The 60948-nt window shown below is 50.9% G+C and overlaps 1 protein-coding gene across 3 annotated transcripts; it reads left to right on the top strand.

The window, feature by feature from the left end:
* The first annotated feature begins 14946 nt into the window (after positions 1-14946).
* Positions 14947-30905, top strand: KLF15 (KLF transcription factor 15). 3 transcript variants are annotated; one of them, XM_080809872.1, is made up of 3 exons: positions 14947-15394; positions 20828-21928; positions 29658-30905. In XM_080809872.1, exons 1-3 carry the CDS (start codon positions 15291-15293, stop codon positions 29824-29826), a joined length of 1374 nt encoding a protein of 457 aa, XP_080665998.1. In that variant the 5' UTR covers positions 14947-15290; the 3' UTR covers positions 29827-30905. The 3 variants fall into 3 exon arrangements, with proteins under 3 accessions (XP_080665998.1, XP_080666000.1, XP_080665999.1); XM_080809874.1 differs by lacking the exon at positions 14947-15394 and adding an exon at positions 16233-16435; XM_080809873.1 differs by lacking the exon at positions 14947-15394 and adding an exon at positions 19516-19769.
* Positions 30906-60948: the final 30043 nt, after the last annotated feature.

Here is a 60948-nt window from a genome sequence, read left to right as displayed (position 1 = left end):
TCTGGATGCTGACCTTGAACCTCACTGGAGCCTATGTGGTTTGGCCAATAGGAGGTGCTGCAGGCAATGGGAGGTGGGAGCAGAGAGGGTAAGGCACTGTCCCATGCCAGGGCTCTGGCCTGCGGCTGGCCCCCTCCTTCCCACTCCAGTCCTCCAGCTCCTTCTGGCCTCAGTGGGAGTCACGGGTTGCCACACTGCCCCTCACCTGCCCCACCTCTGTCAAGAGCCCTGTCGTTGATTCAGTATCATCTGTTTGAGGGCTTTGTCTTGTCCCCTGGGGACACTGGCAGATTGATATGCCCCAGACACTCCCTTTTGCATACAACAGCACAACAATCTTTTTAAAACCTAAACCTGGTCCAGTCTCTCCCACCCCTGAACACTTCAGTGGACTCCCATTGTTCTGACAACACAAACACAAATCTTCATGACCATCGACAATAGTGTGCGTTAAATTGCCAGTTGCGGTCCCTTGGCAGGTCAGCAGGTTAATTGCATGGGTTGCATTTCTTTCTTTTTTCTCCCTCTGTGTAATGAATGACATGAGCGCAGAGCAGACCGAGTACAAGGCACCAGTGCTCACCACAGGGAGCCTGCGTTAGGGGATGGTGTGAGAAACTGTTTGGGTAACACGCAAGCTGGGTGGGCCAGAAGGTGATGTCTCCCTGTGGGCTGCCTTCCCGCACCTCCTCTCCATGCTTCTGCCTCATGCCCACAACTCCCAGCTCCTAGCCTCAAAGCCACGGGCTCTTTCCCACCAATAGACCTTGGGATTTGTTGTTCCTTTGGCCTGGATTGCCCTTCCCTTTGTTCTTCCCAAGAATTTCCTCTCATGCCAATGTCACCTCTTCAGAGAGGTCCTCTTGGGTTGGTCCACCTGAAGCAACTTCCCTCTGTCCATCGCCCTCACAGGATGTTGGTGCATTAGAACCTCCATGAGGACATAAAGAGCTGTTGGGTGAGTACTCTTAACTGTTTGCAGTGCTTATTCTCATGTAGTTATAAGGTCCATTCCCTTGCCTCCTTGCTTATCCCCACTAGAATAGAAGCTCCCAGAAGGTAGGCCCTTTCCTCTTGCTAACTGCTGTATCCCCAGACCAGTGCATGGCATTCAGTAAGTGCTCAATACACGCCTGGCAAGAGAATGAGTGGATGAACTGTTTCTGAGAACAGGGAGGTTTCAGGGAAGCGCATCCCAGGATGCCTCACGTGTTTGACGACACTGGGTCGACTCTGGCTCAGAGGAGTGCATGCAGGTGAGAATGGCTAGGGGCCCTCAAGCCTGGGACCTCTGACCCCTTGTCTGCCCTGGGCCATGCTCCTGTCAGCGCTGACAGCTTGGAGAGTCTAACACAGCCTGACCTGACAGCTGGAACATCCTCCAGGTTCCTGCTCCAGGGGACAGGTCCCTTCATGTGGCAGAAAGCTCGAGGATGTGCACCAGGGGAGCCTCCGTCCTGCCTCTGCCACTGGCAGCTTGGGTCCCGAGACAGGTTCCTCTTTGTGGCCCAGCCCCTCAGCTGGGAAATCAAGATGGGAAGTAACACTTATTGTGAGGCCTGGGGGAGGCAATGTGCACTGCAGCCAGCCCACTGAAAGGCTGGTGTGCGGTTTGACCCTGATAATAAATCACTCCAAATTGTGGGCAGAGCGGGTGCCTGCCAGTCTGGCCAGTTGGAGAAGGAGCTCCTTGTCTCACGATGGCTACCCATTACATGTCCTTGGTGGTTCCTGAAAGGCCCTGGTCTGGGCCCCCTTGCCTGGGATCTTCTCCCTGATCAGGTCCTCTTCTGAATAAGCTGAGCAATGGGGCGTGGCCTCACAGGAGAGAGTTTTTCTCTTCTTGAGGGTGGGGGTTGTGTGAAAAGCCAGCACAGGACGGGAGAAAGTGCTGAACCAGGGAGAGCGTGCGGGGAAGGACAGGCCTCCAGGACGGCCGGCCTCCACTTTTAGACCGGTCTAATCTCAGCACACACCCATCCTAATAATTTCCAACTGGCCTGAAGAAGCTCATGAGTGCTCGGAACCGTGGCAGGGCTGGAAGGTGACGGGTCGCTATGCAGCAGGAGGAAAATGTGCCTAAGCCATAGGGAACCCTGAAAGAGAGGAATTTGCTAAATATGATACCAGAGGTTTCTAGAATCCCTGACTGCCTGTGGTTACAGAAATCTAAACAAATCTTGCAACTCCAAGAACGTGGTTGGCCACGTCTACCCTGCACAGAATTCAAGGAAGAGAAAGCTCAGTATCACTCTACGAAGTAGAGGATAGTTCCCGTAGTGTGGTGGTTATCACATTCGCCTGACACTCTACGAAGTAGAGGATAGAAATAGGCACTCTACAAAGACACAGAAGCCACCAGGAAGTTATAAACATAGGAAAAAATTAACTTCACCAATGATCCAAAAGATATAGATTCAAACAGTGGTATTTTTTTTAAACCCGCCATGCAGGCAAAAACTGCCCCAAATTTTGTCACTTTTTATAAAGCACTAAAACTCAGTACTGAAGAAGATATGGAAAATGGGGATTGGGATTCATTCATTGCGGGGATCTAGGTTCATATCATTTTTGGAAGACAAGTCGGTCAAAAGATACCAAATCTAAAAATACCCTTTCATTTAGAAATCTCACTTTTCAAATTTATCTTTAAGAAATAGTAGGATTGGGGGCGCCTGGTGGCTCAGTTGATTAAGCGACTGCCTTAGGCTCAGGTCAGGATCTTGGAGTCCCGGAGTTGAGTCCCGCATCCGGCTCCCAGCTCCATGGCGAGTCCGCTTCTCCCTCTGACCTTCTCAGCTCTCATGCTCTCTCTCACTATCTCTCTCTCAAATAAATAAATAAAATCTTAAAAAAAAAAAAAAAGGAAAGAGTAGAATGGGAGAAGCGCTAGCATCTGCCTTCAGCTCAGGACCCTGGGCTCGAGCCCCACATCCTTTTCTCTCTGCCCCCTGCTTGTGCTCTCTCTTGCTATCTCTCTCTCTCTTTCTCAAATAAGTAAATAAAAAAAAGTAGCAGCATAAGTACACAAAGATGTACTGCAGCTTTGTGTATGCTAAGGAACAACTGAAGGTCGCTACGCCGCACACCTGAAACTAACACAACATGTGTCAGTTACGCTTCGGTAAAAAAATAAAGACGCATTATTTGTAAAAAAAAAATTTTTTTTTTTTTTTGCTAAATAAGTACAGAATACTAGGTAACTTGTAAAAGTAACTGCTATTAATCTATCCTTATTGGCACGGAAAAATGTATGCAATCCATGGTTCTGTTTGAAAAGGCTCCGGGAGCAGCCCAATGCCCATTGATGGATGAATGGATAAGCCAAATGTGATGGAATATGGTTCAACCTTTAAAAGGAAGGAAAATCTGTCACAAGCTACCATACGGATCAACTTTAAGGACATTACAGTTCCTGAAAGAAGCCAGTCACAAGAGAACAAATCCTGCATGATTCCACTCACATGAGGTCCCTAGAGTCGCCAGACTCCCAGGGACAGAAAGCAGGGTGGTGGCTGCCTGGGGGAGGAGACTGGGGAGTTCACATTTAGTGGGGATGGGGTTTCAGTTGAGGAGATGAAAAATTCTGGAAAGAGACAGTGGAGATGGCTGCACAGCAGTGTGACTGTATTTAATGCCACTGAACTAAATACTTACAGGGTTAGGAGGAACGATTTTATGTTATGTGTTCGTGGCCACAATTTTTTAAAAAGTCTGTGAAATAGTATGTATGATGTGTTTCCATTTTTGTAATAAGCAAGAAAATGTTAATAATGATGGGATTATGAATGACTTCTTTTTGTCTTTTTTATATCTGTCTGTATTTTCGGATTTGGGGGCAGTAAGAACATTTACTACTATACGAATACAAAAATTATGAAAAAATAACACTCGAAGATGCACAATCAGATCATATTTTTTCTGGTTATGGAAGTACTAGTACGCTTATTGTAGAAAATCTGGAAAAGTAAAAAATAGAATGCTAATAAAAGATCACTGAGCCTGGAGCCTGATGTGGGGCTTGATCTCACGACGGAGATCACGATGCTGAGGTCATGACCTGAACCAGAAGCTTAATGGTTGGAGCCACCCAGGCACCCCTAAAAAGAGATCCATCATAATCCCATTACTCAATGTAAATGTTTTTAAAAATCATGGATGTAAATACTTCTCTATGTATTTCTAATGTTTTCTATAAGTCTGTTTTTCTTTTTATAATCGTGTATAAAATATACGGTTTTGTATCCATATGAATTTTGTATCCTGCTTTTCTTCACTTTAACTTTTATCAGTAGTCTTCTGAAACCCAATTTAAATTGATAAATGATATTCCACTGCACAGATGGGGTATAGTTCATTATCAAGTTCCTATGGTTGCATATTCAGTGGTTTCTAAGTTTTCTTAGTTGCAAGCAACGCCGGGAAGAACAAGCCTGTCTACAAATCTGCCTACAGATCTGATCATTCTTTGTGATCAGTTTCTACAAGTAGACTTACAGACTGAAAAGTGATATGTATATTGCACCGTTGCTTTCTGCAAATGTACCTCTTTACACCAGGGTTATAACTTCAAATGTCCTTGTAAGTTGGATGAAGAGGGTATCTTGTTTTAATTTGTGTCTCTTTGATCAGTCATGAAATTAGTGGTTAGAAATTTCCCTGTGTGTGCACTGGCTATTTTCATGTTTTGTTTATGTCTTTTTCCCACTTGGGTCACTGCTTTCCTTACTGTATTTTGAAATGATGAATTTCCCCTAGAATCTGGCAAGTGGCTAGTGTCAGGCTGGTGTGGTACCTTCCACTGCACTTGGTGTCTTCATGTTAAGTCCAGGACCCTTGCACAGACCCCCTGCCCCCCCCCCCCCCCGTGCACCTGTGAAGCCAGCCCTGTGGCTGCTGATCAGTGATCACTTCCCAGCCCCACTGCTGGCTCCTTATGGTTGCTCAGAGCCAGTGATAACTAGTGACTCCCTGGGCTAATAGGACAGGCACCCTGCAGAAAGAGGATGGGAACCTCAGGCTGGATGTTGGCCTGAAAAACATGTTAAACCTTGAGGACTTTAACCAGGCAGGAATGACTCAGTAACTCCCTGTTAGCCATCAACATCAACATCAGCCCGCAGAACAAGGATGGGCCTGATTTCACTGGGAAGGTGATCCTGATCGGTCTTCACTTCCAAATGTGAATTCAGTTCCTTCCACTGAAACCTTGGCTATGGAATTTTTCTCTTAGAATTTCTATCTGTCCCTTCGGTTTGGTTCTCAGGATGTTCTGCTATTCTGTCTTGATTGGGTTTTCATGAATACTATTAAGTATTACATTTTCAAACGTTCTTCTTTTTTTTTTTTAGAGGTTACTTTTTTTTTTTTTAAAGAATTTCTTTATTTATTTGACAGAGCGAGAGAGCACAAGCAGGGAGAGCAGTAGAAGGAGAGGGAGAGGCAGGGTCCCTGCTGAGCAGGGAGCCCCAGTGTGCGGTTCAATCTCAGGACCCTGGGGTGATGACCTGAGCCGGAGGCAGACATTTAACCGTCTAAGCCACCCATGCGCCCCATTTTCAAACATTCCTTCTTGTCCTCTGAGTGTTCCTTTTTCCTGATGGCTGGTTCTTGGTTTCAGTGTCTTCTGTCCACTTGGCCCTTCTGTCCTTACACCTACACCTCTGGAAGATCCCACTGCACGCAGGCCTAGGGGACCAAGGAACAAAGGTCATGGCCCTGGAGGTCCAAGTTGTGACCAGCAGCCAAGTGGGCACAGGCCTGGGGTGGAGCCAAGCATGCCAGCCCACTGTGGTAGGGAGGTTTGGTCAGGACTAAGAGGTAACACTGGCTCAGAGACTCAAAGTGGCAGTGTTGTAAGTAAGAGAGGAATCCGTCTCGTGCCGACCCACCATCTGAGCTGCTGACTGCCAGGGCTGGCACAGCAGGCATCTTGGCACCAGGGCCCCAGACTCCTCTATTACCGGTCACTGCCTTCTCTCACATGACCACTCACAGCCACATACAGGCTTTAGATATTGAGAAGGGGAAAGAAGAAGCAGAGGGCATGCCCTGCCCTTTAAGGCCTCCACACAGAGGTGACCACTGTCCACTGGATAAACCAAGGCTGGGGTGTCAGCTATGTGGCCAGGTCTGGGTCGTTCTGAGAGTAGGGCTGGGAACCCAGGCACCTGGAGTCCCGTCTTGTCTCTAACCAGCTGCAGAGATCCGAGCAAGTTATTATGCTCTGTGGGTCCATTTTCTCCTCTGCACCAAAAGTTCGGCCACAATAGCCTTGGAGGGGTCTTGAGAGGAGGCCTCTGAACCCATAGTCTTCTGAGGCAGTTGAGGAAGCCTCAGCCTTGGGGAAGGAAAGGTGAAATCAGGCGGTGAGTAGGTCTCTCAACTGTGCTGTAGGGCAAGGGACAAGCAATGCACCCCAGGCCATTCACGCAGCCCCCCTAGCTTCCAAGCTTTCTTGGAAAAGCTTCTCTGGACTGGTGCTAGTACATTAGGTAACTCTTATTAAGTGCCTGTTGTATACCAGGCCTGGAGCTAAGGCCTGGGGTTTATGAGTGTTCTCTATACGCCAGGCACTACTTTAAGTGCCTTATAACTTCTCTGTGAGGTAAGCCCTGCTGTTATCACTGTGGGAATAATGAGCTTACTGTGATCTTTGTTCCTTGCCCCAGGAATTCTTGGGCGCTTCTGTGCCCCAACTTATCCCTGACACGCTCCCGCCTCACACCTTGTTAGGGGGTCCTCTCTCCAGACCCTTCTCCTACCTCCCTTTCCAAGGGTCTCAAGGCCTTCTCCAGGAAGCAGAGGACCCCTCCCCAGTTCCCACCACCTTGTTCTCTTCCAGGCTGGAACCTGCGCACCATCTCCTGCTGGCCGTGTGATCTCTAGTAAGCGACGTCTCCATGCCTTTATCTGTCCAACTGTAAAATGGACCTGGTAGGAGGGGAGTGATGGGGACTCGATGAAGTCACCGCTTAGAAAGATTAGCACAGTGCCAGGCACACTTCCCTGCCCTCCCCTTGCCCACTTGACTTCGGCCCAGGGGGCTCCTGTTCTTTCCAGCTGATGGGCCTGCTAAGTTGTATCCTGGGCAGAGTTGCAGGGTGTCCCCAAGAGGAAGCCTTCCTTTTCTACTGACTTGCTGGGCCAGCAGCCAGCTGCTTCCCTTTTCTGGTGTACAGGCAGCACCAAGAGCTTCGGCGGTCTGTTTAGTATTGTTGATCGCAGGGGCTGCAGGCTGGCATGAGGTGTGAGATGGGGTTCCACTGCTGGGCATCCAGCTGTTCTGGCTCCATTCCGATTCCTTATGGGGAGATCATCACCGAGAGGCAAGACTGGCCGCTAGGAGCCATGGGATGAAGCAGAAATGCATACGGTGTCTTGGAGCCAGGCTTAGCCACCTGGGAGAGAGAAAAACGGTGAGATCGGTCCTAGTTCTACTTTTGTCTTTGCCACTGCATTTGCCGTGTGACCTCAGGTGAATTGTTCCATCTTCCTGGCCTCGACTTTCTTTTCTGTAAAATGGGTAGAGTCAAGATATGCCAGCTGTCATCTGTCACAGCATTGTGAGAGGCACACAGCAGACCATCTTTCTCTGAGTGCATAGCCGTGAAGTGTCCAGCAAGGGCCTGGTACACAGTCAGTCTAAGACTCTTTCTCTGCCGACCTTGTCAGCAGCCTGGGACTGGCCAGGCTGACTGGGAACCCTTGCTATGAGGCAGATACGGGACTTCCTCCCCTCAGGTGCAGTGGTGGGGGCCAGCAGGAATTGGATGATGAGGGAGTCATCCGCTGTGATCGGCCCTGCTACCACCATGACATGAGTCACGTGACACGCGACTCCCACTAAGGGGGCCAGGAGCAGGGATTTGAAGGCCTCTTCCACCTGCTGTCCTGGCTCGTGTGTCAGGGCTGTGAAAAATGTCTACCTGATTTCAGCAGTCTGCCAGCTACTCCACTGGGGGAGGGGACATTGCACGACATCCTCTCCATACTCCCTTCCAGCTCCGGTGTGCTGCCCAGGGCGGTGGCTGCCAGCCGCATGTGGTACCTTATGGGACATCAGGGATATGGGGAGCATTTCCTCCATCACAGAAACTTCTAGCGGATAGTGCTGCTCTAGATTTCTTTCCAATTTCACTCCATGAGCTGGGTGCTGCAGAGGGTCACTGAGGAGATGAAGAAAGTGTCCAGCCCCCAAAGAATTCACTCACTTGCTCAGCATCCATTAATCAAGGACCTTCTAGGTGGCAGGAGGACGTTGTGATAGCCAGGATGGACCTGTTTCCTGCCTTCACAGAGCTTCCTGTTCTGCAGGTAGAGAAATGTCTGCTGTAACAGAGACCCAAAGTAATATTGGCTTAAACAAGCTAGACTAACTTTAGTTTTCTGTCCTTCGACGCCCAGGCTGGCGAGGCAGTGCCGTCTATGAGGCTGTTGGGGTCTGTATTCCTCCACCTTGTCCTTGCCCATTGCCCTTGTCTGCCTACCAGCCTTCCAGCCGGCAGGGAGGAGGGAAGGGAACAAGGAAGGAGGCACGCCCCTTCCCTTCACAGGGGAACTCAGAACGGACAACCACCACTTCTGCACACATCCCATTGGCCAGCGGCAAGGGAAGCTGCGGAATACAAACTTTCTTCAGGGGCAATTCTGTGCTCTGCTGAAAACTGGGAGTTCTGGGAAGGGATGGATGAATATCTGAGGAGTGGCAATCTTTGCCCCAGGGAGACAAGCATGAAATAAATGAACACACCCATAAGAGAATAACCCTTGAAACATGCTTTGAAGGAGAGGTACATGGTGTAGGGAAAACATATAAAGGAGGTCAGGAATGTTTTCCTGGGGAAGTTATATCTGAGCTAACAGGAAAGAGGGGTAAGAGTGTTCACAACAAAGGGAGCAGTGCGTGCAAAGGCCCTGTGGTCAGAGGAAGTATAGCACACTCAGGAAACTTAAGAAGGCCTGGTCTATAATAGAATACACAGAAATCTTCTATGGACAGAGTGAATCAAGTCCCTGAGAATGGCCCTCATAAGGGGGCTACATGGAGGCCGGGAGTCAGGTTTATCTACTCTGTTCCAGGCACTTTTCTAAGGTCTCTGTGCGTATCTCTTAACCCTCGAACAACCTATGAGGTAGCTACCTGTGCCAGTTCTTATCTTCAGAGAGCAGATGCCAAGAAGGGGTTAGATGTGCAAGAGGCTTGTGGGGGTGCCTGTAGAGGATGACGGGGGAGGAAGGAAGAAGTGGGATCCAGTGAGGAGAGCCTTAGATCTAGGTACGGGGCTGGCATCCAGGAAAGGAGAAGGCTAAGGAGGGAGGACGGGGGAGAGAGAGCCTCAGACTGCAGGGCAGCTTGGAAACAACTTGGCCACATTCGGTAGAGGGTCCCAGAGCTCAGACTGCCTTTGCGGAGACTGGGGGTCAGGGGTTTAGGTAGGAGCACCTGGCTCCAGCCCCTAACATCCTTACTTTTGCACGAAGCTGCACCAGATCCAGAGGGTGCTGCTGGAGGCTGTGAGTCAGCAAGGTTCCCCACAGCAGCCCTTTAAGAAAGGGATTGAGTAGGATACCTTCATGGCCGAGGCACTGCTGTTGTTGTCCCCATATTATAGGTATGCTGGCAAAGGAGAAACTACTTTCATAAAGTTACACAGCTCAGGGGTGACACAAGCAGGATTTGATCCCAGACAGGTCTGTCCAGAGTCCTTGCTCTGACCAAGGTAGGGCTGTCCAAGAGAAAGTGTTGCCCTCGGGTGGGACAAGTGGGAGCAAGCAGACATTTGGCAAGAGTTGTGTCACTCAGAGCATTGAATGCCAGGGTAAGTTAGGGCATGGGCCTTTTACTGTGGTCATGGGGAGCTAACGTGGGCTCTCAGACAGGAGACCGCCCTGGATGGCCGCTACTGTATCCCACCATGGGAGAGTGAAGGGGGTGGAGTGGGGACAGTTGCAGAGATGACTAGGTGGGAGGTTTGGACATGGCCCTGGGTGAGGCAAGGGTGGGATGGGGACACACCAGGGGGTTAGGATGTTATTATGCTCCCCAAATTCATACATTGAAATCCTAACCCCCCAGTACCTCAGCATATGTACTATATTTGGAGATAGGGTCTTTAAGAAATAATTAGGGTAAAATGAGGTCATTGGGGTGCATGCGAGTCCAATCTGATAGGTGTTCTTAATAAGAAGACATTAGACCCCAGACACGCACAGGGGGACAAACATGAAAGGACTCAGGGAGAAGACCACCATTCTTAGAAGGAGACCCTGCCGACATCTTGATCTCTGACTTCCCGGCTCCAGAGCTGTGAGGAAATCACGTCTGTTGTTTAAGCCTGGTCTGTGCTGTTACAGCGGCCTGGGCTTCCTAGTACACTGGGGCCAAGGGGCAGGCTTGGCGGGTTTTCCTTGGGATGCGTTTGCTTTGTGATGTCTGTGAGGGGCTCAGGGGGAAATATCCGGGGAATATTTGGAGTTGGGGGAGGTGTGGGAGGCCAGACCTGCAGATGCTCCATGGTTCAGGGATGTGGCTTCCGTGACAACACACAGGGCCCTGCCCGTGCGGCAGAACGACAGAATTGGCGAGGCCCGCAAGCATCTGGCTGTGGGTGTCTGGGGCCCTACTGTGGGCTCAGCTGTGTGCCCAAGCTCCCTCAGCTGGGCCTCTGGAGCCCATAAGGGGCCGGACAGACCGTGGGGAGCGAGTGTGTGCAGGCCCCACTGTAACTGCATCACTGGACGTTGCATAGTCTCTCTCGGCGACACACTCCCTCTCTGAGGAGCATTTCCTCATCTGTAATGCTGGCCTCTGGGGTGTTGTGAAGACCAAATAAAGTGAACACCTGTGAGGTGCAATGTGAGTGCTGCTGTATTTTTGACCTAAAAGCTAGAGATCACCAGCAAGGAGGGTTGCCCCCAAACAGGCCTGAGGAGGAGGGATTTTGGGTGAGGATGGGGGCAGCAGGAGGCAGAGGTGTCCTGGCCAAGTTCAGGAGAGGAGGGGCTTCGGGAAGCTCTGCCGGGCTGCCGGAGAGGAGCTGCACCCATTGGAAGGACAAAGCCACCTGCCAGTGACCCGTAGGGGACAAATCCAACTGCATGTCCCCCACATCCTCATCTGTTACCAGTGCCTGTCACCTACCAAACCCTCTTGGAAACCCCAGGGCCCTTGTTCATGACCTGTGCAGATGAGCCTCTGGGGGCTCGGAGCAGGGGTAGAAGGTCAGAGACAGACCTGGAGGGGCAAACACAGAATGTCTAGCACGCAGGGAGGGGGCATCCATCGCTTCCATTATGAACACAAAAAAGACGAGCATATTATTTACAGTTACATCATATGAAAACCAAAACAGAAATGCTGAGTGAGACTGAGGCCAAGTGGAATTGTACTTTTTATTTCACGCTTTTCTGCGGCGCTTGAACATTGACACAATGTGCAGGTATTTTTTTTTTTTTAAGATCTTTTATTTATTTATTTGACAGAGAGAGATCACAAGCAGGCAGAGAAGCAGGCAGAGAGAGGTGGGGGAAGAGGGCTCCCTGCTAAGCAGAGAGCCCGATGCGATGCGGGGCTCAATCCCAGGACCCTGAGATCATGACCTGAGCCGAAGGCAGACGCTTAACCCACTGAGTCACTCAGGTGCCCCTCGCAGGTATTATTATTATTATTATTATTTAATTTTTTATTTTTCTAATTTCTTTTCAGTGTTCCAGAATTCATTGTTTATGCACCACACCCAGTGCTCCATGCAATACGTGCCCTCCATAATACCCACCACCAGGCTCACCCAACTTCCCAACCCCCCACCCCTTCAAAACCCTCAGATTGTTTTTCAGGGTCCATAGTCTCTCATGGTTCATCTCCTCTTCCAATCTCCCTCAACTCCCTCTCCTCTCCATCTCCCCATGTCGTCCCTGTTATTTCTTATGCTCCACAAATAAGCGAAACCATATGATAATTGACTCTCTCTGCTTGTCTAATTTCACTCAGCATAATCTCTTCCAGTCCCGTCCATGTTGATACAAAAGTTGGGTATTCATCCTTTCTGATGGAGACATAATACTCCATAGTGTATACGGACCACATCTTCCTTAACCATTCGTCCGTTGAAGGGCATCTTGGTTCTTTCCACAGGTTGGCGACCGTGGCCATTGCTGCTATAAACATTGGGGTACAGATGGCCCTTCTTTTCACAACATCTGTATCTTTGGGGTAAATACCCAGTAGTGCAATTGCAGGGTCATAGGGAAGCTCTATTTTTAATTTCACAAGGAATCTCCACACTTCTCCAAAGTGGCTGCACCAACTTGCATTCCCACCAACAGTGTAAGAGGGTTCCCCTTTCTCCACATCCTCTCCAACACATGTTATTTCCTGTCTTGTTAGCAGGAATTATTTTTTTTTAAAGAATTACTCAAATGAATGGCCTGGATGTCAGTACAAGAGGCTTGGGCTTAAATCTCTAAGACGACCGAGAATCCATATCCTTGGTCCCATCAACAATGTGGCCACTTGCTTTCTTGCATTTTCTGGCGGAGCAGGCCCTGGAATCCTCCTCTCCAAGGGGGCCTGGACACATGCTTCTCAGCAACGCCCTCTCTCTTCCCCGGTGGAGCTCCTTGCTGCCCTGGTAGAGCTTATTGACCTCCTCCTTCTTCTTCTTTTTCCTTCTCCTCCTCTTCCTCCTCCTCCTCCCCCTCCCCCTCTCCATCTCCTTCTTCTTCTTCTTCTTTTTTTAAAGATTTATTTATTTGACACACAGAGAGAGAGAGAGAGCGAGAGTGCACAAAGTGAGCAAAAGCAGGGAGAGTAGCAGGAAGAAGGAGAGGGAGCAACAGGATCCCTGCAGAGCAGGAGAAGCCCGATGCGTGACTCGATCCCAGGACTCCGGGATCACGACCGGAGCCAAAGGCTTAACCAACAGAACCACCCAGGTGCCCGAGCTTACTGAACTTCTGCACTGCCGTCTTCCTGCTGCCTAGGGGACTGTGTGCCAGGCTTCCCATTTCCCAGCATTGCCCAGTGCTGAGAACTGCCTCTTCCCAGTCTCTCAATTTCTCTAACACCTTTTCCCATCTAGTACTGTATTTGCTCCTCCAACAACCCTGTGAGACAATTAGGACAGGGGTCTTGCCACCCATTTTGTAGATGAGCAAACTGAGGTTCGGACAGGTAAACTAACTTGCCCAAAGTTTGCCCTAGAGGTAAGTCCCACTTCTGTTGCTGAGGCCTTTGTGACTAGTCAGAGCTGGACAAGCGCTGGGGACTCAGGTCCTTTTCTATATGAGATGATGTAGAAATAGGGTAAGGAATTAATTCAGAGGGCAAGTATATTAGAGGTTTTCATTGGTGAAAACTGCATTAGGAGAGCTGCATTGGGAGAGTTTCCCTCAGTATGGCCTGGGGTAGATGCTGTAGCTAGCCACTCAGGTGGACATTCAGTTACGTAGGCTGCCAGTGTCCCCATCCACTCATTCGTTTGTTTATTTATTTACCCAACACAAATTTACTGAGCCCCTGCTACATTCCGAACACTGTGCCATGAAGACGTGTGAGACCTGGTGTAGCCTGGAAGTGGGAAATAAGGTTTTTATGGTTTTATGGGAAATAAGGTTTTTGTGCCCTACAAACTTAAGTCTGAGCTGATATCACCAGGATGAATGGAGTTAACCAGGTGCTGGAGGGAGGAGGAGAATGAACCAGAGGGGAGGGACTCTGTGCAAAGGCAGTCCTTGGAAACTAGCTTGGGGCTGTCCTGGGTCTCTCTGGGGAGAAAACTGGTCTTCTAATTTCTCCAGGAACCAACTTCTTAACTCATTTGGGGTAGGTTCCTCAGCCCTGTGTAAGTCTCCTCAGGCTGACCCTGTTTGCTTTAAGTCTTTCAGACAACCATTAATTCAGCGGTTGAGCACTTAACTGTGTGCTTGGTGCTAGAGCTATGAAGGGAACAAATGGACAGAAATCACTGCTTTGGTGGGACTTGCATTCTATTGGAGGAGAACAAAAACAAACAAATAAAATGTAAAATGTATAATACATTAGCAGGGAATAGATGCCAATAAAAAAGTTAAACAAGATACAGGAATAGGAAATATTAAGGAGCGTGTTAGATTGAATGGTTAAGGCAGGGTTCCCTGAGAAGATAACATCTGAATAAAATGCTGAAGGAGGTGAGGGAACAATGAAATTTGTGGGGAAAGAATTTCTATAGGCAGTGGGAACAACACATTCAAGGGCCCTGAGGTAGGACTGTGCCTGGTATGTTTGAGAAACTGCAAGGAGGCCAGTGTGGCTGGAGTGATGTAAGCAAGGGGAAAGGAGTAGAGACTATGATCAGGGATATAATGCGGGCTGGGGTACAGATCCTGTAGGGCACTGCAGGCTGTGATAGCTGGGCTCCACTGGAATGTTCTGAGTCAAGGAGAGACATGATCTGACTCAGGTTGTAACAGGAGCATCCTGGCTTTCCTTCAGGTTTTTCTCCCCCTGTTTTGTTGAGACACAATTGACATGCAGCAATGTACGAGTTTAGCATGCACAACATAATGGTTTGATTCACATATAGTGTGAAATAATTACCAGAGTAAGTTTACTTAGTAGCCATCATCTCATATAGATATAATAAAAAGGAAAAGCAAAAAAAGGAAAAGAAAAATCCTTCTGGTGAAAATTCTTGGGATCTACTCTCTTAATAACTTTCCTGCACATCACACAACAGTGTTGAATGTCAAGTTGCACCAGACAGCCCCCGGGGCTTGTTTATCTTATACCTAAAAGTTTGTCCCTTTCCACCACCTTTTCCAACTCCCTCTCCCCCATCCTCTGGTGACCACAAGTCTGATCTCTTTTTCTAGGAATGTTTTGTTTTTAGTTTTTAGGATTCCACACGGAAGTGAAGCCACAGAGTATTTATTGTTCTCCGCTTGTCAGTTTCTGACCACCTAAGTGCCCAAGCTGCTAGGAGGTATTTCATCTTCTACACCAGCGTCCTCCAAACCTGCCCTCCAAGCCGCGGTTTGGCTCTGGGTGGCAGCAGGCGCTGCATCCCTGGCCCCAACTGGGTGCACAGGGAGGACCACATGATCCAGGGGCGAGCCCTGGCACGGACGCAGGAGCCCAGACCCACAGCATTCCAGAGAGCGCAGACAGCTCCCGGCCATGCATTCCTGCTCTGGCAGTGTACTGGGAGAGGGGCAGAGAAAGCCTCTTCACCTCCCAGGCCACGAAGGGAAAAGACGTTAACTCCCCAGAAAGACCTTTGCTCACGTGTCCCTGGGGTGCCTGGAAGATGCCCCCCTGGGACAGACAGGCTCTGCCTCACCCCCTCCTCTCTCCTTACCGGCTAAGCGACCCAGGGAGGACCGCAGCCCCTCAGAGTCCGTTTCTTCATCTGTGAGTGCTTGGGTGCGGCTCCCACAGGGGTAAAGGGCAGAGCAGGGTGCGTGGCACCTTGGGTGACTCGTACTTCTCAGGCAAGTCAGTCTGAGCCTCCCTCTTCCCATCCCTGAGTGGAACGCCCACGCGTCCCCGGACGGCTGCGGACTACAGCAGCCCGAGCCCGGCCTCTGCAGCCCGTGGAGCACCGCGGCGGCTTCAGGAGGGCGGCCCGAACGCCGAGTGTCGCTGGCGGGAGGCAGGGGTCGGATGCCCTCGGACCTCGGGAGCGGCCTGGGAGGCGGCGCCTTGAGCGCTCACCTCCCTGGGGTGAGACCCGTGACCGCTCCGCAGGAGGACCGTGCCGTGGTCTTCCAACGGTACGTTCCCTACGGCACGTTCCCTACGGCAAGTCCCCGACTCGCCCCGGCTCTCCGCGGGAGGCCCAGCGGCGGGCGCCCGGCGAGAGGTGGGCGTGGAGGCGGACCGGGCCCGCGCGGCCCCCGGCCCCCGCCCGGACCGCCCTTTGGAACAACCTCAGGGCTCCGGGCGGGGCCCGAGGCCCGCCTCACGTTCTCACCTGGGGGCCGACCTTCAGGAGCGGGTCCCCCGGACGCCGCGGGCCCACGGCCGTAGTGGGGGGAGAGAAGGCGGCTGGAGACCGCGGGCCGCGCGGGGCGGGCGGCTCCTGCACCGGGTGCGCGCGGGAGGCGGCGGGGCGTCGCGCGCCGCGCAGCCGGGGCGGGCTGGGGGGCGGGGCTGGGCGCGTGACGCGCGGTGCGGGCCAATGGGGCGCGCGCCCGGGGCCGAGCCTCCTGCGAGCCTTCGCGGCGCCCGCGGCGTCACGTGAGCCGCGGGGAGTGAGCGCGGAGCTAGCGGCGGCGGCCAGTGCTCCGCCGCAGCGACCCGCGGGCCAGCGGGCGAGCGAACCAAAGCAGGACCCGCGGCTGGGCCCGCGGCCGCCGCCGGACCGGGAGCCGGGCCGCCGCCCCCAGCCCAGCCCCCGGGGCCTCAGGACCGCCGGGGCCTGGCCGCTAGCCGGGCGTGCGCCAAGTTCAGGTGGGAAAAGCTTGGGGAGGCCGGACGGCCGCGTGGACGCGGCTCCGGGCGCCCAGGGGGCTGGTTGGGGCACGAGTGGGACAGTGGGGGCGCTGACTGGCCTCTGGTCGTGTGTCCGGGTGCCCCCGCCGCTGTCCCAAGCTCCGCGCGAGTGTCCGAGGAAATGTCGGAGGAGCGGGCTGAGCCCCTGTGCTGGCCCGGGGACCGGACAGGCCCGGGGGAGAGTGACCCCAGTTGCCCATAGACACTTTCCCCGCGCAGGTCCGGGCCGCCGCCTCGGCGCCTGGTCCCGCGAGTCCTGAGCGCCTTCGGGCCGGCGTTCCCATATGGCGGGCACCCGGCCGGGCCTGGCGAGAGCAGCGGACAGGCGGACGCGCCGGCCGGTCGGGGGCCCGGAGTGGGGGACGGAGTGGTCTGTGGCGGTGGGGTTACTGTCGGTCACCGCAGCCGTGGCCTCCGGGGGAGGGGGGTGCGGGCCGAGGGCATGGTGCCCGGCGGGCAGAGCTCCAGGGCTCACCGAGGGGTCTGCGCTGGTCCCCCACGTCTTCCGTTCCCACGCACCTTCCCACACCCGCGCGGGCACCCACGTCAGCTCCACGCACGAGTATGTCGGGGACACCTTCTGGCACAGCCACACTGCTGCCGCGCACCACGCCCCGCACACGCACAATCACACGACATGAACTCACACCCCTTCGCGCATACCCACCCTGTTCACACGTCTTGTACTCCTACTACCCACTCAGAGTCCCTTGGTTCTTTCTACTGAACATGAGCAGATCGGTGGCCAGGGGGTGGCGGGGGACGGAGGAGAGGCCGCTCCCACCCACCATGGCCGTCTGCTTCGGGTTCCCTCTTTCCTCCCCACTGTGGTATTTCCAAAGGACCACCCCCCCAACCCCCCTCCAGGACACAGAGGGGATGTTTTCTGGCCCAGTCCCTGGAGAGTTGACAAAAATCCCCAAATGCTTTAGTCCCTCAAATCACCTTTGCCCCAAGAACTAGGTGGCTCCCGGGAGCCCCCGCCGTCCTACAGGTGGGAGGACGCCTGGCCTCTGCGACTTTGGGGCCTGCGGATGGCGCACGGAGCGAGACTCTTATTTTGAAGGGCGGCCCCCACCCGCCACCCCCGTGATTTGCACGCTGACCCAATGGCAAGCCCTTGGCCGGTGCTGGGCTTGTTATCAATTACATGTTGTTCCTGCAGCCGCTGTGTCCCCGGGAGGATAAACAGCAGGCCCGGCCGGGCTGGGGGGTGGGGGGGGGGAGGAGGGGGCGGAGTCCGGCTGTAGGCCGGGGACGGTGCCCGGAACAGTGTGTCCCCTCCCCCTGCATGCAGGCTGTGCTTCTGGCCCTGCCATGTGCTGCTGTATTTTAGCGCCCCAGCCGGCTCCCTCCAGCCCTGGCGGGCCCTTTTTCTACCCCAGCACCCAGGGTAGTCCCAGAGCCCCTTCTCTGCTCTCAGTGCCTGAGTGTCCAGCCCAGGCTGGTCAGCCCTGCATTAAAACTCTTCTGCCTGACTCTGGCCATTCTATTCCTGGTGGAATCCCCATACCCCTACTGCCTGTCTAACTTCCTGAAGAACCTCTCATTCACTCAGCAAATTCTGCCAGGTCCTGTTCTAGACTCTAGGATAGTGGTGGACTGGATAGATAGAACAGCTTGTATTTTGTTGGGGAGGTAGACAGAAAATAAAGTACACAAACATATAACGACGATAGTTTCTGCCTGGTAGCAACTGCTAGAAGAATATAATGTGGGATAATTTGACAGAGGGTGGTCAGGAAAGCGCTCTACCCTGCCGCCCCAGACAGTGACTTCAGAGCTCAGATCTAAATAAGGCATTCCCACTGGGAGCACTGGGGGCAAGAGGGAACCACAGAGAGGGCACAATCAGTGTGGAGTGGAGCAGGTGGATGTGAGGTCTGGGAGAGATGGGCAAGGCCCAGATGCTGGGCTGCTGGGAGAGAGGGGGTCACATTTCTTGGAGAAGTTAATAGAAATTCTCTCCTACCCTACCTTACTATACTTACTTATTTCCCCCACTCTTTCTTTTTATACCATTTCATCTGTAAATATCTCAGTTATCAACTGTGATACTATCATCACACTTAAAAATATTAAGAGTAATTCCTTACTATCATGTAATAATATTCAGTTAGTGATCACATTTCAGGGGAGAGTTTTAAGTGGGCAAGAACATGGCCTGATCTGCCTCTTCCCACCAGTTAAGGCCTGGGTTCCAGGAAGGCTGGAGACCCCCTGATTCCTTAGGCTCACAGCAGAGGGACAGAAAGAGTATGTGTTCACCTATTTGGAGGTTAATCCTAGTGGCCGGTACTGACCCACACTTGCATGTGGCACCCCCGTTGTAAGTGTTCAGTTGTGTTAGCTCACCGAACTCTTTCAGCAGCCCGGGAAGTCGGCACCACTGGCAGTCTCCCCATCCAACAGACCAAGACACAGACACAGATATGTTGTGCTACCTGCCTGAGTCTGCCCAGCTAAGTTGTAGAAGCAGGAGCAGCGCCTCCTGCTCATAGGGTGGGTTAATTAAAGGGGTGGTAGCGGGGCCTAGGGCCCAGTGTGGGCTTGTTGCCGTTCACATTATCTGGCACTTTCATTCCTTCTTAGCACCTAATTCGGTGACTAGTGTGTATTTTGAAATTCCCAGTTTTAAATCCTCAGATGAGTATTTAAAATCAAAGAACCAAGTGTCCTCCTGGTGAAACTGCCCTGGGGCGCAGACTTGCCAAGAGCATCTACCTTGCCTTAGTTTCCTGGAGCTCCATGAAGCTTCCTGGATTAGTGGGAAACCGAGATCATTGGAGCCTGGAACAGGTGGGGAAACTGAGATTTGGGGAATGCACAGCTGATGATGATCCTAGCTGGCCCTGAGAGGTCTCTGTCCTTGGCCAGGCTTGTTGACTTGTTGACTATTGGGTAGCACTGTGTGCCAGGTCCAGGAGTAGTCCTCAAGACAGAGCATAGGGGTGGGTGCAGAGTGATGACAGGCAGCAGAGAATCTCTGGTTTCAGAGATAGAACGTTCCCTTTTACCAAACCTCGCTGGTCACTGGGTGGGGACAAAGGTCCACATAGGTGGCCCCATTACAGCTGTACACTGTTGACTCTCCTTGGACACCGGACCTAGCATGGCCTTCAGAGGAGGCAGATGTCCCCTCTCTCCTCTGTTGATATTCGCTGAGCCCCTCCTGGGCACCGGCTGCCACGCCGGGAGCTGGGAACACAGTGGAGACCCAGCAGCCTAGCCTGCCCTCATGGAGTTCATGGTCTAGTGGGAAGACGGGAGTTAGCTGAGCCTTCCTGAGGTGGTGAGTGCACCATGGGGGGGTGGGGTACAGGCCAAGGGCATTTTATCTCCCATCCCACTAGGCGGCTGTGAAGTCAAAATGGGGTAGTGGCCATGCAAGTGCTGGGACCTGGGACCACTTTTGCGCTCTTGAGTTATCACTGTGGGGCAGGGTCCTGCCCACCTAGTGGTAAAGCCTCAGTAAAATGCCTGGGTACAGCTGAGAGCATTTTGTTCTGTCCCTGCCTTTCCCATTTCACGGAGGAGGCAGGTGAGGCTGGAGGGATCTGAGAACGGGAGGGTAGACGAGCTGTCCCCCTTCAAATGGGGAAACAGACTGTGAGGACAGGGGCATATGGGTCTTTAATCTTTTTTCTCTTTTCCCCCACAAATTAGACTTACCTGATTAAAATATGAACTGCTAAAGTAAGGTTCAATATCAGATAAAATAATTTTTTAATAAGAGCGTGGCCCATTTAATATTTGGGATATACTTGTGTTATAAGTTGCTTGTTTTTTAAAACCTGAACATCAGATTTAACTGGGTGGCCTCTAGTTTTATTTGCTCAATCTGGCAACTCTACTCAGGCCCAAACCACCCAGGGATCAGAGGGCAAATGGCCAATCTCCTGCCCCTGCCAGTGACTCAACAAGAATGGAGCTGAGGTCAGGTGTCCTCAGAAATGCAGCCACTCCAGTTAGCTGGATGGGGTTCCCCAACCTTGGCCATTTCAGGGTACAGAGAGCCTCCTCGCGTACTTTCTCGCTCACATGCATTCACGCTCAATCATTCACAGATACACGGGTGTTCTTTACCGAATTGTTCTGGAAAACCTGTTTGAAACCAAAAGTACCCTGGATTGTGCAATGGGCTTGGAGAGCGCTCTTTTGCAAACAGGTGGTGCAATTTCGGAAAACACTCTTGCAGATAGAGTTCTCCCACGGGATGGGATGGAGACAGGACCCAGGCATTTGGCAGTGGGAGCCTGTGGGCCAGCAGCGGGGTGGGGGCACAGGCCCACGAGGTGGCAGGTGAGCATGCCGTCCTCCTGACCGGGCTTCCTTTGTTCCTCTCTGCAGCCGCCAACGGCACGGCCAGGCCAGCATGGTGGACCACTTGCTGCCAGTGGACGAGACCTTCTCGTCGCCGAAATGCCCAGTTGGTTATCTGGGTGACAGGCTGGCCAGTGGGCGGGCGTACCACAGGCTGCCCTCGCCCCTCTCGGAGGATGACAGCGACGCCTCCAGCCTCTGCTCCTGTGCCAGCCCAGACTCACAAGCCGTCTGCTCCTGCTACAGTGGTGGGCCGGGTGCTGAGGGCCAGGACAGCATCTTGGACTTCCTGCTGTCCCAGGCCACACTGGGCAGTGGTGGCAGTGGTGGCATTGGGGCCAGCGGTGGTCCCATGGCCTGGGGGGCCTGGCGGAGGGCACCGGCACCTGTGAAGGGGGAGCATTTCTGCTTCCCTGAATTTCCTGTGAGTGACCCTGATGACGTCCCAAGGCCCTTCCAGCCCACCCTGGAGGAGATTGAAGAGTTTCTGGAAGAGAACATGGAGCTGGGAGTCAAGGAGTCCCCAGAGAGCGACAGCAAGGACGTGGAGGCCTGTGACCAGCTCTCAGCTGGGCCACACAGGAGCCACCTCCATCCTGGGTCCAGTGGGAGAGAGCGCTGCACCCCGCCTCTGGGCAGTGCCAGTGTGGGCAGCAGCCAGAGCCCGGGTGGGGGGCCTGCAACGGATGGCCCTATCCCCGTGCTACTACAGATCCAGCCTGTGCAGGTGAAGCAGGAGTCAGGCACGGAGCCCGCCTCCCCTGGGCAGGCCCCGGAAAGCGTCAAGGTGGCCCAGCTTCTGGTCAATATCCAGGGTCAGACCTTCGCACTTGTGCCCCAGGTGGTGCCCTCCTCCAATGTGAACCTGTCATCCAAGTTCGTGCGAATCGCCCCTGTGCCCATTGCTGCCAAGCCCATTGGGTCGGGACCCCTGGGCCCTGGCCCCACCGGCCTACTCATGGGCCAGAAGTTCCCCAAGAATCCGGCAGCAGAACTCATCAAAATGCACAAATGTACTTTCCCCGGCTGCAGCAAGATGTACACCAAAAGCAGCCACCTCAAGGCCCACTTGCGCCGGCACACAGGCGAGAAGCCCTTTGCCTGCACCTGGCCGGGCTGCGGCTGGAGGTCAGTATGACAGGTGACAAGGCGGGCGCTGAACACGGCTGATGAATCTCTACTCCCCTTGGTGTGCGGTCAAGGCCTAGTTCACCGTTAGATAAGGTTGATTAAGAAGGGGAGAGGGGGGCAGGCAGGGAGTGGGGCCAGAGCTGGCATGGCTGCCCAGAGGTTTCCTCATCCCTAGTGATCACTAGAGCCTAAAAAAAACTGGTCTCCAGTTTCATAATGAGCAGGTAAGGCTCGCTGCGGCTCATGCCCAGGGTTAGGAGCTGGGTCATGGCAGAAAGGCCCTCTCCTTAGTAACGAGGGCAGCTAAAAATGATGGAGTTAAGGGCTGTGTATCCGAGGGGGCTGTGGCCACGTGTGCACTGCTCCCTCTGGGCCTCACAGCACCCGTAGGGAAAGTACTACCCTCGCTGCCATCTTTCAGCTGAGCAAACAGGCTCAGACCGGCTAGGTAACTTGCCCAAGGCCACACCACTTTGTAAATGGGATTGGAGCCAGAGGGTCCTGTATCAGAGGAGTCACAACCTGGAAATGCTTCTGTTCCAACCAGAGGGACCAGCTTCACTTGCAGATGTTCTTGGACTCGCAGGCTGGGCTTGATCCTTGCTCCCCTGGGGGTACTTGAAGGTGTATTTGGGAATCTTCAAAGGACAACCAGGCAGGGGGTGCTGAGTGAAGGTGGAAGAGTCCTTGTAGACTCCATTCTGTGTGGTACAGCAGGGGAAACCAGCTCTCAAAGGATAGGGGTCTTGCTCAGGGCTATGCAGGCAGCGGGTGGCAGAGCTGGCGGGCCCCTCGGTGGGCTTGTGTACCTTGTCCTGAAAAGCAGGTAGCCGGGAGCTCCCATGCCCAGAGGTACCATGGCTGGGCTGTCCCCAGTCTTCAGCACACTGACCCCATAGGAATGTGGCCCCCCAGGAGGGGGGCCTGTGCTCCCACATTCGCGCACTGCTGCCTTGGTTGCTGCTTTGTGGGTGTGTGCGAGAGTGCGATGTGGTGCGCTCATCTGTCTGTGTGTGGATCTCGCAGCAGGCGGGCACCTGTGCGTGTGCGTATGTGTACACGTCTTGCTTTCTTAGTGTGTGTCTTGGTGTGTTGCATAACTCCCCACATTTGTGTACCCTGTCCGCCTGTGTGCATCCGTGTGGGTGTGACTGATGGGGAGCTGTTGGCAGCTTCTGTTTTCTTGACCAGACTCATCTGAGAGCACTGGACAGTTGGCCCCAGGTGGGAGGTGCTGGCCCTAGAGTCCTGGCTGGCTGTGGTGTGGCCGGATCGGTGACTGGAAGATCCGATGTGATGCTGCTGCCTCTTTCCGTGGAATGCTGGGCTGGCCAGGGAAGGGACTTCTCCCGAACAGCATCTGGGGTTATAGAGGTCTTTCCTGATGAAGGGTGTCACCCAGCCACTGACCCCACAAAGGCACCCATCAGACAGGCCCACATGGCTTCTGCAAGAGTGGGCACAGTGTTGACACCAGGGGGGTGGTGCTGGTGTCCCAACCCTCCCTGGGCCTCCTGGCACAGTCTGCTGAGTGGGCCTGGGGTGACAGGTGCACCTGTGGGGCCATTTGTGAGGCCTGACACACAGGTGGGTATGCAGTGTTGCTGGTCGGAGCTTGGGGGTGGGGGGAGAAGCCGAGACACTGGGGCAGTAGAGGCAGGCGCTCAACTGTAGAAGGGAGGGGCATTGTGACACCCTGGATAGGGAGTAGCTGGCGGTAATGGTGGGGAGCCTCAGCCTAGGTCAGCCTCCAATTCGCCTTGTGCCTCCGGGGAGATCCCCCCGGCAAAGCCTCAGTTTTCCTCATCTGTGAAGTGGAGGGCCTGCTCCCTACCAGGGTCAGGGGTGCAGGGACACTCAGCACTACCCCCTTCTCATTGGCGGTACCGTTATTCACAAAGGGCAGAGTCTGAGAAGGGTGCTATTTTGGAGGTACCCCAGACTCCCAGGGACTCCTCTTGGATGCGTATTTTCTTGGTGGGGGGCAGGGCTGTGGAGGGGTTGGGCATCTGGCTGGCCAGAGCACTGGTCCGACTCATGATGGGCTTACCTTCCTGGGCACTGTCCCCTGGCCACTGCTGACTCTTGGCAAGTGGCACCTCCAGTCAGGTAGCGCCACGAGGCAAAAGGGTGTGGTCCTTGGGGAAGGTTGCCTGCTTGTCCCATTCCCCTAGGAGGAGGGGACCTGCCGCCTTCTGGGCTGTCCCAGAGAGCAGATGGAACCCTCAGCCCAGAGTGCATCTTAGAGAGGCAGGTCTCAGCTCCAACACAGGATCCTGTGGAGATGGTAAGTTCCTCATGGTAGGAGGTGTGCAAGCAAGTGGGAGTGGGATTTGTGGAGGGGATTCAGCTTTGCCACTGTGTGGGCCTTGGCACTGGTCTTCTTGCCCAGGACCCTCTTGCAGGGGTAGGCTGGTGTGTGCCTGGCATAGCAAGGTCCCTGTGGAGCTGACCGTGGAGCCATCCCTGGCTCCAACCACTCCTGGGCCTTCAGAGGGCCTCCCCAGCTTCTCCCAAGGTTCCCCTGGAATAGGGTCTGGCCTTTGTGGAGTTATAGGTGACGGAGACACAGGGAGCTGAAGGTGCCTGCCTTTTGGGAGAGCTATTTCTCTGAGAATGCAAGAGTCCCTTGTTGGCCTTCAGGAATCCTGAGCCCCTGGAGATGTACACAAGATGCACATGTCCCTTGTATATGGAGGGAGCCCTCGCAGTATTTGGGCAGGAAGACAGACTGGCTTTGGGGCAGCTTGGTCTGGACGGGACAGCAGTGGTAGTGATGATGACAGTTATGTGCCATATTTTCTGACCACTTACTCTATGCTGGGCACTCCTCCAAGTTCTCAGAGCAGGAATACCTTCCACAAATCTCCACCCTTGCTTGTATACTTCCTGCCACAAGGAACTCATTACCTTATGAGGCTATTCTGGCCTTTTCATGTGCTTTGGTAAACTTAGATTCCTATCCAAACTTCTCATTCTGGCACGATCTGCTTGCCAACCTCCCTTCCACAATGCAGGCTCCCACTGAGGCCCCTGCCCTCTGTGCACCCTCTGTGCATCCTCTGTGCCCTCTGTCTCCACCACTTTCCTCCTGATGGCAATGGTAGTTGGTCTTGCAATGGTCCCTCCTTTGTTCTGCACATGTCACATTAGGTAAACTCGTTGCACCCTTACAACAGCTCTGTGATGTGGAGGCACCAGTTTGTATTTCCCAGAGAGCCCACGGGGTTGGAGCTCGTGGGCATGGCTCTGGCTGTGCCCTCAGGTGGGTGCCTCGGCCCCACCTGACCCACCAGCAGTCTGGTGAACATACGTTTCCCACCTGGGAACTCAACGCCTGCAGCTACACAGCTGGCCTTTCCCTTGTCCTCAATCCCTTGTGCCTGGTACCAGAATGGCTGGGTGTTCTCTCTCTCCCACAAGGCTGTGAGCTCTTTCAGGTGTCATGCTTCTGGGCTAGGGGAAAAGAGCCAACAACAATGGCAATAACAGTAGCTCCTAATGCATGTTCTGAATGTTCCAGAGTAACTCATTTAATGCTCCAAGCAAGTCCACAAGGTGGGCATCAGGATGCTGTCCCCATCTGTAGAGGAGGAATTTGAGGGACAGAACAGTTAAGTAAGGTCTCCTCGGTCACACAGCTAGTGGGTAGCACAGTCTGGAGTTCAACCCAGGCTGTTTGCCCCCCAACCTCCTCCACCCAGACTCAGGACCTCTCTCTAGCCCCCTGGGGGCTATGAAAGGTGGCCTGCTCGAGTGGTGGGAAGAAGGATCTCTGTCTGCAGCTGAGCTTCAGGCAGCCCCCCTGAATACTTGCCTGCCTTCTCATATGGGGAGCTTACCACACCCAAGGCTGCCTCTCTTTCCGGTGGCCCTGTGAGCAGTTTGCTCTTTATCCTGCTGGGCTGGTTCTGGCCCTGGCACTGTGTCCTGTGCCCCTTTGTGAAGTGAATGGTGTCCTCCCCTCCCTCCGACCCAGGTCATCATTTGCCAGGTAACCAGCCCCCACTTCCTTTTGCTTTTGGTCCTGAACCCAGTATTCCTTGTCCCCTCCCCTCTTGGGACATGGTTCTGGCATTCTTGATGGGGCCCAAACCAGACTTTTCCTATCCCGATCTAACTGTCTGGGAAGTGGCTGTTTGTCGCCTTCCTAGAAGTTTCCTTGCTACACTCTCGACACAGGCCCCCTTTGTTCACGGCAGCAGAACATCCTGTTCCGGAAAGGCCAAGCCATTCCATCCAGAAAGAATACCCTCCTTCCACAGCTAATATGAATATTAATAACTTCTAGCAGCCCTATGTGGCAGGTACTGTGGTCATCCCCAGTGGACATGGGAGGCCCAGAGAAGGGTAGTTGCGGGCCTGAGGCCCCAGAGCTGGAATGTGGCAGGGATAGGATTCAGACCCAGTGGTATGCTGCTGGCCTCCTCTCTTAGCCCCTGTGTCACTGCTGCTCCTGTTCAACGAGGCATTTTCTAACTTCTTGCCTGCACTTGGCAGAGCCCCCAAGTGTTCTTGGCCCGGTTGTGCACTGTACCACTCCATGGAGCACCATTCCCATTACAGTCCTTGAGGCCTGGCTTTTGACAGTCGTGATTTACTGGCTGATGGGAGGGGTGCTTTGCACAAAGGTGCAGTGTGTGCCAGTTGTGGGGCTGTCGTGATGGGCTGCTTCCCTTTCCTGCACCTCAGCCACATGAATCGTGGTGCTGACCCACGTGCCCTAGACATCAACAGGGACCGGGTACTGCACTGAGCTCCTTGCAGGTAATCATTGAATGATTGCCATGTGGTGAGCGCTGTTCTAAACACTCAATGCCTTTTACAATCCTCAGAGTCCTGTGAGGCAGATCTGTTATTTCCCTGTCTCCAGGTGGGGCAGCTGGGCCTCAGAGAGCTCGGTGACTTGCCCAGGCGCCTGATCAGTGGCCAAGCTCGCTGCCAGCAAGGCCTGCATCTTAGCCGCATGGCCTCCCTCCCACTGTGTCGCCTTCAGCGTCCTCCAGTGGCTGCTTTCTGGGAGAATGCATGTAAGGGTGTGAGGTAGGGATCTTCTGAGGGCATACTTCTCAGGTCTGTGACTTCTCAGGTCACAGGATGCTGAGTCAGCAGGGAAGAGGTTTGCAGGTAGGAACAACTTGTTCTCGGGCCTGGTTCTCCCTCAGTGTCTGCGTGGTCAGAGGGCCACTGTGGTCTTTGTGTCAGCTCCTTTGGCCTCTGAGACAAGTCCCAGAAGGTGGGCCAGAATCCTAAGGTCTTCACTGGATGAGTGAGGAAACAGGCCCAACATGGTTCCTGAGCTTGCTCAGGACTGCACAGGGCTCCCGGTGGGGTAGGGACCTGAAAGGATCCAACCATGTCGCTGGCTCTGTGACCCTGGCAAGCCCCTTGTCCTTTTTGAGCCCTTGCTGTGGTATTGTCTGTTCTCTGGTACTGATCCTGGCTCCCTCGCCGGAAAGGGGCAAGACAACCCAGTGCCTGGTGCCCAGGAAGGCTCAGCAAAGGCTATTGCTGGTGGCATCATTTCTGTGGCTTCCTGCCTGCCTGTGTTCTGGGCAGGCCCACCCGTTCAGAAGCTGTGTGTTCAACTCCTGCTGGGGGCAGTGGCCCTGGCCTGGGAGCAGGCTCCAGGCTCTGACCTCCCGCGTGCACTGATGCCACTTCCTCATTGGCTCAGGGCTCCAGAGACACACACTGCCTAGCCAGGCAGTGTGGAGGAGGCCAGGCACTCTGTAGTCACCAGGGTGAGCAGGGCATGGGAGGGAGCTGTGCCAGGACCTTTGCTCTGGCCTTGGCTGCTCTGTCATGATAGGGATGCTGGATCAGGCCCTCATCACTCTGAGCCTCAATTTCCTCATCTGGCAAATGGGCCAGTCAGGCTTCCATTATTCCAAACATATGCTGAGAGCATTGCTCTGTGCCAGCCTAAGTTGGTGCCCTGGGAAGTGAAGTGGAGTGCCAGCCTCCCAAGTGCAGACCCCTGGCTGTTCTCTCAGGACCAGGTCCTAGGCTCCAGAGGTAGCTGAACTGGGCTGAGCTGCCTGTCCTCTGGGCTCCCGGGCAGGCTCCCTGTCCAGTGCTCAGGCCTTCCTACTCCCCAGCTGGACCTTCCCCAAGGCATGTTCCTTCTAGTCCTTGGTAGGCTGTGGGATTAAGGAAGGTCTCCACCCACAGGGTCAGGTGAGAGGTAGGCTACCCATTGGCTGGTTTGGGGACAGCTGTTCCAGCTAGCCTGCTTCTTGCTGTGTGACCACAGGTTCAGGGAGGAGCTGCTGGACCTGGTACTTGTGTGTGCACACATGTGTTTTTGTATGTACACATACACCCACATGTGAGGTATGCATGTGCACATATGTAGAGTGGGCACGTGTGTGCAGTGCACCCATGTTTGTGGCATACCTCTGTGTGGCATGTATATAGGGGTGTGTACATGTGCATTGCATGGTGTGCACATGTGTGTGTCTCTGTGTGCAGGCAATAGGACTTGAGAAGAATTCCTTGTGACAGCCCTCAGTTGTTTCATGTAAATGCACTCATGGGCACCTGCCGTGTGCCAGGCCCTGGGCTGCTTGTGGGATGGACCACAGGGAACAAGACACACACGTCTTTCCTCATGGAACTGATGGTCTAATGGCACAGACTGACATTCACCAAAAAGTTGAAAACGAATTTAAAGTTAAAGTGAGGTGCATTTTGTGCCATGGGAGCCTAGAATGGGATACAGTCCTGGAGGGCTTTCTTGAGGCAGTGACATTTGAGTGATGGAAGAGAGGGAGCAAGAAGAGGGGAGGGAAGCGCATTTCAGATGGAAGGAACAGTATGTGCAAATGTCCTGTGGCAGGAGGGACCAAGGATGGGTCAATGTGGGTAGAGCACAGAGGAAGACAAGTATGTATGTGTGGGGAGTGGGATCTCATTGTCAAGATGAGGGTTATGGGGGGTGGTGGGGTAGTGGGGCTTCAAATACCAGAAGTCAGTGACAGCGGTCTCAGCCCTGTGGCCCAGCTGGGATCCTTACCTCTCCCATTAGTAGCTGCTCATTCTCAGTGGCCTCTGGGCTTTGGGAGCATTTGCTCCCAGGCAGGCTGAGGCCAAAACAGGGAGGTGGCAGGTGAACCATGTAAACTCTCAGAAGTACCTTGTGGTGGTGTGGTTTTGTCTGGTGACAGCTTAGGGGACCCAGCCTTCAGGAAAGCCGTGATCAGGAGTGGGGCAGGAATGTGAATCTGCATACAGTGCCTTGGCTGTAGTGAAGGCAAGGGAGAGAAGCCAGGGGCTCCCTGCAGTGCTGGGAAAAGAGCCACCTCTATCAGGCTTCTGTTTCCCTGTGGATGGGTTACCTCATGCAGACCTTCCTAGAGCCCTAAGTTCTGCCTAGGGGGCAGCTTCACGGTAGCTAGCAGGGTGCTGTGGAGAGTAAATCCTGGCACTGGTGGGCTTGACAGCCCCTCAGAATATTTACCAGCTGCTCGCAGGCCCAGATGCCCAAGGACGGACCGCTGTGCCACCACTGAGCCTTTTATTGACAGCTCTTCCCATCGTGGGTTGGGAGCGGAGGCAGGCTGGGGACAGCGACTTTTCACCAGGGGATTCAGAAGTGACTCAAAACCTGGAGAAGTGTTGGCCCCGCCTGCCTGGTGGGTAGAGCCCTGCACCTGCGACTGCCTTCTGGGTGGGCTCCTGGTGGGGCGGGCCTCGCTCACCGCGGCCCCTGAATGTCCCACAGGTTCTCCCGCTCCGATGAGCTGTCGCGGCACCGGCGCTCACACTCGGGGGTGAAGCCCTACCAGTGTCCTGTGTGCGAGAAGAAGTTCGCGCGGAGCGACCACCTCTCCAAGCACATCAAGGTGCACCGCTTTCCTCGGAGCAGCCGCTCAGTGCGCGCGGTGAACTGAGTGCCCGCCTGCCCCCGCCCCCTCCCCGCCCTGTTATTTTGTAGCAATAATTTATTTGCCTCTTCAGAGGGACATGACAATGTTGCCAACCCACCTTCTGAAGCCCAGGAGATGCAGGAAGATGGGGGCTTGCCTGGGAGGCGGGAACCCAGAGCCCCCAGCCCGCTGCCTTTCCTAGGAAGACCTAGAGCCGCGCCCGTGTCCCTGGGGGCTGGCACCCCATCCCCGCACCCCCCCACACCGGGCTGCAGGCCGGCCTTCCCGCCTTTGTGCCTTTGTGCCTTCCCGCGGGCCGGCCTGTGCTAAGGCAGCTCTGGGAGCCTGGACCTTCTCCCACTGGGCTCCCTGCCTGGGCCAAGGCTGGCACTTTTTTTGCTCAGAAGAAATGTGCAGTTTTGAAATGTCAGTTCCCAGAGGGAGCCATGCTGGGAAGAAGGAAGTAGGCCAGAAGTCCAGGGCTGCACCGTGGTGTGAGGGTGGCTTTGTCCAAGATCTCCTGCTCAGCCCGACTGCAGGAGGGTAGGAGCAGGGCAGTCCATGGCGCATCACTGGGCCCCTAGGCAGAGGTGGAATTAGGCTGAGTTGCCCCCTCTGTGGGGGTCTGGGAGCGCATGTGCTTGAGTTCAAGTGCCGGGCAGACAGGCAGATGCCGGCTAACCCCAGAGCATCTGTACCCAGCATGGCTCATCCCCTCATCCCGTTTCCAGACAGATCCAGACACTAGCCTCCATGGTCCCTTTGGGGAAGAGAGGGGAGCAGGCTGCATTGCGTGTAGGAGAACTAGATAGAGCCTCCGAATCCTGATTTAGAAATGCATTCCTTATTTTGTCTAGAAATTAATATCAAATGAACTAGCTTGTTTTGACAGGTTTATTTCACATCCTATGAATGTATGTAAATAAGCTGTACATAGGTACATCTACATAAAATATCTTTTAATAACATATCAACATTGGTGTAAATTTGAAATTAAAAAATCTATAAAGCTGGTGTACATATGTTACAATTATGTATATTTTCTTTGGTCCTTCATAAAAATATATTTACTTTGCCAATAAAAAGAAAAAAGAACTCAGTGACTTTATGGCATTCATGTGCTGTTTTCCGGTGCTTTGCCAGGAAATGGGGGTGATTCTGAGGGCTGAGTCTCTGTGTCTGTGTTTGCAGCATTTAGCGGACCTTGATTTGTACCCAGAGGGACGTGAAGACCCCTTTAGGGTTCAGCGTGAGGTGCAGCCATGCAGGCTTCTCAAATCGACCCCACCTCCATGCCAGCTGCTGGGTTTCTGCTCACCGCAGTTTGCTGGAGGGCACCTTCTCCTCTCTCCACAAACCCAAATCCAGCCCCCATCCCAGTGTCACCTACGGGAGGCTGGCATAGGCTAGGCCAGGCCCACAGTGATCAGTGCTACTCTGATGTACTGTTGCAGACCCTCACTCAGTGCTCCCTGAGCAGGCTTCAGGCATCTACTATGCACCCACTGTATGCATGGAGTGCCGAGGAGACTCCCTTTAGGAGATGGCATGTTATTCTCACCTGCCCGGGACATTGTAAGTGGACTGAGTGCTGACCGGTAGAGAGGAGCCTTGGAGGGGGCAGTATAAGCAATGAGGCCACCTCCTCCACCCATCCTAGCTACTCTGAGTTCTGGGGAGACAAGTCCTCCCGAACTCCCCCAGATTTTTGGGATCTCCACCATGTGCTTGCATAGTTGAAGTCTGAATGCTTCCACCTGTCCTGGGTGGGCTGGAAGCTGGGGACAGTGGGAGCCAGAGAACAAGGAGAGGCCTTGAGCTAGCAAAGGGATTTCAACTGGGTGGCTGAAGTTGGGGAGGGCAGGCTGGGCTTAGTGGATGCTGTGACAAGGCTGCCCCAAGTCTCCTGTCCACATGAAGTGAGAAGCAAGGACCTTCTAGAGGTGATCCTTTCCCCAGAAGCCCAGTCCAAGTAGGGCAAGTCTTTTTTAGTGACACTTTTGGAGATGGCGGCAGGTGATGATGCACCCATGGATTTCCAACAGAGGGATGTTGGAGCAAGGTATATGTGCACATGTGTGTGTCGTTATCTACCTCTGAAGGTGGAAGCCATTGTTCCCGCTGATTGGAGCTATCTGCCACCATCATCTTTCCTGTCTGATGGGAGCTGGCAGACATGAAGCTTTCATGTGTGCCCAGCACTACAGCATGGATGATTGGAGAATGGACACTCCATCCTGACCAGCTCTGGTCCTGGGGAAAGGACTCGGCCTTGTGACCTCTGCCCTTTGCCCCTGACCAGACTTACCCTTTGTGGTCAAACACGCTCTGGGGGAATGAGGCATTGATTTCCAGGCACATTAATGTGACCTTTCTTTATCCACAAACAAGCAATGCAGCCTGGATAAGAGGAACAGTGGAGGTCAAGATGGCCATACCGGAGATGGAATGAGTCAGTGAACCCCTGCGTCTTTGATGCCGGGCACTGACCCAGGACGCTGCTCACCTCAGCTCAGTGTGTGTCCCCCAAAGCCCACTGCACTGAGCTTGCAGTCCTCTGGCTGACCCCTCCCAGCCAAGGTGAATCTGACCACATGTGCAGGGTGGTCTAGCCCTCACCCTCAGCCTGGACTCATCATCTGATGGTGTGTTGGCCCATGCCCTGGATGGGCAGCACAGCCCAGGTCGCTGCTTTCAGGAGGGGTCAGCTGAGAGAGAGGGCTGGCAGGGTTAGCAAAGCAGAGGGAGTGTAGCCTGAAGACCACTGCCTCTGATCCTCCCTCCACTTTGGGCAGGTTTATTAAACCTTTCCGAGTTCAGCTTCTTTGCCATGTAGGCTGGATGTGACAGTTACCAGGTTGCAGCACGGTTGGTGAACAGTGAGTGGGGGAGCGAGTGTGACTGAACAACAGCAGAGACCTTTTCGAGGGTGGGAGCCTCCTCTACTCGGAAGAGCTGGGGGAGGCAGGGCCTCTGTTCTCTGCTGTGGCCTGCGTCTATGCAAGCGCCACTGTGGTGGGACCTGTGGGGACGCTCAGAGCTCTGTTGAGACTTGTCTCTTACCTCTGAGATACCTCCATGCCACCACCTTTGTCACCCTTTGTGACTTCTATGACTGGAAGAGTAGTGTTTGTCATGGGCTGTGAGCCAAGAAAGCAGATGAAGAAACTGGCCAGTGTGCCCTAACTGTTTGTAATAGAGAGGAATTTGGGTGGTTGCAGAGCAGAAATCTAGCCTTAACAACCCCCTGGCACCCTGCCTTGCATACTACCCCTTCCCCAAGGCACACAGTGGGCAAGAAAGTACCATTTATTGAGCACTGTACCAAGCAGAGTATGGGTTAACTTACTATAACAAAGAGCCCCCCCAAACACTGTGGCTTACACAGGTAGAAATTAATTATCTCTGTTGGAATGATCTGGAAGTAAGCAGTCTCAGCTCATAGGTGGCTCGGGTGGGACAGCCAGGCTCCTTCTCTCTTGTTGCCCTCCATACCCTAAGTGCTGGTCCAAGACGGCTCACCAGGGTATCAGGTGAGCCCACAGAAAGCGGGCATGGGGCTGCGTGTTCCCTCTCTCTGGAAGGGCATGGGCTGGGATTTGTACAGTTCAGTCCCCTTGTGTGTCTTTGGCCAGAACCTAGTCATATGGCCTCATCCACCAAAAAGGAAGCTGGAAAATGTGGTCTTGATCTGAGAGATGGTGCGCACAGCTAGAACACGGGGATTCCACTATGGGAGAATGAAGGGGAGCTTGGGATCCGTCTTTCCACTGTGAGCACATCCACCACAGCTGGCAGTGTGCCCACCATGGGCCTTCCTGCATTGCTGGCAGAGCAGCGCCTGTGTAGCATGGTGAAAGCATGGGGGGCCTGGTGGGTCTGCTGACCCATGGCTTCCTCCATATTCTCAGAGTGAGTCTCACTGACAGGTGTGGGACCAATAGTCAGGCTTCAGGGGACAGTAGGGAGTCACGAAGGCCAACTGTGGGAAAGAAGAGCTAAGATGCTTTGGTTGACAAATCAAGGCTGCAAATGGCAGAATCCTGACTCAAACGGACTAAAGTAGACAAAACAAAACCTCATAATGTCATTGCCTACTCCTGGGCAGGGTCCAGAATCCATACCAGTGCTCTCGGGGCTGAGGAACAGAAGCAGAAAGACCCCGGGTCCAGGCTTCTAGGGAATCATAGTTTTTCTTGTGCTCTGCACATTCGGAGTACCCAAGGCCCCAGGCAGTGGGTTCAGGGGAGGTGCTGCTGGGAACAGGTGTGTTAGCCTGGACAGCAGCGGCTGTGACTAGGGGCTTTGAATGTCACATGAGGGGACCAAGAGGGAGGGCAAAGTCTGTCCTCTGTGTGACAAACATGAGGTCTAAATGGAAAAGATGTCAGATGGAAGGGAGCAGCATTCAGAAGACTCGGAGAAAGGACACACCTCCGCCATCCACCGCAGGACCCAGAAAGGCATCTCTGGAAATTTCCTGTTACCATCCATCTCCTGCAAAGCCAAAGAGAGAACTCAGGGTGGAACAGAAAAGCAACAGGACAGGGTGCAGAGAGAGATGGAAATGATGAGGGAAAATCACAAGGAAACACAGATGGGGACATCAGATTCAAAGCCTGCCTTGGTACAGCAAGTGGGGCAGGCAAACTCCATAGATCTTTCAGAACAAGTGGAGGAGGAAGGATGGAAATGAGATACATAAGTATGGATGGTGGAGAACACACCAGCAACAGCTGGATGCTGAGGAGTCTGGATCAGATTCCAGAAAAAGAACATAGATACTAACACATAGCACATATAATGTACTAATATATAATACACCATTACATAACATAATCACTAATATTTAACATATATAACATACTAACACGTAATACACTGATACACATGTAGATAACATACTAATATATAACAACACATAATACACTAATAAATAACCCAAAACATAGAAATAAATATGCACATATAACATACACTAATATATGACATATATACTAATATAATATAGTATATAATTCTGACCATGTATGCATATAAGTGGCGGACTGGGAAAATATCTTACCCTTGGAGGACAGGAAAGCATAGTGGGTGGTCTTAGAGGCATTTAGTTGGAATGAGGCCAGGTACGGTTGGTTGGCCTCTCTGAACTTCAGAGTCCTCATCTGTGAAATGAGTGTGATAATGCTGACCCCCGGGCTGTGTGAAGATGGAGTAAGTTATGTTTAAAACAACAGGCCCATTGCACGGCGGACTAGAGGCGACAACCGCGGATCAGGTGAAAAGGAGAAAAATGCAACAACGAAAGAAGGCCTCCCACTGGAGGAGAGCATCTGAGATAAGGACGCAGACGCTCAGAGCAGCCACATCTCAGAAGGTCCTGCTGCGTGCTGTAGACCTGTCAGCCCTAGGTGGGAAGGGACACCTGGCCTTGAAGAATGAGTGTGTAGTGGAAAGAGGTCTGGACTCTGAGACCAAGAAATCTTCCAATCACCATCAGTCCTTCCTTGTCTCAGCTCATCTGTGCTGACTCTCAGAGCCCTTCAGGCACAAGGACATGCCAGCATTGGCCTCTGATAGAGACCCAAGGATCCTCCCCAGGGCTGTTTATTGCCCACCTGTACCCAACATTGGTCCTGGGAACTGGGCTCAACTCTGACCTGAGGTAATCTCGTGATCGGTGTCCGTATGGAGTGGCAGCTGGCACAGGTGAGGAGTGGGATCAGCATAGCCCCTGTCAAAAGATGACATCAGAGACATGACCAACCGGGAGATGAGCAGAAGGAAGAACTAGCATAAAAGCGACAAGGTCATAGCTGGACATATCTAAGAATGAAAATAGATGTATGTAGAGATGAGTCTAAACACTTGCAAATGAGTTTTAAAATATAAACGCAGAAGTTGAATACTGTAGCAGAAAGAGAAGGTAAGTTTGCAATGAGGAGGTAATAACATAATGCCAGTTATCTGGATCTAAAGCCCCAGGCTCTATGAGCAGACTGGAAGTTGCGCAAATGTTTTTTTTTTAAGGTTTTTTTTTTTAAGATTTTATTTATTTATTTGACACAGAGAGATCACAAGTAGGCAGAGAGGCAGGCAGAGAGAGAGGGAGGGAAGCAGGCTCCCCACCGAGCAGAGAGCCGGATGCGGGGCTTGATCCCAGGACCCTGGGATCATGACCTGAGCCAAAGGCAGAGGCTTAACCCACTGAGCCACCCAGGAACCCCAAGATTTTTTTTTTAAAGATTTTATTTATTTATTCGACACAGAGAGATCACAAGTAGGCAGAGAGGCAGGCAGAGAGAGAGGAGGAAGCAGGCCCCCCGCCGAGCAGAAAGCCAGATGCGGGGCTCGATCCCAGGACCCCCAGATCATGACCTGAGCCGAAGGCAGAGGCCCAACCCACTGAGCCACCCAGGCGCCCCTGTACGAATGTTTGAAGCGCGTCTGTCATGAGCCAACTCTTTACCAAAGAACTCGTGGCCTTTTAGAAGAGCAATTTAACTCAGCCACATTCCTTGATATTATTTTATATTTCCCTCTTCCTGAGAAGTCTTTATCTTGTGCACACAATGAAGAAATGAAACCAGGTGTCATTTTTTTTAAAGATTTTATTTATTTATTTGACAGAGATCACAAATATGCAGAGAGGCAGACAGAGAGGCAGGCAGCGGGGAGTGGGGCGGGGGAAGCAGGCACCCTGCCGAGCAGAAAGCCAGATGCGGGGCTCGATCCCAGGACCCCGAGACCACGACCTGAGCCGAAGGCAGAGACCTAACCCACTGAGCCACCCAGGCGCCCCCCAGGTGCCATGTCTATAGGGTAAATTGATTACTGGTTGAACAACTGTCCCCAGAGGGCTCAGATCAAAAGGGGGATGATGGCCACCTGTCTGGTCCCACAGCAAAGTGGGTGGTGGATCCCACTGGAGCCCTTGGATGAGAAGTAGACACTCAGGCTGGCTTAAGGATGCTGTGGGACAAGTGGATGCCTGCCCCCTCAGAGGATGTTCAGGACCCGTGAAGGCACCATGCAGAGAAGTTCTGGTTCCCACCTTGGGGGCTGAAGGTGTGGCCGCTCCGTGTGTGTCAGCTTGAGGGAGGACTTTGGGGGTGGTAACACAGTTAGCAGTGGGAGTCCTTTCTCTCCTCTACTCCCAGCCGACAGGCTGGTGGGCCTTGCTAGCAATTTGGCTGCACAGCTGGAATTTCACAGGCCCTTCTGGGCTGAGCGTCACAGACGTCCTACACAAAATCTCCATGGTGGAGCGGGTTATGCCTTCTGGGACACCTGTGCCTTCCTCTCACACTCGCTAACATATTTTTGTGTTCTTCAAGTAGTGGTGATTCCCCTCGGTGGCTCAGCAGACTGCTTTCTACTACAGCACCAGTTTGTTGTGCGGGTTCTGAGAGTCCAGCTGCTCAGGTCAGTGTCATCTGTGTCACCTTCCCTGAAGGTTTGTGGGGTCCTTTGACACTGATGGTTTCCCTTGGAAAATACTTTTTGATGTTTCTTTGAAATACTGTAATAAAATAAATTATATACTAAGTAGTATTATAACTTATAATATATAAGCAATATAATTATAATACATATTTTAATATATAACATACACAATATACTATATATAACGTATTTTCTAAGATAAGTATAATACAATACTATAACATAACCAAATAACATGTAATAACTATATGCACACATATAGAGCTTAAAGAACACAACTGTATTATATACTGTTATATGTAATTTAAATAATAGAACTATATAATATAGGGCCCCCGGGCTCAGTCAGTTAAGTGTCTACCTTCAGCTCAAGTCATGATCCCAGGGTCCTGGGATCCCAGGTCTCCTGCCCCACAGGAAGTCTGCTTCTCCCTCCACTCTGCCTTTCTCTCTTTCTCTCTCTGTCTCTCATGAATAAATAAATAAAAACTTTAAAAAAGAAGTATATGATATATACTACATCTGCTACCTTCTCTGTGAGTCACCCAGGGACTCGCTTCTTGAATCAATCCCTTTGCCACTTTGTAAGCGTCTTCCTCTTCCTCCTAGAACATCAAATTCCCTACCTCTTTAAATACACAGAAGAATTTAGAATCAGGCTGTGGGTTCCTGTAAACGCTCATTGTCTCCATTTCCTCATCTGTGTGAGATGACAAGGTACCTCTCTCAGAGGTCATTGTGCAGATAAAATGAGTTAAAATGTGAAACACACTTAGAGGAGCACCTGGCAGGGAGCAGAAGCTGTTATTATTGACAGTGTGTTTATGACTACTCTTTGTTACTTGAGTTTTCCCTTAGTGCCACCATCCGCTTCACCTCAAGAGGCATAAGACACTTCTGCTGAACGAATACAGTACTCTTCCAGTAGACGTTTGTCAGATCAGACATTCCCCAGTACCCATGCCTTGGCATCTAGCGCACAGACGGCTCTAGCAGAGGGCAAGCTCATTCCCTCTGCAAAAGGATCGTGGGGCTCTGTTCAGTCCATGTCTTCATGTTCACTCACAGACCATTGAATACTTAGCGCTGGGGAGAACTATAAGCCAATGTGTTCAAGCCACTGCTGATTAAGTCAAGCAATAAACAAGATAAACCTGATCAGAAACTGCAGTGGCTTTAAAAGGTCATGTACATTTCATGGGTTTTATTTGCATTTTCCTCAGTAGGAAGCTAGTCATGGGACTGTTCCATTCGACGCTGCCTGGGAACAGTATCCGGGCCTGAATTCTTTTGTGCCATCACTTTCCACCCCGACAGGGGGGCAGGCCTTGTAGCCCATGAGAAGGACCCCCAAATATATGCCCCGGTCTTGTGTGGCCTGAAGCCCAAGGGCAGTGGCTTGTCTCCGGGAGGGGGGGGTCATACTCTCGGATAACTGGGCAGTTGAGCCTCACTCGAGAATGTCATGTGGATATTCTGGGCACTCTGTGGTGGGGGCCGCTGACTCTTGAGTTTGTGTCCACGGGACTGAGGATGAGGGGCATCTTCGGTGCTTCTTTTTTTCTCCCTCCACCTCCTGCTGCCACGCTGACCCTGACATTGTTATGGGGCCATGTCACAGGGTGTGCTGTCTCCCGAAATCCATTCTCGTCAATTCACATCCGGCCTCCACCCAGCCTACTCTTCCTGCCAGAGGGACACTAGACAAATTTACTGTGTCTAGAGAAATGTTCTCGGGCTGCTGGAGACACTGGGTCCCATAACATCTGTATTCACAAAGAGCAGCTCTCTGCCCGTACGCACACAAATGTAAATATGCCCTTGGTATTGTTTGTGAAGAACTTACCAATGACAGGAACAACAAAGAGGGCTGATAGGAAGGGAGGAAACAGGATGATCTTTACTGTATATGATGTAATTATCCAGACAGTCAGAAAATAATCACCTGAAGGTCTACCAGAATTTGTGACCGCTCACTTAGTGACCTGATGCAAGCTAAACATGTGCAATTAGATGACTTACATTGTCATTGCATCAGGTAGCCATTGCTGCAGAATGACCCGCCTCAAAGCCCAGTGCTCTAAAACAGAGGTGATTTCACATTATGGCTGATGCATCTGTGGGCTGGCTAGCGCTTTGCTAGTCTACATTGGCCTCACTCATATGTCTGTGGTTCGGCGGGGGGGGGGGGGGGGGGGATTCTGCTCTAACTTGAGCTAGGCTGGGGCGGTGCAGTCCAAGCTCTGCTCCCCATGGCACTCATGATCCTCCCGGGCTCAGTGGGCCAACTGGAGCAAATTCGCATGGGGAAGGCAGAGCTGGGATCCCACATGGTAACCCCTAACCATGGTGACCCCTAAACATGGTGAAGGCTAGAGAGCAAGTTCCATGTACAAACCCATTTCCAACCTCTGCTTGTGTCCTGTCCACTACAGCCCATTGACTAATGTAGGTCCTGTGGCCAAATGTCAGGGGGTGGCATAGGTTACCTGACCCCAAGTGAGAGCAGTGTGAAGTCACATGGCAAAGGACATGGATAAATGGAGTGATCATCACTGGTGCCAACCATGTGGTCAAAAACCAACTACAGCTATAAGAAGAAATAGCATTCATGACTTTCACAACAGCAAGAAAAATCACAAACAGCATGGCAGTAAAGTGATTAGAAATGTGTAAGAATATATGATAAAACTTTAATGGAAAACATAAAAAGACTGAATAAGTGGACTGAATGGAGTTACCTAACATTTTTCCTTTATCAGAGACTCCAAATTGTAGAGTCCCATTTTTTTGGTCATATTAATTCGCATTTCAAAGCAGGTCCAGTACAAATCCTAAGGAGATTGTTTTTAATAAAACTTTACTTGGTTTTAATATTTATCTAGAAGTATAAATGAACAAAAGTACAATACAATTTTGCATCATGGTGGTGGTGGTGGTGAGTAGCCTGCCTTAGGGCCTTAGGAAATAGGAAACATCCTGTAGAAGTAAGAGAGTTTTATCTACTTATTTATTCATTTTTAAAGATTTTATTTATTTATTTATTTATTTATTTGTTTGAGAGCGAGCGCAAGACAGGGGAAGGAGCAAGGGAGAGGATGAAGGAGAGGAGCTCCCCTGCTGAACTAGGAGCCTGATGTGGGGTGATCCCAGGACCCTGAGGCCATGATCTGAGCCAAAAGCAGATATTTAACCGACTGAGTCACCCAGGCCCCCAAGTAAGAGACTTTTAAAGAGTGGTATTAGAATAGACAAGAGAAAAAAAAAAAGAATAGACAAAGGGAAATATGTCACAGACATATTTCCGTGAAATATCCTTGAAAAGGACATAAGTATATATGGAATTCAATTTAAGATACATTTAATACATGGCAGTGGACAACTGGTTATTACATGACACGAGGAAAGATAAAACCTGACCTCACACCATACACACAAAATTCACTCCAGATTACAGAGCCAAACATAAACAGTCAATTATTAAAGTACAAGAATAACAAAATAGAAGCCACAATGGAAATGATATATTTGACACCAACAGTTAAAATCTTGATTTAAGAGTAGACAACCATGGATAAAGTTAGAAGGACAAATATAATTTAAAAAAAAAGAAGGACAAATATTAGTTGTGGAGAGAAATATGTGTGCTAATGATTCAAATATATCTGGAATGCATAGACTTGTTCTATATATTAGTGAGTAAAAGGTAAGAATGCCAATAGAAAAGTATGCAATGGGGACACCTGGGTGGCTCAGTTGGTTAAGCGGCTGCCTTCGGCTCGGGTCATGATCCCAGCGTCCTGGGATCGAGTCCCACATTGGGCTCCTTGCTTGGCAGGGAGCCTGCTTCTCCCTCTGCCTCTGCCTGCCACTCTGTCTGCCTGTGTTCGCTCTCTCTCTCTCCCTCTTTCTCTGACAAAGAAAGAAAGAAAGAAAGAAAGAAAGAAAAGTGTGCAATGGATATAAGCTAGAAATGCCAAGTGGCAAAAAAGTATAGAAGATGTTTGACCTTAGAAATACACATCAGAACATAAAAATGACAATATACCCTATTTATGCTGGCTAGATTGAAAAAAAAAGTAAAAAACTGACAAAATATCTGGGGTGGGGAAACAGCTACTCTCCTCACTGTTGACTCCAGCACGGTGTTTTCTGGAAGACAATTTGGAAGAATTTATCAAAATTTAAAATATGCCTGTTCTTTGACCCAGCAAACTCACCATTAAAAATTTGTGTATGAGAGCATTATGCTAAGTGAACTAAGTGGGACAGAGAAAGACACAAACCTCATGGTCTTACTTATATGTGGAATCTAAACACAAAATGAGACTCAGAAGAGATCAGATTCATGGTCACCACAGGATGCGGGGAGGTGAGATTAGAGAAGGGGATCAGATGGTACAAGCTTGCGGTTATAAGACAAATAAACAAACACCAGGGACGTGTGTTTATAGCTTGGTGACAAGAGTGAACACTGCTGTATGATATTCTTGAAGGTTGCGAAGAGAGTAAATCCTAAAAGTCCTCATCACAAGGAATAAAACATTTTTTTATTCTTTTTTCTTTTTGTAGCTTATGAGATAATAGATGTTAACTAAACTTAGATTCTGGTAAGTGTGTCGCGATACATGTAAGTCCAAGTACCATGCTGTGCGCCTTAAACTTGCCCAGTGCGGGGCATCAGTTACATCTCAGAGCTGCAGGGAAAAAGAACACTTAAGGAAGATATTTTGAAAATCTACATACAAAGGTATGTATACAAGTTCTTTCTAACAGTATTCAGGGCTGCGAACAGTGGGGAACAATCTAAAAATTTACTAATGGAGAATTGGGTAAAGTATGGTGCCCAGAAACTAGCTCTTTACTTGGCTGGCAGGGAAGTAGTCATAATTAGATACAATTTACATACATAAAAATTATGCACAGTGTTTTAATTTTTAGAATCACCCTGTGCACACTGGATGGAAGCGCTGGTGAAGGCGGAGGGGCCTAATTAAGGTGTAAATACACGAGTGCAGCAAGAATATGGAGAGGCAAGCTCGGGGGAGGACGCAGGCCCTAAGAGCCACGAATGCGTCCCATCCATGAAGGAACATCTCCTTCATCAGCAAAATGTACCTGGAATATGACCACTCCTCCCACACGCTGGGGCCCAAGCACCCAGGACCTCTCGCAAGGCCTGTTGCTGTCTGTCCTGCTGATCCTCTGCCTCGCATGCAGAGCACAGCAGCCGGAGGACCCGGATGACATCTGTCCGATCTTGTCTCTTCCGCTCTGAAGCTTCCAGGGGTTCCTCTGTTTCATTCAGAAGAGAAGGAAGACCTGGCAAAGCCCTATGAGGGCTGTCTGCCCTGCGCTGCAGGGACCTCACCGCCTACCAATCTTCGGCATCCGCTCCAGCCTAGTCTGCTGTTTCGGGAAAAGAGACCGCTCTCGCCTGGTGGGCTGCGCACTGACTGTTCCCTGTGCCTGAAGCGCTTCTCCTCAGCTACCCCACATTTCCTTCCTCCCCTTCCTCAAGTCTGTGCTTAGGTGTCACCGCATGGGAACGGACTCTGGTTGACAGTTGGTGTCTACCTTCATGTCTTAGTCTTGTTAAAGAGACCCTGGTTATGCAATGTGTCCTTAGGGCGAGCTGGGAGGGGGTATTCAGGAACCCTCTGTACTATCCGCGCAACTCTTGTAAATCTAAAATATTTCAAAATAAAAACAAACAGAAGTTGCGCCCACCAGCACTCCTTATCCCTCTGCGTTCTTGATCTTTCTATGCAGCACTCCCCACCTTCCACACCGTGATTTACTCCTGTGCCCATTCCCTGCTAGACTGCTCCGTCCGGACAGAGTTTGCCATAAACCCACATCCTGGAACAGATGCCGTAATATTATTCTATAAATTCTAGTTTCTGGACACCACATCTTGAATAGTAAGTTACTTACTGTTAACATATGTTTGATTAGTTCCCAAATGTTTGCTGTCATAAATGCTGCTACAAAATAGAACATCTTACATACATAGTTTCACACACAGTTTTTTTTTTTTTTTAATGGCTGGGTTTCCTGGGTCAAAGGATAGATACATTTTATATTTTAGTAAATTTTTGGCAAATCACCCAAAAAACAATCATGCTGGAAACATGATTTACCTAATTATTCAGTTTCTTATCTGTTCTTCACTAGAACATAAACTCCTTGGGAATTGGGGTTTTGCCTGTTTCGTTCAGTGCTATAAACCCAGCTTCCAGAACAAGTATTTGTTGAGCAAACAAAGTGGGGTAGTAGCAAGAGCTATTGCTAAAATTGATGGGATAAGATACAGAGATTCAAATATATTATTTTAAGTTGTAAATGTAGTGTGGTAGACAGAATAATGGTCCTCCAAAGATGTCCATGTCCTAACCTTGCAAAAAAGGATGCTACAGTTGTGATTACCTGAAGGGTCTCCACCTGAGGAGATGACCCTGGATTATCTGGTGCACCCAATGTCATCACGAGGGTCCATATTAAAAGGATCAGAAGAAGGTGTACAGTGGAGGCAGAGGTTGGGGGAGAGATTAGAAGATGTTGCTGGCTTTGAAGATGGAGGAAGGAATGTGGGTGCCTCTGGAAGCTAGAAAGGCAAGGAAGTGGATTCTCCCCTGAAGCCTCCAGAAGGAACGCTGCCCTACCAACATCTTCACTCTAGGATTTCTGACCTCTAGAATGGTGCGAGGATGACTTGGTGTATTCAGCCATCAAGTTCACGGTAATTTGTTACAGTAGCAGTAGGAAATGAACCCAGGTATCAATGCAAGAAATAAAATAAAAAGGTAAGTCCCAAACATGAGCTGTGGAGGTGGTGGGAAGGAGAGAGGGGGAAAGGAAGGTTACTGATACCATGTCTTTCCTAAGGGAATTGGCAGAGTCCAGAGTCAGCAACTCCAGACGCAGGTTATTTCACTTTTCAGCTGCCCTTGGATGCAGTCCCTGGTAGGATGAAAACCAGACAGTTGAAAGAGGCTGCTCTGCACACGCACCCCAATGTTTACAGCAGCAATGTCCCCAGTAGCCAAACTATGGAGAGAGCCCAGGTGTCCAGCGACAGATGAATGGATAGAGAAGATGTGGTATATATCTATATAGACTATTACTCGGCCATCGAAGGAAATGAAAACTTGCTGTTTGCAATGACACGGATGGAGCTAGAGGGCATTATGCTAAGCAAAATAAGTCAGAGAAAGACAAATATACGATTTCACTCATCCGTGGAATTCAAGAAACAAAACAGATGAACATAGAGAAAGGGAAGGAAAAATAAAATAAGACAGAAACCAAGAGGGAGACAAACCATAAGAGACTCTTAACTCTAGGAAACAAACTGAGGGTTGCTGGAGGGGCGGCGGGGGCGGGGGGTCAGGCAGGGATGGGGTAACAGGGTGATAGGCATTAAGGAGGGCACATGATGTAATGAGCACTGGGTGTTCTATGCAACTGGTGAATCACTAAATTCTACCCCTGAAACTAACAAAAAAGAGGCTGCCCCTGGGAGAAGGTGGGAGGAGGTGGCCAGGTTGTCACCTGCCTTCTTTGCTCTTTAGTGCTCATGGATTGACGATCATGGGTGAATCTCACCGCCATAAAAATGTACTTTTAGAACCCGGTCTTGCACTGGTACTCTGGAGAAGTGCATAGCATGCTCCCAGCAGTAGTCCAGAGGCAGCAGACTGGGGCTGCCTCTGCCTACAGGGAGGTCATGGCACTTGGGCCCCTGACAGCTCACAGACGCACTGGCCAGTGGGAAGGGAATCCAAGGAGGAAGGTGGAAAGACTGGGGCTGGGTGCAGGTACCATGTACAGTGAGGCAGAGACTTGGCCCGTGACACCCCTTCCGTTCACCCGCAGAGACTGTGGACTGACTACCATCTTCCTCCAGGCCCAAGGGAGCACCTCTGTTCTCTAGGCCTCTGCTGGAGAGTTCCAGTACAGGCCTGCATATCCGTGTGTGCATTTGTGCAAGTGAGCAGTACTTGTGTACATGGGTGGGCGTGTGTGTGTGGGTGTGTGCAGCCAGGTAAGTCCAGGCCTGTGTGTCCAGGCGTGCCCTCTGGTCTGTGTGTGTGTGTTCAGGGCTGCACTGAATGTGCTTATGTGCAGATACACGTGAGTGTGTATAGGCTCTGTGTGGATGCATGTGCATTACTGTAATGTGTCCTTGTGCGTGGAGAGCAGCTTCTGCCCACACTTTGTTTGGTGCTCATGATTCAAAAACTCAGAGCCAGTGCTCACTTCGGCAGCACATACACAAAAACTCAGAGCTAGCATTTTAAAAGATTTCACATAAAAATCTAGATTTCAGCTTCTTTTGAAAAGTGATAAGGCAGTACTGGGCCATGTTCTTGACAGACGTCTACCAACAAGAGCCCTTAGGCTTTGCCCTGCCCTGCCCTGTCCCTCTAGAGGGGTCATGTGGCCTCCAGTTTGTTGGAGAACTCACTGGTCCCTACTGTCTCAGACATTACCTGCCTCACCCATCTATGTTATCTCTTGGATTCGTCTAGAAGTCCGAGGTCCTTTGGTAAAGTCCCAACAATTTGGTAGCAAGTTCCAGCCTGGTCAGTGCGTGCACCCCTGCCCCAACCTGGCCAGCATGCCCGTTCCTGCTTTCATTCACTTTCAACCGCTTTGTCCCCATGGTCACTCTGCCCCTCCCCAGGCTTCTGATGTCTTCCTAGTCGGTTATGGCCTCTTCACCCTGTGTCTCGACTGGCGTCTTACTCTTTCTTCAGCTGCACTCTAGGTGTGCCCCCTCCTCCAAGAGGTCTTTCCAGATCTTCCCCAACCACCAGTCACCCCTTCTCTTCTCCCTGGCTTGCCATGCTTCACTACAGATCATACTGCTGGCAGGTGTCCCTGAGCTGGGACTAGAAATCTCCCAAGGGAGAGACATATCTTCGTTTGTGAAAACCCTTGATAAGCCCATGGCATAAGAGGGGAAGCATAATTGTGATTAGCAGCCAAATCATTAAAATCAAAGAAGAACTCCTAGATACAACTGTAAGAAAATGAACAGCCTAATTAAAAAAAAAAAAGATCAAAGACCCGAAGAGACTCTTCCTCAAAGAAGACACACAGATGACAGGTAGGCAAATGAAAAGATCCTCCACATAATCTGTCATCAGGGAAATGCTAATTAAAACCACAGCAAGACACCACTACACATCTATTTAAATGGCCAAAATCCAGAACACTGACAGACCAAGTGCTGGTGAAGACGTAGGACAACAGGAACTCTGACTCACAGCCGGTGGGGATACAACATAGTACAGAGACTTTGGAAGACAGCTTGGCAGTTTCTTATAAAACTAAACATTTTCTTACCATAAGATCCAGCAATCACACTTCTTGGTATTTATCCAAATGAACTGAAAATTTATGTCTGCACAAAAACCTGCACATGGATGTTTATGGTAGCTCTGTTCATTATTGCCAAAATTTGGAAGTATTCGAGATGTTTTTCAGTAGGTGAATGGATAAACTGTAGTTTGGTCATACAGTGTGATGTTCTTCAGCACTAAAAAGAAATGAGTCATCAAGCCGTGAAAAGACATGGAAGAACCTTAACTGCATATTACTAAGTGAAAGAAGCCAGACTGAAAAGGCTACAAATCTATGATTCCAACTATGTGAAGTTCTGGGAAAAGCAAAACTATGGAGAGGGTGAAAAGATCTGTGGTTGCTGGAGGTTGGGAGGAGAAATGATTAGAGCACAGAGGATTGTTAGGGCAGTGAAAATACTCTGTGTGATACCATAATGATGGATACATGTCATTATTCATTTGGCAACCCCACAGAATGTACAACGCCAACAGTGAACCTTGTGTAGACCATGGATCTTGGATGATAAGGGCATGTCAGTGTAGGTACATCTATTGTAACAAATGCACCATTCTGGTGCAGGATGCTGATCATAAGGGAGGTCGTACATGTGTGGGAGGGCAGGGGATATAGTGGAACTCTGTACTTTTCACTAAATTTTGCTATGAACCTAAAATTGCTATAAAAATAAAGTTTATTAATTAAAAACAATGAAACAAAAAAAATCAAGTTGAGTTGTGTCTAAAACCACATCAGAAAGTGAAACCCTAATTAGCCAAAATTACTTTTGAAAGTTTCCTGAGATAATCCACAGAGCACCGTGTGTGATGTACACGAGGCACGTTGGGCACTGACTTCCCCTCTCTCTGTACACCCGTCACAGCTCTACTTCCCTTCAAGTTGGGTGGACTCAGTAGCCAGCCTGCAATTATTTTGTATGAGAAATACATGTCTTTCAATGCGAGGATCACCATAAATGAGGCTAGAAATGCATGCTGTGAGAACTGGAGTCAGGATTGGAAAGGGCACTTTCTAGTACATGCCCATGGATTATCCCACATGATGCATTTTTCTCCCTCATTTTCAGGAACTACTGTAACTAAGTTCCTGTTAAGTTAAAGGGATGTGTGAGGTGAGTCCTCAGAGTGAGGTTTAGTCAAGCTGCTTGGTATGGTAAAATAGAGGAAGATGGAAGGATAGAGAGGGGAGAATGAAGGTAGAAAGAAAGAAAAATGGTGGATTTGGAGAGATGAGGTGTTTTTTTTTCCCCACACATCCAAGTTGGTGCTGTGTAGAACAGAGCCAGCCAGCCCCAAATCAGGCACTCAGAGCACAAGAAGATCATAAAGATATTTCTCCTTGGGACATTTGTAGACATTTTCAGGAGGGATTTGGATGCCTACAAGACAGAGCATTAAGGGTGTAGAGCCGATGTTAATCAGATCTCAGAATACAGGGCAGCACCAGGTGACATTCCGTCTATCCACCATTATATTCATGGCTTATGGTATTGCTTTCACAGTGAAGGTAGGAAGGAAAATGGATGGAACCTAGAGGACCTCCTAGTACTTCCAAATCTTATAGCGAAATTTAGTGGAAGACCCCAGGGACTTGGGTTACCCAGTGGTAAGATCAAGAAGCTTCCTGGGGTGCCTGGGTGGCTCAGTGGGTTAAGGCCTCTGCCTTCAGCTCAGGTCATGGTCCCAGGGTCCTGGGATCGAGCCCCGAGTTGGGCTCTCTGCTCGGCAGGGAGCCTGCTTCCCTTCCTCTCTCTCTCTCTCTCTCTCTCTCTCTCTCTCTCTGTGTGCTTCTCTGCCTACTTGTGATCTGTCTGTCAAATAAATGAATAAAATCTTAAAAAAAAAAAAAAGAAGCTTCCTAAAGCTGGCTGAACATGCAGGAACTGTGGCTGGGAAGGGAAGGTGGGAAACACAGGCAGCAGCTATGGCCTCATGGTCCATTGCTGAAATGAAGATATGGCCATATTTGCTTGTCTTTCCTTGGTTAGGTCACAGAGATGTCTGTACAGTTTAACTTATCTTTCCTCTCTCTTTCTCCCATTGATGTGGTTGGGATGCTTTGTAAACTCTTGGAATGCTAAATTGTAAACTTTACAATTTTGCTATGTTTCTGTATGTTGAGATGGAACCACAACAACCAGAGGAGATGTGGTCATCACTCAGGAGTTGGGGTTTGCAGCTGAGGTCACCGACTGAGTGTGTCAGTCAGTCAAAGGGGTGGACTGTGCTGGCCAGTCTGTCTTGGCTCCCCAGCATCATCCCTCCTTACTCAGTTTGAGGAATTAGGTCTCATGTGATACTTGCTTACCTGATCCTGGGCAGGTTATGGGTCTAGGACCTATGCTTGGCCAAGCAGATGCTTTTGCCTTGAGCCTTGGATTTGGAGCAAATGGTAAAAAGAAGAGAGGGCAGCTCATGATTCACATGATGGCCTTCATTCACATGGTGCCTGGGCCAGAGCTCACAACAGTGCTGGCATGGTGTCCAGGGCTCAGCAGCAGTGCCATCCAAGACCAACGAATCTCTCCCTGTTGTGTGATCTTGAAGGGGAATCTGCCCATGGATCTTGTCCATTGATCTGACACTCATTCTCTGATAGATGTGGTGAGCTACTCTGGGTCTATTAAGTCCCTTTCTACTTATTTAAGTTAAGGTCAGTTTAGTGTTTGCAGAAAGAAATCTTGAGCCATTCAGTCTGTCTGCCAATGTGCCCTTCAGGTGGCTTGTGTGCCCCTCTGTGCTCCCCCATCAGGTCCTACTCCTTCCTAGGCAGTGGGAGCCAGCATATGAAACAGCCCCTGGAGAGGCCTGGTCCTGTATGGGAGGTGGGGGCTGTTCAGTTTTGACTGTTCACCTCCACCCCACCAAGGATCACTTCTACACCACACCATGGACCTATTCTTAGACAGAATTGGCTCTCTGTGCTTCTCTGAAGCTCCCCAAACCTTTCATCCTTCCCTCTGGTCTCCCTAACCTCAGTCTCCAGCTCCCCAGGTCCGAGCCCAGAGAAACCATACATCTTGGTGACAACAGGTGATTTTATTGGCTGAGGAGAAATCCAAAGGGAAGAGATAGAGATGTAGGAGAAAGAAACTAATTGGTGGACCAACATTTCCAGGAAGGAGGACGAGGGACACCGAGAGGATTTATCTGCCAATAGGTGGGACCCGTCTTTCCCCCAGATGGCAGAGGGAGAGGGAGGGTGCAGGTGATTGCTCACAGGTGGTGGCAGCAGAGAAGGGAGTTGACTGTATCCTTCCTCTGCTGTGACCTCCCTCGCCTTTCTGCCTGAGAATAAAAACTCAGCTCTTGGGCACTGCATGATGTCTTCTCAGTGACACTCGCCACTCAACAGCACATAACCTAGTCCAGCTGGGCCAGCCGGCTCCTCTCTTCTCATGCCCCCATGTACACAGCCATTCTCACGTTTGTGATTTTATTTTGATTTACCTATTTCGAATGCTTTTCATATATTCTTCAGTCTCGGTTTCCCCCAGAAGCTAGGAGACAAAGATTTGGGTAGAAGCCATTTATTCGGGGAATAGATCTAGAAACACTGGTAGGGGAGTGGGAAGTGTAGGGCGGGTTAACAGCAGCTCTCCTCCTTTGCTGGTGGGAGTCACTTCGGAGACCTTCATTCTGTGGCACTTCTGTCTGCCCTGCCCGAAAAGTCACATGTGCAGCCTGGCCTCTGGCTACCTGCAGGCATGGAGCTGCAGGGAGCCACTGTCTGGCGGGGAGCTACCTGCAGGTGGCCTCTGGGTCATGCAGGACTATGCCTGCTCACTATCTCAAGGCCTAGTTTGAAGACAGGAATAAAATATCCACGATGTCTAGGTGCTCTAGTAACTTCCTGAGTCTTCCCAGAAGCCTAGTGAGGCACGTATAGCGGTGACTATCCCCATGGTATAGATGAGGAAACTGAAGCACAGACAGGTTCAGTGACTGGCCCAGGGTCATGACCTCAGTTAGCTAGTGCTGCATAACAAGCTACCCTAAAACCTGGTGTCTTGAAACAACACTTCCATTGCCTTCTATGATGCTGTACATTGGGCTCAGTTGGGTGGGGTTCCTGCTTGTCTCACTTGAGGATTTCTTACACAGGTGGTGGCTGGGCCTGGAATCTCCAAGTGGGCTCGAAGTCCATGTCCTAGTGGGGACAGCTGGCAACCTGGGTCTGTTCTTTGTCTTCACTTTTGCTTTGGTTTCTTGATGTGGTGGCTGGATTCCAAGAGTATGAAAGTGGTGGCTGCCAGGCTCTCTTCAGGCTTCAACTGGATCTAGTGCAATATCATCTCCACCTCTCTACTGGTGAAAGTGTGTGGGCTGCCCAGAGTCAACATGACTGCTGGGAGGTAAGGCTCATGAGAGTCATCTTTCGAGACAAATGACCTCAGTTGCACAGCCAGCGAGAGACAGTGGCAGGTTCCAGCCTGGCTCTGGAGCCAGTGCTCACAGCATGACACTGGATAGTTCACTGCACTTGGAGAGTCACCGTGCAAACACTTGGCGGACAGTGGAGGATGGCACATGTCATGTGTGGGAGGGAAACTGTGCTTCAGTTTCCCCTGGAGTTGGTCAGGCACTCCTGGGCAGGGATACAGTATGGAGCAGCCTCCTGCCTCATGACCCCCCAATGCTCTCTATCTCCCACTTTTTATACTGCACTGGAATCTGATTTTTCCTATAAGGGGGAAGATAGCAAATATTTTAGGCTTTATGAGCCACATTCATCTATAGCCTTTGCTGAATTTCTTTCTTTCTTTCTTTCTTTCTTTATTTCTTTCTTTCTTTCTTTCTTAACAATCATTTAAAAATAGGAAACCATTTTTAACTTGCACAAAAACAGGTGTTGGCCAGGTTTGGCCCTTAAGCATGATTTCCCAACCCTTGTGGTAGAATTTCAAAAATTTCTCTCTCTCTTATGTAGAGTGAGGGTTACAGTGGGTGTGGGGGCATAAAGGACATGGAGGGATACTTAAGCTGAGTTGTGTTGGACGTGTATATGAAATAAATGGCTCTGGGCCCTGCTGGTGTTACTTGAGGAAATGTAGACTTCAGCTCTCTGGTGGCTCAGAGGCGCAGGGAGGCAGGAGTACCTATCAAATGGGAGGAAGCAAGGGAAATGTCTGGGGGATCTGAGCCCTAATAACACCACTCTGGATTCAGTGAAGGTCATTCTCTGTGATATGCCATTCTTTGCACCTGGTAAGGAAAGCTTTGTCAAGGAGCCTGGGCTGGACTCAGCTGAGCTGGGGTGTTTAGGGAATGACATCTGTGTGATTTTTGTAATGATGGTGGCGGTTCCTTTCACCCTTGGTGTGTGGCCCTTGGAGAGTGGCCACAGAGTCTCCCATTATGGGCTCCTGTCCCTGCTTCCTCAATATGGCTGCCATGGGGCTGACTTGCGATTTCTGAATCCAGTCTTCAAGAAACTTTGCAGCTTCTGCAGCCAGCCTCTTAGAAGGCTGACACTGCCTTGTGAGGAAGCCTAGCCAGGCCTCCCTGAGGATGAGAGTCCCTGAGGGTGATGGTTGGCACTGGCCACCAGGCATCATAGTGAGGCTGCCTGACACCAATGGTCAGCAAGCTTTTCCACGAAAAGCAAGATAGTAAATAGTTTAGGCTTTGCAAGCCATATGTGGTTCCTGTCCAACCATTCACTTTGCTGTCACAGTGTAAAAGCGACTATCAATAATACAAATGAATATACCTGGTGAGTGCTTATCTGAGAAGGAGAAATACAAAATGGGTGCGGGGGGGACTACCTGTGCAATCAATTGATAACAGTGCTCAAGACACTGGTTTTTATGATAATTGACTCTCTCTGCTTGACTTATTTCACTCAGCATAATCTCTTCCAGTCCCGTCCATGTTGCCACAAAAGTTGAATATTCATCCTTTCTGATGGAGACATAATACTCCATAGTGTATATGGACCACATCTTCCGTATCCATTCTTCCGTTGAAGGGCATCTTGGTTCTTTCCACAGTTTGGCGACCGTGGCCATTGCTGCTATAAACATTGGGGTACAGATGGCCCTTCTTTTCACCACATCTTATTTGTGGAGCATAACAAATAACATGGAGGACATGGGGAGCTGGAGAGGAGAAGGGAATTGAGGGAAATTGGAAGGGGAGGTGAACCATGAGAGACTATGGACTCTGAAAAACAACCTGAGGGTTTTGAAGGGGCGGGGGGTGGGAGGTTGGGGGAACCAGGTGGTGGGTATTAGGGGGGGTACGTATTGCATGGAGCACTGGGTGTAGTGCAAAAACAATGAATACTGTTACGCTGAAAAAAAAATAAAAAATAAAAATTACATGTTAGCAATGCATTAAAAAAAAAAAAAAAAGCACTGGTTTTTAGACAGCAGCTCTCCTTCCCCTGAACTCTGACAGGCACAGGCATATATAGCATGCTTGACTCCAGATGCTGCAAGAAGGGTCTACAAGGGTCTGCAGAACTGGGGCTGCCTGGTGGGCCCATACTAGTCAATGGTTGTACAGCTACTCCCATGCTAGAGGGTGGGCTGGAGTAGAGGGTATGAATGGATCCGAGCAAGGGGCCAACCCAAATATCTGTGGTTGTTAGAGAGCTGGTTGGACCGGCTGCTGCCCTGCTTAAAAGCCAGCCAATAAGCAAGGGGCTGGGGTTGGGGCTTGGGCCACCTTCCTGGAAAACTCTTGACTTCTTAGTAGTAAACAGAAGGGGTGTCCACAAATCCTGGACTCAGGCTGGTGGTGGTGCTTTCTAGTACATTCTTACCTTTTCCACTGCCCTTGGACTTGCCTGACCTATGCAGAGGTTAGTGAAGGTCGAGGAAATTAAGGTTGGAGCCCTGGAGGAGAAAGGCACCAGGATATAGAGGGTTCTTTCCCTCTACCAGGGAGCCAGTGAATAAGTTGTGGTTCCAGAGGAAGGGTGAGAAGTACGTGCTGTCCAGGTACATGACTTAGCGCAGGAGAGGGCTTCCCTGTCCCAGCTCAAGGCCAAAGCTCTTTCCTGACCTCTGGATTGTGTTGAGAACACAGGCTAGAGGTCTCTGGAGGGATGTCCAGATTTTACACGGTGGAAGATACTCTTGGGCGCCTTGGACTGGCTGAGCCCGGGGCCAAATGTAAACGTCATCAGCCCCTTCGCAGGGTCTGATGTTAACCTGCTTATATACAGTGGAGCTTGGGCTTCCACCTGGGGGAAGACTGGGAGCTTGACTTGGGAAGAAAGAGGAAGAGGAAAGAATATGCCAGGAATTCTCTTCCCCCAAAGGCTCTTTAGACTGGGCTCAAGCTTCTGGAGTGTGGGGGAAGGGCCCATTTCTGGTAGGTGGGGGCAGTAGCCATCCAGAAGTGATGGACGTGCACAGCAGGGGAACTTGAAGATGTGGGCGGCAAGCTCCATGGGGGCCCATGATGTGGGGTGTGGCACATGGCCTGGGGGAGACCATCCCCTGCCTCAGCGTAGGACCCAGAGCTGCCCTGGCACCTTGCTGTGGATGCACCGGCAGAAACCAACCTCCTGTGGTGGGCAAAGGTGGCAGGGGACAGGGGACCCTGAGGAGGTGTGGCAGATTAGCCTCACCCACAGATGGGTTTCTGGGTGTGTGGAAGCCCCTAGGCTGTGCCTTTTCCTCCATTTGTATGTGGAAGTCCTAACACCCTATACCTTAGATATAACCATATTTAGAGACAGAGTCTTTAAAGAGGTAACTGAGTTAAGATGAAGTCATTGCGGGGTTGGGGGGCAGGTTGGGGAGCTATCCAATAGGACTAGTGTCCTTATAAGAAGAGTAGATTAGTACACAGACGTTCAAAGAGGGTGTGTGTGTCATATTTTGGGTTATAATACACTACATGATGCGGTTTCCTGCTCCCCTTGTTCTGGCTTTGGCCTGCGGGAACTCCTTCAGTTGGCTCCCGCAGCTCTCATTATTGTGGTTTTGTGTTTTGAACACTTCCTTACTTTCAGGGCCCCGAGATGCTCCACGTCATCCTGCAGATTCCCTGCCCCAACCTTGGGATCAGCCGATTCCCCAGGGAACCTTGCTCCTTCCGCTGGGGAATGGTATCAGAAACCAGCACCTGGGTGCTGCCATGTCTTCTAGGCCCCGCCAACTCGCAGGGCAAAGAAGTGTCTGTGTGCACTTACCCATGTCCATAAATATTTCCACATGTGGCCATCAGTACCTGTTTTACGATAAACATGAGCTCGCATTCGTGTCTCTGACTCCGGTCTCTTGTGCATGGATCATTCCAGCCCAGTCCTCTGCCCTGGTGTGTCTGCAGTCTCCCGCCCAGCAGGAAGAAGCCTGGCCCTGCCACCCCCTGTTCAGTTCCTTAGTCGATTGTCCAATTCCGGGATACATGAGGGAGGCATTAGAATTGCTCACCCACGGGAAACCACTTTGCCAGCTGGACTGGGCGCTTATGTGCTCTCTCGACGCTATTCTCAGAGACTCCCCTCATTACCAGACTTACTTAGGCCAGCACCATTTCATATATATTCTTTTTTACAGGTTATTTGCTTACTTCATGAATTCCTGATATTACTGTGTCCTCAGCCGGTATTTGTTGGGCGAGTCAATGGCAGCGTCTACCCTGTCACTGAGCTTCCCTCATTCCCCACCCCCCATATGTCTAAGCATCTCCCGCACTCTGACCCCTGTCTCCCTGGTTCGGCTGTCACTTCTCTGCATTTCAACACCCCCTTTCTTGCCGGCCCTGCTTGAGTCCTACCCTCCTCAGTGAGCCGTCCTGCTGTGAAGTTTGCACACCTTTTTACAGTTTCCCCACATTTCTCAGTGGGTCATCATCATGTACTCCGGGAAACCCAGGGCAGAGTCATCTCCTCTGGGAAATGGTGCAGGAGCTTCCTCGCTGTTGGGGAGAAGGTCTGCTCTCCACTTAGGATTACAGCACTCGCCAGGAGAGGTTCCTCCTGCTATTTCAGGAAAGGCTTTGACCTGGGGTACTTAGGGCTGAGCTCTGAGGCCAGGGGTGCTAAGTCAGGGCTTACAGGACAGGTAAAACTCTGGGCAGGGGCAGGGACCTCTGAGCTCTGACCCCCCATGGGTCTGTCCCTGAGGCACTCCCCCGGGTTTTATTGCCATTGTGGTGGATATTGGGATGGACCTCTCAGATCTCCCTTCAGGAACAAGGGACTTGTTTTCTGGCTGCTGACCAGGCACTGATCAGCCTTTGGGGGATTTCCTCACCTGAACACAGAAACGGCTCATTCATGGCTCCTTCCAGAAACAGACTGTATGGCAGGAATAAGGCCTGGCCTGTCTTCTCAACTTGGGACAACTCTGCAGGCTGCCAGCTCCGGAGCTCCCCCAGAGGATGGCTGAGGCCTGTGTCAGGCCCGCACTGTAGCTCCTCTCTCCCTCCATCAATGTTTGTGCAGCGGACTTGCATGTTTGTGTTCTTCTAAAATTCCTGTGTCGAAGCCCTTAACCCCTCAGTGTGATTGTGGAGGAGGTGGGGCCTTTGGTGGTGACAGGCCATGTGGGTAGAGCCTCGTGAATGGGATGAGTGCCCTTATACAAGGAGACATGAGATGATCTGCCACATGGGGACTCCGCAGAAGGCATCTGCTTGTAAACAGGAACCAGATCAGCTGGCACCTTGATCTTGGACTCTTAAGCTCCAGAACTGTGAGAAGTGTCTGTTGTTTAAGTGGCCCGACTGATGGTATTTGCTATGGCAGCCTGTGCTGACTGAGACCGTTTGCTTCCTTCCTGTCTTCCATGAATGGATGTCTACCTCAGAGTCTGCTTCTGGGGAGATCAAGAGTATGCCGTAGAGCAGAAGGCCAGGCAGGAAGGGCCCAGCCCAGCCAGCCCACGGCTCTTCCCTGCTCACCAGCTGACCAGTCTGTGGCCCTCTCTCTGCTGCTGGCACCTTCCGCCCTGACTTGCCATGTCTTCTGGCCAGGGCTGCAGACCTGGTGCTGAGGCTTGGGAAGACGTGGGAAGAAGGCAGGCTAGGAGGCTTGTCAAGGCTACCAGTGGGGTTCTCACTGACGACTGATGGTGGCCGCTTTGGGGAAGGGAGCAGAAGGAAGAGCTCAGCGTGAGGCCACTGGCCAGCTGGAGATGGAGGCTGGGCTAGGGAGACAGCTCCTCCTCAGTTTCAGCTGATGGCTGTTCCGGGAAAACCAAGGTCCGGTGTTGCCCGAGCTGCAGATTTTTAAAGACAAGCTAAAGATCCTGACTTTTATGCAAGAGGTTCTGACCTTTGACTGGTTTTGTTTCTCGAAAACAAACCAGACCCACCTGCGGCTGAGTCTTCTGGCTGCGCTGCCACACGTGTGGCCCCGTTCTGAGGCGAGGCAATGAGAGGCAACGAGAGCCAGTGACCAGGCTGGTCCCAGGGTGGCCCTTTAACCCATCCTAGATGCTCGCCTCTGTCCACCATTGTGCTTATTTCTCTCACTTCTTCAAAGTGGCAGCCACACGTCCTATTCCACAGTCTGCATCCCCTCCTGACGGCTGGCTTCTCCATGGATCCCTGGCCGGCATCCTGAGGAGAGTCTCCGTGGGCCCTGCCAGACAGTGGTCCATGTCCAGGTCCCATGGCTGGAGGCTGGGAGGAAAGGACGGTCCCATGGTGGAGAGTGGGGAGTGGAGAAGCCTGTGTTCCAGTTCTTGAGGGAAGGGAGTGCATGGACTGGGCCCTCAGTCGGTGTCCCGCAGGGACCTGAAGCCTGGGTGGGCAGCCACCAGGGCTTGCCTTGGGTTTGGCACCGCTCGGAGGGCTTTGTGTGGGGCTGGGCTCAGGGGGCAAAGCGCTAGTGAGAAAGCAAGGTGGAAGCAGAGGAAGGGCATTTGTTTAAGCATGTGTCTGTTGACTTTCTGCAGTACAAACGCCCTGTCCTCCCCCTCTCACTCCCTGACTTGGTCAGCCTGGGCTCCCGTCACAAAGGACTGCAGACTCCTGTGCGGTGATTGACAGCAGGCTTATTTCTCATGGGTCTGGAGGCTGGAAGTCTGAGGTTGGGGTGCCAGCGCGGTCCGGTTCCGGTAAGAGCCCCCTTCCTGGCTGGCAGAGGCCCTTCTTGCCGGGTCCTCCATATGGCTGAGCAGACAGCCCTAACCTGACCTCTTCTGATAAGGGCACTAATCCCCTGTATGGGGGTTTTTCCCTGCTGACCTCATCACCCCCTGAAGATTCCACCTCCAAATACCATCATACTGGGGATTAGACTTCAACATATGAATTTGGGGAGGGGACACAAGCATTAGTTTATAACACAGTCTTGAAGTTTTGGCACACTGGGCTGCACAGAGAAGGGGTGTGTGTTTGTGTGTGTGCATGTGCTGTTGTGCACCTGTTTGTGTCTGGATGCACATGTCTCTGTGCATTTGTGTGTGCACATCCATGTTAAAGAAAATGGCCATTTAGTGCCAGAATCCAAGGTTGCCAAGAGACCGCAGACCCAGGGGAGCTCACGGAGGCCTTTGGACTTCAGCAGGGCATGGAGTGAGGTTCAGCCAGTCAACATCTGGGTTACACATTTATTTTCATAGAGTAAGTATTTGGGGGGTGGGAGAGAGCTGCCACAGTGTGTTTTTTCCCTAGTGTGACTTCTAAGCAACATTCACCAAGACTTCTACCCGTACGCCCAAGAGGCCTCTAAGAGGGTGAGAGTTCCAGAACTGTGGTTAGTCCCTGAGTCGGGAAGGCAGAGAGAACATCTCTGAGGCTTTGATGCCCCAAATAACCAGCATTCCAGACCTCTTGACTTCCAAAGTACAAAGACAAGAAGAAAGCTTCTAGAGCTGAATCCCTCAAACCCTATGGGCCTGAGAGTTTAATGAAGAAGTACAAACAGAGCTGCATCTCACACAGTGGTTAGCATCCAAGTTGGAAGGAAAAGCAGACAGAGTCAGATTTTTCTGTGAAAATCTCTCTAGCCAGTGATGAAATATAATGCATAAAATATGCCTTGGTTTCTCCATACACCTCTGATCAATAAATCCCTTGCACATCGAAGTTTGCGAATCCCAAAGACAGTCTGAGAAACACATTCTCCTTCTCTCTTCTCCTCTCCCCTCCCCACAAAAAAGTATATTCAGATGTTTGGGCTTTGCAAAACCTTAAGTTTTTAGGATGGCTGTAATCCCTATCGTGTGGGGCAGATAATGGTGGGTGGCCCAACCCGACTGCCACACCCAAACACTTTTCCCCCTCGCTTGTCTCCCACAACAGAGGCCAGAAAAGCAGACAGTAACTTCCCGAGCCTCCCTTGCAGTAGGAGCGGCCACGTAGCCAAGTCCTGAGTAATGAAGTGTGGAAGGGACTTTGGGGAGGTTTTTTTCTTTCTTGGTAAAAGAGACAGATGCCAGATGAAAATGGTGAATGGTGGGATCTGTTCTTCCCCGCCCCCACCCCTTTTTGCTCATACACGAATGTGATGCCTGGATCTGTGGCAGCCATCGTGCAACGCTGAGGCTCCAAGTATGAGAAGAAAAAGGTAATATGCTGAAGAGGGTAGAGCATAATTATGGAAAATGCTGGGTTCTGGATCATGGACTATGAGATTCATCTGCCTCTATAATTCTTGTTTTTTGCTATTTGTTAGAATTAGTTTCAGATGTGAATGACAGCTCAAATTAATCATGTTAAATAAAATTAAACTTTATTTCTATTAAGATAAAAATATATATTTATTAAAGTAAGAATACATCACTGGCAGCATTTTGTAAACTTTCATTTACAGTAAATTTGCTAGAACTTCATCACATGACCACATCTAGTACCTGGAGGGTTGAGAAATATAAATTCTACTTGGGCCCTGGGTGGCCATGTGCCCAAGTAACATTTGAGAGTTCTGTATGGAGAGGAGAGGGGAGAACAGGATACTGGGGAATGACTAGCCATTTACTACATGGGCAAACAGTAAATGATTTACACAGAGTCATATTTTCAGTTTCTTACAGCCGACAGCGTTCCAAGCTCACGTTCAGTGAGTGGAAGGGCAGCAACTTCAAAAGCATTTCTCAGGCTTCCATTTCCAACCAAATAGAATAACAGGACCTAATTTCCCCTGCTGCATGAAACAATTGCCAACCTAGACAAAGGCGGTAGGTACCTGGGTGGCTCAGTGGGTTAAGCGACTGCCTTTGGCTCAGGTCATGATCCTGGAGTCCCAGGATTGAGTCCTGCATTGGGCTCCCTGCTGAGCAGGGAATCTGCTTCTCCCTTTGACTCTCCCCTCCTCATGCTTTCTCTCTCTCTCTTTCAAATAAATAAATAAAATCTAAAAAAAAGGAAGAAAGAAAGAAAGAAAGAAAGAAAGATGGTTAAGGTATTGGATATCAAGTTGTGAAGGACAATGACCCTGAAAGATGGGAAAACAAATGTTTTCAAGCCCAGCTTCCTGCCTTGAGAGTGTTCTCATGTGGAGATGCTAGGAGGGGATCAGATAGAGAGCCACACGGAAGAGGATTTGTATGCGGAAGAGGTCTCCAGAGCACTCAGCAGTGGAAGGGGCTAGTGTGTGCAGGTGAGGAAACGGGTAAGATTGAGGGAAGGACCATTAGAAAAAATTAGAGGGGGCACCTGGGTGGCTCAGTGGGTTAAAGCCTCTGTTTTCGGCTCAGGTCATGATCGCAGGGTCCTGGGATCAAGCCCCACATTGAGCTCCCTGCTCAGCAGGGAGCCTGCTTCCCCCTCTCTCTCTGCCTGCTTCTCTGCCTACTTATGATCTCCCTCTGTCAAATAAATAAATAAAATCTTTAAAAAAAATTAGAGGAACAGTGCCTGGGTGCTCATAAAGGTCTGGGATTCATAGCTGTTCTCACCAGCCAGACCAGAAAGCCGAGAACTCGTGGAGCGTTAGATGCTCAGAATGGTCTTGCTTCATTAGGATTAAAGTTATTCTGGTTCCACTTAATGAATCTGAAAGGCAATACTTGATAGATCACACTGTTTCCAATAACTTGACTGGGCACCAGAACAAAGTTCAAGAATATTTATAGGATACAAGGATATCAGTGAACCCAACAGAACCATACATACATATGACCTCATTTCTAAAAAATCACTTACATTTTCACCTATATTGGTGTTTGAGTGGATAATCGAGAGGTGTGTGTGTGTGATATAAAATGACCACTATCAGGGTGCCTGCGTGGCTCAGTCGGTTAAGCTGAGTCATGATCCCAGAGTCCTGAGATGGAGTCCCTCACTGGGCTCCCTGCTCAGCGGGGAGTCTTCTTCTCCCTCTCCTTCTGCTGCTCCCCCTGCTTGTGCTCCTTTTCTCTTTCTCTCTGTCAAATAAATAAATGAAATCATTAAAAAAAATATGGCTATCATCCCAACT

Source organism: Martes martes (genome assembly GCF_963455335.1).
Source record: "Martes martes genome assembly, chromosome: 1".
NCBI lineage: Eukaryota > Metazoa > Chordata > Mammalia > Carnivora > Mustelidae > Martes > Martes martes.
Note: the sequence above shows the minus strand (reverse complement) of the source record. Positions and strands in the feature narration are given on the sequence as shown.

What these genes read in the sequence shown, in the direction of transcription:
- KLF15 (XM_080809872.1), top strand. Translation starts at nt 15,291, where the DNA reads ATGCCCCCCTGGGACAGACAGGCTCTGCCTCACCCCCTCCTCTCTCCT. An exon ending in CAGAGTCCGTTTCTTCATCT is followed by an intron (nt 15,395 to 20,827) that starts GTGAGTGCTTGG and finishes TCCTCTCTGCAG; the next exon opens with CCGCCAACGGCACGGCCAGG. An exon ending in TGGCCGGGCTGCGGCTGGAG is followed by an intron (nt 21,929 to 29,657) that starts GTCAGTATGACA and finishes AATGTCCCACAG; the next exon opens with GTTCTCCCGCTCCGATGAGC.